The 72,089-nt window shown below is 33.7% G+C and overlaps 5 protein-coding genes, 1 long non-coding RNA gene and 2 other non-coding genes across 17 annotated transcripts; 2 read left to right on the top strand and 6 right to left on the bottom strand.

Annotated features, from left to right (window-relative positions):
• Window positions 1–2,446: 2,446 nt before the first annotated feature.
• On the bottom strand, window positions 2,447–4,048 carry LOC107953641 (rho GDP-dissociation inhibitor 1). Its single transcript, XM_016889011.2, has 5 exons — window positions 3,626–4,048; window positions 3,433–3,499; window positions 3,112–3,330; window positions 2,886–3,010; window positions 2,447–2,807 (listed from the first exon to the last, which is right to left on the bottom strand). The coding sequence occupies exons 1-5, from the start codon at window positions 3,800–3,802 to the stop codon at window positions 2,727–2,729; spliced, it is 669 nt and encodes a 222-aa protein (XP_016744500.1). The 5' UTR covers window positions 3,803–4,048; the 3' UTR covers window positions 2,447–2,726.
• Window positions 4,049–37,122: 33,074 nt separating this feature from the next.
• On the top strand, window positions 37,123–40,472 carry LOC107953632 (putative MO25-like protein At5g47540). The gene is made up of 11 exons (XM_016889000.2): window positions 37,123–37,394; window positions 37,542–37,703; window positions 37,783–37,901; window positions 38,017–38,091; window positions 38,514–38,607; window positions 38,738–38,797; window positions 39,253–39,321; window positions 39,423–39,521; window positions 39,631–39,675; window positions 39,993–40,095; window positions 40,171–40,472. Exons 1-11 carry the CDS (start codon window positions 37,275–37,277, stop codon window positions 40,266–40,268), a joined length of 1,044 nt encoding a protein of 347 aa, XP_016744489.1. The 5' UTR covers window positions 37,123–37,274; the 3' UTR covers window positions 40,269–40,472.
• Window positions 40,473–42,789: 2,317 nt separating this feature from the next.
• LOC107950106 (uncharacterized) lies at window positions 42,790–43,770 on the top strand. Its single transcript, XR_001697946.2, has 2 exons — window positions 42,790–43,113; window positions 43,285–43,770. It is a non-coding gene; the product is annotated as an uncharacterized lncRNA (long non-coding RNA).
• A 621-nt stretch (window positions 43,771–44,391) lies between these two features.
• Window positions 44,392–44,472, bottom strand: TRNAL-CAG (transfer RNA leucine (anticodon CAG)). The gene has a single exon. It is a non-coding gene; the product is annotated as a tRNA-Leu (tRNA).
• A 670-nt stretch (window positions 44,473–45,142) lies between these two features.
• On the bottom strand, window positions 45,143–49,082 carry LOC107950090 (heterogeneous nuclear ribonucleoprotein 1). Of its 3 annotated transcripts, XM_016884841.2 has the most exons (6): window positions 48,793–48,950; window positions 48,434–48,588; window positions 48,180–48,294; window positions 47,746–47,973; window positions 46,364–47,567; window positions 45,143–45,685 (listed from the first exon to the last, which is right to left on the bottom strand). In XM_016884841.2, the coding sequence occupies exons 4-6, from the start codon at window positions 47,965–47,967 to the stop codon at window positions 45,672–45,674; spliced, it is 1,440 nt and encodes a 479-aa protein (XP_016740330.1). In that variant the 5' UTR covers window positions 47,968–47,973; window positions 48,180–48,294; window positions 48,434–48,588; window positions 48,793–48,950; the 3' UTR covers window positions 45,143–45,671. The 3 variants fall into 3 exon arrangements, with proteins under 3 accessions (XP_016740330.1, XP_016740326.1, XP_040931703.1); XM_016884837.2 differs by having other exon boundaries at window positions 48,434–49,082; XM_041075769.1 differs by having other exon boundaries at window positions 47,746–48,294; window positions 48,434–48,953.
• Window positions 49,083–50,090: 1,008 nt separating this feature from the next.
• Window positions 50,091–55,786, bottom strand: LOC107950068 (ribulose-1,5 bisphosphate carboxylase/oxygenase large subunit N-methyltransferase, chloroplastic). Of its 8 annotated transcripts, none has more exons than XM_016884822.2 (12): window positions 55,303–55,785; window positions 54,993–55,156; window positions 54,605–54,688; window positions 54,266–54,323; window positions 53,549–53,602; window positions 53,235–53,306; window positions 53,001–53,081; window positions 52,224–52,327; window positions 52,009–52,114; window positions 51,803–51,934; window positions 51,284–51,406; window positions 50,091–50,547 (listed from the first exon to the last, which is right to left on the bottom strand). In XM_016884822.2, exons 1-12 carry the CDS (start codon window positions 55,675–55,677, stop codon window positions 50,497–50,499), a joined length of 1,404 nt encoding a protein of 467 aa, XP_016740311.1. In that variant the 5' UTR covers window positions 55,678–55,785; the 3' UTR covers window positions 50,091–50,496. The 8 variants fall into 8 exon arrangements, with proteins under 8 accessions (XP_016740311.1, XP_016740302.1, XP_040931699.1 ...); XM_016884813.2 differs by having other exon boundaries at window positions 52,224–52,396; window positions 55,303–55,784; XM_041075765.1 differs by having other exon boundaries at window positions 52,009–52,111; window positions 55,303–55,783.
• A 1,389-nt stretch (window positions 55,787–57,175) lies between these two features.
• On the bottom strand, window positions 57,176–59,897 carry LOC107950061 (heterogeneous nuclear ribonucleoprotein 1). The gene is made up of 6 exons (XM_016884807.2): window positions 59,697–59,897; window positions 59,568–59,608; window positions 59,292–59,455; window positions 58,680–58,779; window positions 58,370–58,539; window positions 57,176–58,085 (listed from the first exon to the last, which is right to left on the bottom strand). The coding sequence occupies exons 1-6, from the start codon at window positions 59,738–59,740 to the stop codon at window positions 57,594–57,596; spliced, it is 1,011 nt and encodes a 336-aa protein (XP_016740296.1). The 5' UTR covers window positions 59,741–59,897; the 3' UTR covers window positions 57,176–57,593.
• A 9,650-nt stretch (window positions 59,898–69,547) lies between these two features.
• On the bottom strand, window positions 69,548–69,654 carry LOC121205627 (small nucleolar RNA R71). Its single transcript, XR_005900703.1, has one exon. It is a non-coding gene; the product is annotated as a small nucleolar RNA R71 (small nucleolar RNA).
• Between the last annotated feature and the right edge of the window lie 2,435 nt (window positions 69,655–72,089).

The following is a 72,089-nucleotide window of genomic DNA, read 5'->3' as shown; positions in this document are numbered from 1 at the left end:
TTACTGATGTTGCATGTATTTTGAAATGGGCCTATGGGCCATACTGTTATCTGAATAAGGGGCTAAGGCCCAGTTTATTGTAATCTGAAAAGGGCTCTGGCCCAGTATCACTGTTACCTGAATGGGCTTGAGCTGACTTGGGTTTTGAATGGGTTTTCCTTACACACTGAGTTTCCCCAAACTCACCCCTTTTATTTTCATCCACGTAGGTAATCCCCAACCATAGTGGGCTTGGAGCTGTGAGGGAATTCGGAGTGGCCACCCGTTCTGAAAGTTTGATTTTCTTCTGGTGAACTGGACATCCTTTTTTTTACGTTTGAAGTTTTAGGTTTTTAAATGTAATAAGGCCGCTTAATTATTTTTTATGGTGTTAATATGTGTTACTAAGATAAGTATTACTTATTTTAACTGTTGAAGTTGGAAAGCTTTAGGGCGCGTTTTCAAAAACAACAATTGATTTCAAAATAATACGACAACAAGCAAAGCTTCCGCAATGAAAGTATTTTCCAAAATTAATCACTTTTCCTAAAAATGACTTAATCAAAATCAGTTTCTTAGAAATATCCATGACGTTAAGGTGTGGCAATAGCGGTATGCATGTCTAGGATTGGATCCGAAGGGAGCTTGGTACTTAAGCAGTCCGATGGACTCACCACCTCTTTTCTGGTTTCCTACCTGGTGCACAGCTTCCATTCACTTTAACCTATAATGAAATTATCTTTTAAAACACTAAGTAAGTTTTTTCTGGATCAACAATATAAAATGTTTTGAACGCTTCGATGTGGCATGTCGGATCCGGTCATAACGTCTGGGCCGGGTTTGGGGTGTTACACACTATCTTTAATCCTAATACAACAAGTGGTTTAAGAAAGGTAGTCAGTACCGTATGGTAGATGTACCGTTTTTCTATTGATACTGATACATATTAATACCAGTATGTTTTGGTATACCGTTCTGTATTTACCTTTATTTTTTGTATAATTATTAGTTTAATTTTATATGTAATAGTAAATATATCATATAATACTATTTTTTGAAAGGTATCATACTATTATTTATTACTAATAATAAATAAAATAATATTTTTTTATAAAAATAAATTTTATTTATTCATTTATTAACAATTTTAGTTATTATCAATATATATATTAAAATATAATATAATTCTTATTTAAATTAAATTTGTAGATTAAATTAATATTATTTTTAAGCTTGTAAAATCCCAAAACTTATCTGCCGAGATGTTTTGTTTTTCCATATGAGATTTTAATTTTGTTTTTTTTATTCTCTTTTCTCTCTTCTTCCTTCTTTTTCTTTTCTCTTACCGTAGCCAGTTCGTCTTTTTCGGTCGCAACAGACAAAACAGGTCGAAATATGTCAGTACAGGTGAAATAGGCCAAACTTTGAGACATAATGAATCATATATTATATTGCTCCAGTTTACGTTCGAAACGGAGTATATCAACTGGTACAACTGGTACCGGAACGAAACCAACCGCCATGGATCTAAGACCTATCACAGCTTGATATAGTATATCAACTGGTACAATTGGTACCGGAACGAAACCAACCGCCATGGATCTAAGTCCTATCACAGCTTGATATATAAACTTCACTTTTATATCTAAATCTAGATCACTCACTTCTAAAGTTTTCTCATGAAAGCTTAAACTGTGAACCAAACAATAAACTTGTTTATATTCTCAATGCACCTTCCATAACAAGTTTCTCAATGAATAAGTGTTATAAACTTTCAATACAAAACTCATACAAATTTCTTCAAATATATAAGACTTTGAGATTTGTTAAAATAGTAGATCAATTACAATAAATTTTCTTTAAAAAATTGCAATTAAAATAACATACCCAATATATTAATAAAATCCAAGATAAAATAGAATTGTTCGATATAAGTCTTCAATGCAGTCCCAATCTAAATTCTTTATTTCAAAGGATTAGATTGCTTGATCCGATCTAATCTAATTTTCAAAATATGTTGCTTCAAATAGATCGTCATTCATATGAGTTATCATACTTCTGCAATATCAACAAAATTTACGCCTTAAAGATTTTGTTTCAAAAAAATACTAACATAAAAATTGGCAAGATGGGTGTGATTTATGGATTTCTTTCTAATTGAATTATTTAATAAAAACATAAATTAAATGTTAAATAGATATTAATTATTGTATTTATTTCAATTATAACATTTATCTGACTTAATAGTATATATAGGGATCAAAGAATGGATTGTATGAAATTATGATTCCACGTCATCCCTATCTCTTTTTATTAGGATAATGGCAAAGTAGGTTTTCTTTGTATTTTTAAATTTTAATTGAATGAAATTTTAATTGAGATTTAGTTTGGGTTGAAGTATATCATGTTGATGAGTAATAAAAAAAAAAGAGAGAGAGCAGTTTGATGATATAAAACAAGACAAAAAGAAAAAATCAATGACTGATCACTCATTTCTTATATATGCACATAGATGGAATGCAAGAACAGAACATGAACAACATCCAGAGTTCTAGACATCATTAATTATCAAAATGTCCCTACCAAAAAATGCTAATCAAGTGAAAATCTTGTCATCTCTCATCACTTGCGTTTATTTTGGGAAAAAACTAGCTGCTTGAAAATTGTCTGAAAGTGAATATATATATATATATATAAGCATAATAAGAACATGAAGCATTGAATGAAGGGTTCTTGGAGCTGATCTATTATTCAGTAGCAGCCCAATCTTTTCGGATATCAAATGTATAGTTGATCTCCAAGTAGCACTTGTTATCATCATCAAGGAACTGAAACCATTACAACATACTATGTCACTCGAATTTAGACATAATCAATGTCGGATACAAGTATGTTATCATACAAACCTTTGATTTTGCAGTGTATGATCCTCTAGCCAAAAAACCAGAAGGGGCTGTCTCTTCGGGCATTTCATGTGTATAAGGCTCTAACTGAGGACTAAAAGTTCCAATCATATCTTTTGTGCTGTCAACTGAAACCCCAAAAGAAAAGGATTGAATTTTATTATGTTGGAAACAGTTTTGGGGGGTGAATTATTATTACTTATTGAGAGGGTTTAGAATTAATGTTTACCTTTGACGCCAGTTTTCCAGACAGTGTTGGTGTACCTGAGACCAGATACAATGTTGTTGCTAACTTGGAAAGAGAACTTCAAGCGATAATGGCTAGCTTCTTTCAGTGTAAACCATAAACCCTCGGGCTTTCCATCTGCAGGGATTGAAAGAACTATGTCTTCCCTATCTGGTGACACGATTGCCACACTAAGGAACTTCACTTCCGGTTCAAGTGTTTCTGTAATAAAATGGAGACCATTATTTCCATGTCAAATTCTGCAAATTCTTTAAAATTAGCTCATATATATATACACACAATCTAACTAAACATAATAAGTACCTCCAATGTTGTTAATATCCACACCTCCAAGAAGCTGTTCTTTCCATTTCCTTAAGCTCTCATCATCCTACACTCACGCAACGATCACCAACATAGAATAATGATAGTAAAATTATAGGCATTCATGCATGCATGTAAAATGTAATGGATATGTGTGTGTGTAAACCAAAAAAAAAAAAAAAGAAGATTTAACCTTATCTTTTTCAAGCTGTTCTTTGAGAGTGTACTGAGGACCCAAATGCAAATTGCGATTCTCCTCTTCGTTATCATCATCGCTCTCTGGACGGTGGTTGGTGGTCGTTTTTTCAGCAGAGCCCGCTTTGTCATCCATATTACTGGAACTTGGACCAGCTCCAACGGCCAAAGACATCAACTGCTCATCCAACACAACATCAAAATGCAGTACCAAACATCAAAGCGTTGTCGAGGAGAGACAGCTAACGAGAATAATAATAATAATGATCAATGTCTGTGGATAAGAAGACAGAAGAAAAGAGTCATGAAATCAAAGGACGCCATGGGAAAGACATGATGTGTCTGCAACTATTGGTCCACTTTTGGTTTTTGATTTTGTTGAAAAAAAAATCAAAAATGAAGGAAGGATGCAAAGGCTAAAAGAGAGTGTAAGGGGGCGGGTAGGTTTTTGAAGTGGTCGTGGTCCTTGGTTGTTGGAACATGGAAAGGGTTAAGAAATGGTCATCTGGTGACCCGAAATAATAGTAGTGTCCCATGTCACAAATGGAAAGCTTCAGTTATTAGGCATGGAAGGAAGAGCTTGAGTGTAGGGAGAGATCGTTTCTATCTCACAATATTGCCTCAAATTATGGGTGTTCCCATTAGCTAGCGATCTGATTATACGATATCATCACAATGGCCTCATTTAATTTTATTTTAGGTTTAAAACAATATTTATAAAAAAAATCAAGTGCATAATCTCAAAATCCCACATTTTTATTAAAAATAAAATTGATATATATTCTCCTATCCAATTAAAATAAGAAGTTCTATCCAATTAAAATAAGAAGTCGAATTGTCCAAGTAAACAAGAGCGAAGTCAGAAAATTTTTCTAGGGGGCCGAAATTATATTGTAAAAAAAATGTAATTTCACCATTTGAATAGAATTTATAATTTTTAAAGGGTTAAATCAAATTTTATTATTTTTAGAAGGACAAAGTGTAATTTTACCTTTATTTAAAAATTTTAAATGGCCTAAATAAAAAAATTTCATTTTAAGGGGGCCAGAACCCTGCCAGCCCGTAACTACGCCCCTCCAAGCCAACTATTCATTGACTCTTTAATAAAAGATTTTATACATATAAAGTATATCCTATTTTGTTGGCAATTTTGACTTGTACAAGGATAAGATATAAATATTTCCAATTAAGTAGCAAATAGAGGATACATTGGACATGTTTTTGTGAACAAACAAAAACTATATTTGAAAGAGTTTATCGTTATCCAATTGAGGTGACAATTTTGACTTGAATTAAAAGTTTTACTTCGATCAGAACTTCTTGATATCTTAAAGGATAAATTGTTGATCAGATTTACTTTAGGAGATTTATTTACCATAAAGTTAATCATGTACTCAGTATTTTGACACTCTTTTCTCAGACATTCTTTGAAGAGTTTAATTGATTGTATTATGAGGTTTTAGGAGAGTGATTGTAATAATTGGGATCAACTTTGAAGCTGCAATTATTTACTGGTCTGAGGGCAAATTGGACTTAATTCAAGAGTTCTATTATGTTAATGGTTAATAAAATCATTCTTTGAGTGAGACTGTAACACCCTCTAACCCTAAACTGTCACTAGAACAGGGTTACGAGGCATTACCGGACAATCGAACAATTTACAATTAATATTCAAATAATTATCGAACATATTATATTATAAAATAATTATAAAGTCTCTTGATTGGACCCTTAAGGCCCAAAATACATATTAGAGGGGAATTTGGACTTGTTCGGGTGCTACGAGGATATTTTTTTTAACTCAATATAACCCTTTTATAAATATCTAACCTTCCCTGCAATTTCAATCCGGGACCAATTCAAAACCAATATTTCAACCAATGCAATTTCATGTTTAATCGTATTAAAATCATACCTATAACATTAATTTGATAATTTACTCTATGAACATTTATATTACCATTAAAAATTAAATTAGAATTTCATTCATTCCATTCTAAATTTAACACCAATTGTATCATGTATATCATATAAATTTTCATACCATTTCATTAGTTTAAACACCAAAATACCAAATATCATTCTTTACAACAAAAATCATATAGTATTTTAAAGTGACCAAAATAACACCTATGTACATGCCACTTTTACCAAAAGAAAAATACATAATTGAGTTTTGCGCTGGAATCGGGATCGCCTGGATGCTGAACCAAGACCCTTAACACCTATTAACTTGCATACGGAAATAACCGTACATTGAGTATTTTATACTCAGTGGTATTACCATAATTCAAATTATAAACATAATTGTTGAGGCCTAATTTTGAATAAAATAAAATAAACCCAACTAACCTACCCTAACTCAAATTAAAATACCCAAATAATTAAAAACCCTAAGTCCACTAAGCCAACCCAAAACCTTAATACACAAAACAAATCAGAAAACCCTTGCCACTGCCTTTGCCATGCCGCTGCCCTAGCCTTGTCAGCCACCTGCTCCACCTGCCACCACCAACTCTGCCACCATTGACCTCATCCACCTGCAACAGAAGTGATAGAAAGATTAAAAAAAAAACAACTTGTAAAAGGATGGCTATGAAAAGGCCATTCAAAAATCATGTAAAGAGGTGAGATTTTTTGGAGGAAGCAATAAAACAATAAATCTCATTTTTAGCACATAATAGTCTCAAAAAAACAAAGAAAATCCAGCAAGTATTGAAGAGAAAAAAAAACAGATTCCAAAGGCTAAGGTCTCATCTCTTTTCCTTTTTTATTTTCAGTATTCGACTATACATACATATATTTTTTTTTCTTTTTTTTTCAAAAAAAACAGTATATACATATTTATATATAAACATAATAAAAAATTTTAAAAAATTTACCTTCGGTGGCCGACGGTGGTGACTGGCCGGAGTCTTCACCGGCGTTGAGGGTCTCTGCAGAGGAAAATGAGAGGAGGAGAGAAATTTCTTTTTAGAACAGAAGAAGAATGAATTTTTTAAAAGAAATCGGATTTAAATAGCCCCCAAAACGACGTCGTTTTGGGGTTGGCCATTAAACCCCAAAATGACGTCGTTTTGCCTGACCCGACCCGATTTGACCCGCTCCACCAAGGATCCGCGTGTTTTTCATTGGAGGGGCTAATTGCACTTTTAGCCCCTCTGCTTTTTTATGGTTTTGCAATTAGATTTATTGTGCTTTTAATTTGGGGCCAAAGTATATAGCGCTTTGCGATTTAGTCCCTTTTACTGTGTTGCGTTTTGAGGGGAGGAATAATTGTTTTTTTAGTCCTTTGTTTTGCGTGCATCCAAATTAATCTCTTTCCCTTTATTTCTTTTTAAATTGGCCCCAAAACTTTATTTTTGTTTCGAATTTAGTCCCTTTTCCAGATTTAATTTGTTTTTTTATATTATTTTTACCATTTTTTATTTTTAATATTATTTATTATTATATTTACTATTATCGTTATTATCATTATTATTAGTATATTTTTACTATTATTAGAATTATTTTTTAGTTTCAATTAATACTTATATATATATTATGTATATATTTATAGTTGTTTTTTTATATTATTATTATTCCTAATATATATATTATGTATATATATTTAAATACTATATTATACACATATTTTTAATACCACGTTATATACATATTATTATTGTGTCTATTTTTACCCCTATTATATTTGTTATTAATATTAATATGTGTTTTATTATATATGTATATATCTTTAATATATATATGTATATATTTATGTAGTATTATTGATAGTTGTTTTTAACATTATTATTTCTAATATGTATATATTATGTAAATATTTTAATACTATATTATGTATACATTTTTTATATATTACGTATATATATCTTTTTAATATTATATTTTATATATATCATGTATATTTTTTAATACTATATTATTTATATATTTTTTTTACATATTGTTTTATGTATATATTTTTTAATAACTATATTATGTATATATTGTTAATACTATGTATATGCTTTTTAATACTATTATTATGTTTATATTTTAATATATACATATGTATATAGGTAACATTATTATTGTTTTTAATATCATGTTCCCATCACTTTACTAACTATTATTATATGTATATATATATTCATTGTTTTTATTTCGTGTTTAATACTATTATTACGTTTAATATCGCATGCATTGTTATTGTTTTTAATATCATTGTCGTATTTATTATTTGTTTCGATGTATTTCTAACTCTTTTAGTTTTGTTCTTACCATTCTGTATCAGTTTGCTTTTCTTATTATATTATTAGCATATCATTATTTTTATTATTATTTTCTTTTTATTGTAAATATTGTTTTTGTTTTTATCCTAATGCTCTTATATTATATGTTAATATTTTTCATTCATTATATCATTGTTTGCACCGTTTATTTATTTATGAATTTTTATTTTAAGAATTATTTTATTCATTTTTTATTAATTTCAATAAATAAGGCAACGTGCCGATTTACCATTAAGTCGTTGATTTCATCGCTATGTTGGGTGAATATCATCGGCTCGTGTTAAAAACGGAACGTCCTTGTCAAAAGAAATCGAAATTATAAAAATTTTCGTGTTTTGATCGAATCATGATTAAATGTTACATTGAACTCGCATTTTCGAAAATTAAGACAACACATGTTTAACAAGATACCAATTTTGGGTGTCGCGAGGGTGCTAATACCTTCCTCGTGCGTAACCGACTCCCGAACCCTTTTTTTCTCTGGATTTTCGCGTAGACCTAACCTCGGCCTTCTTTTTGTTTAAAAAATAAATTTTCTTTTAAAAAAAGAGGATTTATTAGGTGTCCGATCACACCTAGGAAAAAGGATCGGTGGTGACTCCCTTTTTAAATAAAATCGAAAGTCGATTTTCAAATTTTCAATAAATCGCCTCAATTAGTGACCAAAGAAAAAATTTTACGTCGCTACAGCTGGCGACTCCACTGGGGACTTATTTTTGAGAGTCGAGTTGAATTAAACGCGTGTTGTCAAAAATTTCGAATTTCCTTGTTCAAATTAATATTTAGTCGTGATCCTCAAATTTTGTTTTCAAAAAATCATGCATTTGCATCATGTTGTAAGTATTTTCTCTAACTTGTTTTATCCTTTTGCTTTTTAGCTTTAAGTCTTTATAGTTTTAGCTTCTTTTAGTTTTAAATAAAAACGAAAAGGTTTGTGAGTTTTTCCCCATACACCGATCACTTGCATTTTTGCATAACATAAGCTTTCTACCTGGGCTCCGTCTGTTTAAGTGAAAGTAAACGCTATGCCTTCGTGAGTTAACTCGTCCCTCCGCACAGGCTAGTGAATACTTTCGGGTTACATATGACTTATGCTTTCGTGAGTTAACTTGTCCCTCCGCATAGGCATAAGTAAATGTGATCCCTCGAACTGAACTCGTAAGCCTGTGATAGGCAATGACCGAGGCTTCGTACTAATCTTAGCAGATGACAGTACGGACAATTCGAGTACCTATCTAGAACCGAAATCGCATATAGTGAACCATATGAGCCACCTAATTAGAGCCATGCCGAACCTTTGTCTGTTTAATAGTCACCAAAATAAGTACGCGGGAGAAACGCCTCTTGATTTTCATTTCCTTTACATTTACACTGTTTATGCAAAAGAATTAAACTGAGTAGCTTAATTTGTTGAAATTTCCATAGTTTTTCTCAGTTTATATTTGTTGTGATTACTAACCAAGGTTGTTTGTCTTTATTTTTATTTTTCATCATGCATCATAGGCATCTTGATTAGGAAGGTGTTGATTAGAGATTGGTTGCCAAAAACGGGTTTCTGATGGAGGAGTCAATTACACAAGTAACTGAGAAAAATGGCGTGGTTCGAGACTGGTCTTTGAAGACTCAGAAAGCGAAAGGGGATAGTTTAACGGAAGGATGTATCTCTAATCTTCCCGAGCAAGTAGCTACAAATGTTCGTCAGAATAATCTCGAAGACTTGACTCAGATTTGGAAACAGTGAGACTCAGATACTAGGGGGATTTTCACTGAAAAGTACGGGGATATATCTCACTTGATCACCATCAACGTAGACGAACAGTTGATTCAAGCCATGGTTCGATTTTGGGACCCAGCTTACCAGTGCTTTACTTTCAATCAGGAAGATATGACTCCGACCATAGAAGAATATGCTGCTTTGCTTCGTGTTGACAATGTACAATTCAACAAGATGTATGTGAAAGAGCCTAAGCCAATGAACTTCAAGAAAAAGCTAGTGAGGTTGACCGGAATGACTGATATATGGGCTGAAAAATAGATAAAGAAAAAGAATGAAGTCAGTTGTGTTCCATGGTTTTCTCTGCGAGACTTAGTTCAAAATCATCCAGATATTGCGAAGAGAATGAATCTGTTTGCTTTGGCCATTTACGGATTGATCGTCTTCCCAAAGGTTTTGGGGCATGTAGAAGTCGCGGTAGTGGATTTCTTCGAAAGGTTGGGTCAAGGGATCAACCCCATTCCAACTATCTTGGCCGAGACTTTTAGATCTCTGAGTAGTTGTAGCAGAAAAGGGGAAGGGCGTTTTATCGGATGCGCGCAGTTGCTTAATGTCTGGATTCTGAGCCATTTCTGGAAAGTAGAGCACACACCTTTCCACATGTTCTCAAAAAACATTCACCCCATTAAAGGCTTACTTTGAGAAAGATTGGCCGAAAGATGTCACCGAGCAGTACTGGGTTTTGGTTTTTCAAAACCTTCGCGCTGAAGAGATAACCTGGAGAGCACCATAGATTCTTCCTTCAATTCTGATATATAAACGCAGAAGCCAAGATTGGGTGTCTTTACTAGGATTATGGGGAGGAATTGGATACACTCCGTTAATGGTTCAAAGATAATTTGCTTCACGACAGTTCATACCCGCTACTGAAGGATTGGCACAATCAGAGTTCGCCTTTACGGGTGAAGGCTACATGAAAAGAATTTGAGATACTGCAAAGTCTTGGAAGGAAATTCACCTAATGGAGTTAGCCCTTTATGCTGATACTATCACTCAGGATTATAGCTTATGGGGAAAACGATGAGTGAATAGTCAACAAATCTCACCGACGAGTTACACTTTCTAGAATCTTTTCTTAAAAAAAATGCCATCCGAGCTGGAAGTAGCAAGACATGAATTTGAACGTGAAAAGGCCAAGCTGTTACGGGATATTAGTTCTCTTCAAGAGGAAAACTACCAGCTGAAGATCAGGGTTGAAATTGAAGAATCCAAAACCATGAAAGTTCAAAAAGAAGTTGAGATCATGAGAAATGACTTAAGGGACCTTCATTTGGAAAATAAGAAATTAAGAAACACTATAAAAAATAGTGGTTTGGGCAAGTCGTCAGCAGAATGGAAGGAAGGAATTAGCAACATCAAAGGAGGGATAGAATTCTGGAAAGGGAAAGCAAAGAAAGAAGAGGAAAAAGCTGCGCGTACTATGATAGAGTTAAAAAAGAAGAATGTTGAGTATGAAACTGTGACTGCAGAATTTGTGACTAGTCAGTCCGAACGTCAAAAGCTAAGAAAGAAAATACAAGATCTAGAAAATATGCTGCAATCTCATCAGCAATAGTTAGATACTCTTCTAAAAGCTCTAGAAGAAAAGAATGATCAGTACGACGGAGACACTCACACTTATGAAAGAGCTCTCCAAGAAAAAGAAATGCAACTCGGCTTTTTGATCAATGAAATTCGCAGGGCAGCTATGCAAGTTGTGCAATTATCAGATGAAGCCGAAGCTTTCAGTTGCCAATTCCCTCCGAGCCAAAGATCAAACATGTCAGAGTTCTTAGAGCGAGGGAAGAAACAAGGCAATGTGGCTAGGAAATTTGTGTAACTGTTGAATAAAAAAATGGCGAAATGTTTTGTAATAGACTCTTTTGATAAATGAAATGCCTAAGTATGGGGCTATCTTGAAATCAACACCAAATTCTTGCATATTTATTCATGACTAACATTCATTCGTCATTTATTCAATATTCATTTGTCATTCATTCATTCATTGCATGTACATATCACCATAATCATTCACTGTGGCTAAAACTGTATAATCCGCAGTTGTGACACTACAAGTCTAAAATCACGCCATTCTTATAGGACGCACCGAAAAGCTAGATTTATGGAAGCCTAGTTCAATGAAAGAATTGAAAGGATGGAAAGGGCCCAAAGAGAATTGCAAGAGTAATTGACCAAGTCACAACAGGAAGCAAGAGATTTGATGTTAAGATCTCGAGAGGAATCGCTCGAACAAAGAGATTAGATGGCCAAAATGATGGAAATGATTACAGCTTTGGTCAAAGGAAAGGAACCTATACAGAACCCTGACACTATGGAGCCTCAGCCAAGAACTAATCATGATCAGGATCCACTCTATCCCCCAGGATTCACTCCACCTCATGCACACACAACGCAAAGAAAATATCCTCAAAGGGAACCTACAAGCCACGAGCAACGAATTGTACCACCTACTCATCTAGGTCAAGGTACATTCGTATCAAACCTAGGAGCTAATCTTGCTGATCCCAATGTTTCAGATTTGGATGACCCGATAGAGATAGCCAGGTTGAAAATAGATGATCATGATGTTCAAGATAAGTATAGGAGTTTGGAAGAAAGACTCAAAGCGATAGAAGGTACTGAAGCCTTCTCTGCATTGAGTGCCAAAGAGCTCAATTTGGTGCCCGATCTGGTTCTGCCTCTAAAATTTAAAGTGACCGATTTTGAAAAATATGATAGAACGAAATGTCCAAAGGTACACCTTGTCATGTTTTGCCGGAAGATTACTGGTTACGTGAATGAAGATAAATTGCTAATACACTGTTTCCAAGATAGCTTGGTCGGATCGGCCCTTTGATGGTATAATCAACTTAGTAGAGAAAGGATCTAATCATGGAAAGACTTGGCATTAGCATTTTGTGAACAATACAAGTATGTATCCGACATGGTGCCTGATCGACTAACTCTGCAGATGATGGAAAAGAAGCCAACGGAGACTTTTAGGCAATACGCGCAAAGATGGAGGGATATCTCGGCCCAAGTAGAACCCCCATTGACCAAAACTGAAATAACGGTCCTCTTCATCAACACTTTGAAAGCACCGTTTTATGATAAGTTGGTAGGAAGTGCCACGAAAGACTTCGCAGATATTGTAATATCCGGGGAACTTATAGAAAATACCATCAAAAGTGGAAGGATGGAAGGTTCCGAGAGCTCGAAAATGGCAGCACTTGTAAAGAAAAAAGAGGCAGAAGCCTATATGGTGGGAACTGAGAATTACTACACTTCTAATCCGTATCCAACCCAGTCACGACCTCGATATCGCCCACCTCCAAACTTCTATTATCCTCCCCAAAGCCCTTACTATCAAGCACCACCTCATTACCCTTCTTACCCCGTCTACGCCATAAATAACTAAAGACTAGTCACTATGTTCCCACAGAATACCATGCCAGCTCAAATCCAACCTAAAAATGAACAAAGACCGACAAGATCCAATCTTGAAAAACCCCAGTTCACCCCAATTCCCGTGTCATATGGAGAGTTGTACCCAAAACTGTTGGAAAAATAATTAATATCCCCACATTATATGGCACCCTTGAAGCCTCCATACCCAAAATGGTACGATCCTAATGCCAGTTGCATATACCACGCCGGAAACCAAGGGCATTCTACAAAAATTGTCTGGCATTTAAAAGGAGGGTTCAAGGCCTCATTGATGCAGGCATCTTACGATTTGATGGTACTAGCAATAGAACTGGAAATCCGCTCCCTAACCATACTGAAGGGAATGTGAACGCAATGACCAAGGAAGACAAGTGGCAAACCAAAAGCTGCGTTTCTGAAATAAAGACACCTTTACAGAAGATATGGAAGGTGATGGTTGAAAATGGGCTGTTCTGTCGCCCCTACAGAATTTTTAAAGAAGGAAGTATAAAAAGTCAATGTTTTTATGGCTTCCATGGTATTGAAGGGCATGACATTCAGTCTTGTGAGGAATTTAGAAAGTTACTTCAAGATATGATGGATAATAAGGAGATTGAGATCTTTAACAAAGAGGCCGATGAGGGAGAAGTATGCGCTTCTAACAATCAATCATGAAGTTTCCCTTATAGCGCCAATCGACCATTGGTGATTTATTACGATGCAAAAAAGGAGCAAGTGAAACCAAAAATGATAATTGAAGTATCATCTCTATTCCCTTACAAAGACAACAAGGCAGTACCATGGAAATATGATGTCAACATTATCATACCTGAAGGTGAAAAATCCAAAGTCACGACCGAAAATATTGGAAAAGTAAGACATTTCACCCGTAGCGGGAGGTGTTATTCTAAAGTGGTCGAACCAATAAAGAAGACTAATGACTTGAAGCAGAAAGGAAAGGCACCGATGCAGGAGGCCGAGGTTGAACTTGAGACTCCTTCCGAACAAGAAGTTAAAAGGCCTGTGAATGAAGAGGAAGCACATGAATTCTTGAAGTTCATCAAGCATAGTGAATATAACATCGTGGAATAGTTAAGCAAACAACGGCACGAATCTCGGTATTATCCCTACTGTTGAATTCAGAACCACATCGGAATGCTTTGCTGAAAGTGTTAAATCAAGCTTACGTAGCAAGCAATATATCTGTCGAAAAGCTTGATAGGTGGGTGAATAACCTGAACGCGGATAATTTCATTTCTTTTAGTGATGATGAAATACCGCCAAATGGTAGGGGCTCCGTAAAAGCATTATATATCACAACCCATTGCAAGAGTTATATAATACCGAATGTGCTCATTGATAACGAGTCAGCACTCAATGTCATGCCTTTGGCTACGCTTTCTAGAATTCCAATTGATTTATCCTATCTGAGGCCTTATCACTCTATAGTAAAAGCATTCGATGGGACAAGACGAGAAGTCATGGGAAAAATTAAAATTCCTCTAGAAGTGGGCCCCTATATATATGACATCGATTTTCAGGTCATGGACATCATACCTTCGTATAATTGCCTTTTAGGAAGGCCTTAGATCCACTCTGCTGGGGCAGTTCCTTCATCTCTCCATCAAAAAGTGAAGTTTATCATGGATGGACTTTTGGTCACTGTCGTAGGTGGGGAAGACATTGTTGCATCTATCTCTGCGGATACACCATACCTTGAAATAAGCAAGGATGCAGTAGAATGTTCCTTCCGTTCCTTTGAATTCATCAATGCTATGTTCGTTGCTGAAGGAAATAAGATTCCTATGCCTAAGCTGTCAAGGAATACCAAGATGAGAATTAAACTGATTGTGATAAAGGAAGCCCGAGCGAGGAAAGGTTTGGGAAGATATTAGCAAGGGATAGTTAGAGCTCTAAAACCCGTGCCTCATAAGGCTCAATATGGTTTAGGGTTCCAGCCAGATATGCGACAAAGAAGAAAACAGTTATAGAAAGATTGAGAAAGGTGGATTGCAAGAGCCTTAGGCCGAGAATTAGAATGGGAGCCCATAACGTATCTTCCTTTGTCAAAAACATTTACATCTGCAGGAATGATATACTCCGGGCAAGATAATCCACGAAACACGCTACTATTAATTGAAAGGGGTCTTTCGAATGTCAGTATAAATGTCATTGATAAAAAAAATAATGCAATTAAAGATGTTTCAATGATACGCCCTTGTCTTCCTGGATTCGTTTTGAACAATTGGACTGTTGTGGATCTCCTTGTAGTTTCTAAGTCTCTTCCAGAGTAATGCTCAATGTTAACACTATTCTTTTTGTGTGTCCCCAAGTAATAGTGGAATTCTTTTGTAAGAGCTTATGTTTGCTCTTTATCATTTAAATGAACATTAATGGAGATGTATTTTGTCATGGTCCTTTCATTCTCATTAAATTCATAATTTTTTCCCTCTTCACACAGCCTATCATTGCATATATCTCACATCATGCCATACTTGTTGGTCCCAATACTTTGATGCTCCTCTACATTTTTCTTTTCCATTCAACTTTCAAGTGCTCGGATATCAACGATATGAACAAACTCGTTACAAATCTTGAAATCGATTTCGAGAAGGCTATTTGTTTAGGAGAGTTTGAAGCTGAGGAAAATACTGAAGACTATGTCTCATCTCCTGACTTACTAAGAATGGTAGAACAAGAAGATAAACAGATTCTACCTCATCAAGAATCTGTTGAGATAGTAAACTTGAGAAATGAAGAAAAGAGGCAAGAAGTGAAGATTGGGACTTCCATTTCAGATAACACCAAACATGATTTGGTCACTTTGCTTCATGAGTACAAAGTTGTATTTGCATGGTCATATCAGGAGATGCCAGGATTGGATAAGGATGTAGTGGTCTATAGGCTCCCACTGAAACCAGAATGCAAACCCATTCAACAAAAGCTAAGACGAATGAGACCTGAAATACTATTAAAGATAAAAGAAGAAGTCAAGAAATAATTCGACTTCCTACAAGTCTCTAAGTACCCACAATGGGTAGCTAACATAGTCCCAGTACCGGAGAAAGATGGCAACGTGCGAATGTGTATGGATTATCATGATCTGAATCGAGTAAGTCCTAAAGATAATTTTATTTTGCCACACATCGATACATTGGTGGATAACACCGCCAAACATTCATTGTTTTCGTTCATGGATGGATTCTCAGGTTAAAATCAGATAAAGATGGCTCCTGAGGATATGGAGAAAACTACTTTCGTAACGATGTGGGGAACATTCTGTTATAAGTTGATGTCGGTCGGATTAAAGAACACTAGGGCAACATATCAGAGGGCCATGGTGATGTTGTTTCATGACATGATGCACAAAGAAATAGAAGTCTACGTCAATGATATGATCGCTAAATCCAAAGGGGAAAGAGAGCATGTTGAGAACCTCAGGAAGTTGTTCGAGAGACTAAGAAAGTTCCAGCTGAAGCTTAATCCAACCAAGTGCACGTTTGGGGCAACCTCAGGAAAATTGCTAGGCTTCATCGTCAGCGAGAGAGGCATTGAAGTTGATCCAGATAAGATAAAAGCCATACAAGAACTGCCACCTCCGCGCACGCAAAAAGAAGTCAGAGGATTTTTAGGGAGGTGAACTACATCGCTCGGTTCATTGCTCAATTTACCAACCAGTGTGACCCAAATTTACGATTCCTTTGAAAACATAATCTGGGAGAATGGAACGAAGAGTGCCAAGTGGCTTTTGACAAGATAAAACAGTATTTGTCTAGTCCCTCGGTGCTCTTACCTCCAACTCCAGGAAGACCGTTAATATTGTATCTGACTGTGTTCGAAAATTCAATGGGTTGCGTACTGGGGCAACACGATGAGTCAGGGAAAAGAGAAAAGGCGATTTACTATCTCAGCAAAAAGTTCACAGAGTATGAGGCAAAGTACTCATCAATTGAAAAATTCTGTTGCACTTTGGTTTGGGTAGTTCAGAGGCTTAGGCAATATATGTTGTATCCTACGACATGGTTAATTTTGAAGCTGGACCCAATTAAGTACATGATGGAATCACCTGCCCTCTCAGGAAGAATGGCATGATGGAAGATCTTACTATCAAAATACGACATCGTCTATATGAGCCAAAAGTCAATAAAAGAGAGTGCAATAGTTGATTTCTTAGCAACTCGAACAACGGAGGAATACGAGCCATTGAGATTTGATTTCCCGGATGAAGACTTAATGTGCATTACGGGAAAAGAATATGATTCATCCAAAGAGAAGTCATGGAAGATGAGTTTTGATGGTGCATCGAATACATTGGGGCATGGGATTGGAGCAGTCTTAGTATCCCCAGAAGGGAACCATTATCCGTTCACTGCCAGGTTGAATTTCTTCTGTACCAATAACATAGTAGAATATGAGATCTGTATAATGGGACTTCGTGCAGCTATTGAGTCAAAATCTTAGAAGTGTAAGGGGACTCAGCGTTGGTGATATACCAAATCCGTAGAGATTGGGAAGTGAGAGATTCGAAATTAGTCAAATACAGCGATCTAGTGGCAGGGCTGATTAAAGAATTCAAAGAAATAACTTTTAATTACTTCCCACGAGAAGAAAACCAATTGGCTGATGCCCTGGCCACTTTGGCCTCAATGTTCAAAGCGAATAGAGAAACAGAAATAATGCATCTCCAAATGAGCATATATGAAGTCCCTGCACATTGTTTCAGCATTGAGAAAGAGCCAGATGGACGGCCATGGTTCCATGATATCTTAGAATATGTCAAGAATCAAAAGTATCCCGAATAAGCAAATGAGAACGATAAAAGAACAATCAGAAGAATGTCAGTGGGATTTTTTCTTGATGGGGACATCCTATACAAAAGAGGAAAAGATAAAGTGCTCTTGAGATGCGTAGATGATATTGAAGCTAGAAAAATACTTGAAGATGTCCATGAGGGAATTTGTGGGACACATGCAAATGGTTTCACTATGGCCAAGAAGATTATGAGACTCGATTATTACTGGCTGATGATGGAAAGTGACTGCATTAGTTATGCAAGAAAATGCCACAAATGTCAAATTTATGGCGATAAGATTCATGTAGTCCCTTTGCCCCTTCATGTAATGACTTCTCTGTGGCCTTTTTCTATGTAGGGTATGGATGTTATAAGGCCAATTTCCCCAAAAGCTTCTAATGGACAACGGTTTATTTTTGTGGTTATTGATTACTTCACAAAATGTTTAGAAGCCGCTTCGTTTGCCAATATGACGAAGACTACAGTTTGCAGGTTTTTGAAAAAAGAAATCATTTGTCGATATGGTTTGCCTGAAAGAATCATTTCAGATAACGCCTTGAATCTGAACAACAAGATGATGAAAGAAGTGTGTGGGCAATTTCAAATAAAGCATCATAACTCATCACCCTATTGCCTGAAAATGAACGGAGCTGTTGAAGCGGCCAACAAGAATATTAAAAAGATTATTGGGAAAATGACCGAGACATATAAAGACTGGCACAAAAAGCTACCATTTGCTTTGTATGCATATCGCACATCTGTGCGGACATCTATGGGAGCAACTCCTTTCTCTCTGGTCATGGAATGGAAGCTGTGCTACCTATCGAAGTTGAGATCCCCTTTCTACGAGTCTTAATGGAGTCGAAACTAGAGGAAGCAGAATGGGTTCGAGCTCGATATGACCAGTTGAACCTCATCGAGGAAAAACGTCTAAAGGCAATTTGTCACGGACAGATGTACCAGAAGAGAATGATCGCGGCCCATGACAAGAAAGTACAGCCAAGAGAATTCCACGAAGGGGAACTCGTGCTGAAAAAGATTCTCCCAATACAAAAAGACCTGCAAGGAAAATGGGCACCAAATTGGGAAGGACCATACGTCGTAAAGAAGGCATTCTCGGGTGGAGCTTTGATTCTCACTGAGATGGATGAGAAAGAGTTACCTAACCTAGTTAACTCAGATGCTGTAAAGAAATATTATGCCTAAAAAAAAGTGAGATCAAGGTGAAAACCCGAAAAAAGCGTCTTGATTAACACAAAAGATTAGGATGAAAACCCGAAAGGGCTTCTTAATGGAGTAAACCCGGGCTTAAAGAGCAAGACGGTTGAACGGTGGGTCAAACAGCGAGACTACAGTATTTGAAGCATTTCTGAAAGCTCGAAATCCTCTACACAAGAAGCCACACTTGAAAGGATTCTTGATTAAGAAACGTGGAAGAGTTCATGCATTGAATATCTAGAGCATTTGTATCTGTTGAATGCGATCTCTTTTCTCTTTATGACACTTTTTTTAATATCATTGGTTAACTTTCTTTGTTTGCTATATTTGAAATAAATAAATGTGAGGTACCCCTGTTGTCCCTACCTGACCATTTTTATGCATCTCATTATGTGGTTTATTTAAATGATAAATAGTGAAATGACATACTCTAGACAAAAGAAATGTTGAGCATTACCCGGATAAGAATTTGATAAGTACAAGAGTCTCAAAATAAGGACAAAGTTTAACCAGGGGAAAAAGAGTGATATCTGAGAAATGTTGATTACTCGTGAAGCTTGAGGACGGGTACAGGGCCTAAAGAAAAAGTCAAGAGCCAAAGTAATGAACGCAGATCATCACAAAAATCGTAACGAAAAAGGACATACGACAAACATGCTTAAGGCGCATAGCATAATCATGTAGGCATAAAAGCATTTAAGACAAACATGTGCATATCATGATAACATCATGCATGACATATACAGGTACTCCAGTAGAGCAAGAGGATGTGATAATAGCTGTACTAAATCAAAGGAAAAAACACCTGAGTTCCACCAAATGACATGTTTTGGTATTTTGATGTTTTTATTTCTATTTCAAAAATCAACTCATATTGCGAGAGGTGAGTTGAGCCTCAAGACACGTTGAGGTATTTTCAATTTCTGTCTTTCAAAAAAATCAACTCATATTGCGAGAGGTGAGTTGAGCCTCAGGACACGCTGAGGTAATTTTAATTTCTGTTTATCAAAAAAATCAACTCATATTGCGAGAGGTGAGTTGAGCCTCGACTCACATGCTAAGGTATTTTCAATTTCTATTTTTCAATTTATGTTTCAAAAATCAACTCATATTACGAGAGGTGAGTTGAGCCTTGAGACACGCCGAGGTATTTTCAATTTCTGTTTTTTCAAAATTCAACTCATATTGCGAGAGGTGAGTTGAGCCTCGGGTCATACGCTGAGGTATCTTTAGTCTCTGTTTTTCAAAAAAATCACCTCATATTGCGAGAGGTGAGTTGAGCCTCAGGTCACACACTGAGGAATTTTCGATTTTTTTATTTTTTTCAAAAATTAACTCATAATCCGAGAGATGAGTTGAACGTCAGTTTATATGCCGAGTTATTTTCGATGTTTGTTTTTCAATAAAGAATAAAGATTAGAGCTAATCGAATATATAGATTTTGCCTCCCCGAAGTTGCGCAGTGAAGTAGATCGAGGCTAGGAACCTCAGACCCCTAAAGAAGCGAGCAAAGTGAAGCTACGAGTCGTATCTCTGAAGTTGCGGTGAGATAGATCAAAGCTATAAGACACAGTGCACTAGAATGAGGCTACCTGAAGAAGAGGAGCATCAAAGAAGTCAAGACTCGGCGAGACCGGCCAAAATTGGCCCTTTTAAGGTCTTTGCTCCATTCCCGTTACACGACAATGAGCAAAGAGGGGCAGCTATTGAGGCCCAATTTTGAATAAAATAAAATAAACCCAACTAACATACCCTAACCCAAATTAAAATACCCAAATAATTAAAAACCCTAAGCCCACTAAGCCAGCCCAAAACCTTAATACACAAAACAAATCAAAAAACCCTAGCCACTGCCTCTGCCATGCCGCCACCCTAGCCTTGTCAGCCACCTGCTCCACCTGCCACCACCAACTCTGCCACCGTTGACCTCATCCACCTACAACAGAAGTGATAGAAAGATTAAAAACAAACAACAACTTGTAAAAGGATGGCTATAAAAAGGCCATTCAAAAATCATGTAACGAGGTGAGATTTTTTGGAGGAAGCAATAAAACAATAAATCTCATTTTTAGCACATAATAGTCTCAAAAAAACAAAGAAAATCCAGCAAGTATTGAAGAGAAAAAAAAACAGATTCCAAAGGCTAAGGTCTCATCTCTTTTCCTTTTTTATTTTCGGTATTCGACTATACATACATATATTTTTTTCTTTTTTTTTCAAAAAAACAGTATATACATATTTATATATAAACATAATAAAAAAATTAAAAAATTTTACCTTTTATAATTTCCGGCCACCATGCGCGGTGGCCGGTGACGATGGCTGACAGTGGTGACTGGCCGGAGTCTTCACCGGCGTTAGGGGTCTCTGTAGAGGAAAATGAGAGGAGGAGAGAAAAAAAAATTTTTAGAACAGAGGAAGAATGAATTTTTTAAAAGAAATCGGATTTAAATAGCCCCCCAAAACGACGTCGTTTTAGGGTTGGCCATTAAACCCCAAAACGACGTTGTTTTGCCTGACCCGACCTGACCCGCTCCACCAAGGATTCGCGTGTTTTTCACTGGAGGGGCTAATTGCACTTTTAGCCCCTCCGCTTTTTTATAGTTTTGCAATTAGATTTATTGTGCTTTTAATTTGGCCCCAAAGTATATAGCGCTTTGTGATTTAGTCCCTCTTGATGTGTTGCGTTTTGAGGGGAGGAATAATTTTTTTTTAGTCCTCCTTTGTTTTGCGCGCATCCAAATTAATCCCTTTCCCTTTATTTCTTTTTAAATTGGCCCCAAAACTTCATTTTTGTTTCGAATTTAGTCCTTTTTCCAAATTTAATTTGTTTTTTATATTATTTTTACCATTTTTTATTTTTAATATTATTTATTATTATATTTACTATTATCGTTATTATCATTATTATTAGTATATTTTTACTATTATTAGAATTATTTTTTAGTTTCAATTAATACTTATATATATATTTTATGTATATATTTATAGTTGTTTTTTTATATTATTATTATTCCTAATATATATTATGTATATATATTTAAATACTATATTATACACATATTTTTAACATCACGTTATATACATATTATTATTGTATCTATTTACCCCTATTATATTTGTTATTAATATTAGTATATGTTTTATTATATATGCATATATCTTTAATATATATATGTATATATTTATGTAGTATTATTGATAGTTGTTTTTAACATTATTATTATTTCTAATATGTATATATTATGTAAATATTTTAATACTATATTATGTATACATTTTTTATATATATTACGTATATATATCTTTTTAATATTATATTTTATATATATCATGTATATTTTTTAATACTATATTATATAAATATTACATATTATTTTATTTATATATTTTTTAATAACTATATTATGTATATATTGTTAATACTATGTATATACTTTTTAATACTATTATTATTTTTATATTTTAATATATACATATGTATATAGGTAACATTATTAGTATTTTTAATATCATGTTTCCATCACTTTACTAACTATTATTAGATGTATATATATATATATTCATTGTTTTTATTTCGTGTTTAATACATTATTACGTTTAACATCGCATGCATTGTTATTGTTTTTAATATCATTGTCGTATTTATTATTTGCTTCGATGTATTTCTAACTCTTTTATTTTTGTTCTTACCCATTCTGTATCAGTTTGTTTTTCTTATTATATTATTAGCATATCATTATTTTTATTATTATTTTCTTTTTATTGTAAATATTGTTTTTATTTTTATCCTAATGCTCTTATATTATATGTTAATTTTTTTCATTCATTATATCATTGTTTGCACTGTTTATTTATTTATGAATTTTTATTTTAAGAAATATTTTATTCATTTTTTATTAATTTCAATAAATAAGGCAACGTGCCGATTTAACATTAAGTCGTTGATTTCATCGCTATATTGGGTGAATACCATCGGCTCGTGTTAAAAACGGAACATCCTTCTCAAAAGAAATCGAAATTATAAAAATTCTCGTGTTTTGCTCGAATAATGATTAAATGTTACATTGAACTCGCATTTTCGAAAATTAAGACAACACATGTTTAACAATATACCAATTTTGGGCATCGCGAGGGTGCTAATACCTTCCTCGTGCATAACCGACTCCCGAACCCTTTTTTTCTCTGGATTTTCGCGTAGACCTAAACTCGGCCTTCTTTTTGTTTAAAAATAAATTTTCTTTTAAAAAAAGAGGATTTATTAGGTGTCCGATCACACCTAGGAAAAAGGATCGGTGGCGACTCCCTTTTTAAATAAAATCAAAAGTCGGTTTTTAAATTTTCAATAAATCGCATCAATTAGCGACCAAAGCAAAAATTTTATGTCGTTACAATAATAATCATATCATTAAATCATATAACTTTATTTTATTTTATTTTATTTTATTTTTTTACTAGACCAAGTCAAATATAAATTTGTCATTCTCAATATATTCATACAATTCAATTTAGCTAATCAACAATTGAAATCATATACATTCATGTTGAGCCATTATCCATCTCATGAACCATTGGTTCATGCTTTCCATTCTCATACTCACAGTCAAATCATATTTTTTTTAATTCACATTCCATTTTCACATTTCTTTCAATGGCTCAACCAATTTATTTTATTCAGTTTAACTTTTCCTTTAATTACCCCTATTAACAAACTCGGACTTTGGCGGATACACAGATCCAACCAAACACATCAGTTTGGCACGCAGTGCCTCATCGGATAGTTTGAAGCAAAGTTGACACCCAGTGTCTCATCGGTAGAGCCAAAGTAAAGTGGTACCCAGTACCTCATCGAATCTATCCGAAGTAAAATAGTGACACCATCGACTCGAGGTCGAAGTATCCTTGAACACTTCCAATCCTATGGCATGCCAACTATATCCGACTCAACCTGACTAGTTAATAGGGTTTCCGAATCACATATAAATCTCAATTCAGTCACAATTTCTCACATTTTCAATTCAATCATTTTCCACTTTTCAATCAATTTTCAATTCACATATTCATAATTCAATATACTTTCTTAATTCAATATGCATTTCAATTATTCACATATAATCACAATTCAATTTTATTTCATACAATTCAATACTAATACTTCTGTCATATTTACTTATTAAATATAAATATCAAAATAAACATTAAATAATGAATAACTTGAATTATAGTAATACAAACCTGAATTTATTCGTTTACTCCTCAACAACTTTTTTCTTTCCTTTCGATGCCGATGCCTCGGGTTCCTTATTAACTTTTAAAGCTTAAAGCTTCAAATCCCTAGTTTTTCCTTTTCTTTTTTTCTTTCCCCTTTTCTTCATTTCTTTCCTGTTTGTTATTTTGTTCTTCTTTTCTATCTTTGTTTCTTATTTCTTTTATGCTTTTTTTATTTTATTAACATAATATAATATTAATATCATATATTAAAATATCTTTTACTTTAATATTAAGTAAATTAATAATTATATAACAAGTGTACATATTTATATTTATTATAAATGTATGGTCTCATCACCATACACTTGTCATTATTTAATTTATTTATCACATAAAAATCTTATAATATAATTATTTAATTAATAAATATCTTTTAGCTTAATAATAATAAGTAATAAATATCTATTTACTTAAATAAAAAGTAATTAAATATTTATGTTACAATTGTATACATATTATTATTACATTTGTATATTGTTATCACCATCCACTTGTCAAAATCATATTTTATTTATCATATAAAAATCTAATTATTTTAAATTGATTTAATAAAATTTTATAACTAAATTAAATATTTATATAATCATTGTTTGAGTAAAAATCTTAGATTTTTACTCTATTTTGCCGCCTCATCTTCCCAAATAGGCTTAATTGCCTATTGCGTCCTTGTTATTTCCTTTTTAATCTATAGTTAGACTTTTACCCCTTATTCAATTTAGTCTTTTTTTCCTAATTACTATTAATTAAGCTAAATTCACTTATTTAAAACTTAATTAAGCTCACTATTAGGCTCCTAATTACTCCTAATAATTATTTACTAATTCAGTTTACTAAGACAGAGGCCCGATATTGCACTTTTTCGATACCCATGAATTTTGGGTCATTACAGAGACTCTGTTAATGGTGAAGCTAGGGGGTTGGCAATGGCCTTGGCCCCCTTAAAATGATTTTTTTTTATTTAGGCCCCTTTATAATTTATAAAATTTTAAATTAGTAATAGTAAAATTGCACTTTACCTCCAAAATTATAAAAATAATATATATATAAGTAATCGTAAAAATATACAATTTAATTCCGCCTCTCCCAAAATAATTTCTGGCTTTGCCCTTAGGCTTCGGAGATGCAAAATTGATGAATTCAAATTGAGTTAACATGAATTGATTTTATTTCTCTCCTTGTAAATTCTCACGTAAACTATGTTGTTCTATTTTTCCGTATTGTCAAGAGCACACTAAAAGCTGAATAAACTTCATACTACTTTCACTATTCATTAATGTGAGAGTACAAGTCTTTAATAGATGGAAGAGAATGAGAATAGCACTAACTAACTTGACAGTTAACAATTGCTTTAGCTAACTGACTAATTTCTAACTCCTTAACCCTAACATGCCCCAAACTTGTTCCTTTCTTCTCAACTATAGTAACTTGACCAGTTGTCACTCGAAGCTGATTTCGAAACTTGTTGAACAGACTTGCTGCTAAAGGTTTGGTCAGCATGTCTGCAACTGCTCTTGGCTTGGTACATGACCCACCTGAAATAAGCCTTGTGCAACCTTCTCCCTCACAAAAAAGAGGTCTAATTCCACGTGCTTGAATTTCGAGTGCATGACTGGGTTTCCTGCAACTGCCACAGCTGTTAAACTGTCACACCACACTAGTGCTTTGCCACGAGGAGAAACACCTAACTCGGTCAACAACGACTGGATTCACACCATCTCAGCAGTAACATGGGCGAGACTTTTGTATTCAGCTTTGGCAGTCGACCGAGAGACCACCTGCTATTTCCTAAAGCTCAAGGAAATTGGACTTCCTCCAAAAAAAACACAGTAACCAGATGTGTGATGGCGATCATTAATGTCAGACCCCAGCTAGCATCTGAAAACCCTTCAAGCAAGAGCTTCGAGCTCTTTATAAACTGTAGTCCAAGATCCAAGGTCCCATGCAAATAATGTAGGACTCTCTTGATAGCTTTGAAGTGGATGTCCAAAGGATTGTGCATGAATTGGCACACTTTGTTGACGGCAAAGGCAATGTCGGGTATGGTAATCACCACATACTGCAGTACCCCTACAATGCTCCTGTACACGTGAGCATCTGCAACAGGTTGTCCTTCACTGGCGAACAACTGACATGTTGTTGTCATAGGTGTAGGTGTAGCTTTAGATCCCTCCATATACGCTCGTCGCAACAGATCCAGTATGTACTTCCTTTGGTTAAGAATTAAACCAGTGGTGGTGTACTGGACTTCAATGCCTAGGAAGTAGCTAAGGCGACCAAGATCTTTTAATGAAAAAGTCTCATCAAGTTGCCGCACAAACTGATCTATAGCTTGGTTGTTGTTCCCTGTAATTATAATGTCATCTACATAGATTAAAACATACATGAGTTGGGAGCCTGATTGGTAAACGAAGAGAGAAGTGTCAGCTTTAGAGGCAACAAACCCAGTAGCCACTAGAAATTCCTTAAGCTTATGAAACCAAACCTGACGGGCTTGTTTGAGGCCATAGAGTGCTTTCCTCAATCGACACACTAACTGTTGACCCTTGTCCCCTTGTTGTTGAAACCCTGATGGTTGAACCATGTAAATTTCTTCTTTTAAATCACTATTCAGGAAAGCATTGTTGATGTCAACTTGGAGAAGGGACCACCCAAACGAGACAGTAAGAGCCAACATCACTCGAATAGTTGTCGGCTTAACAACAGGGCTAAAAGTATCTCGAAAATTAATATCAGTTTCTTGGAGATATCCCTTGACCACCAATCTCCCTTTGTACCAAGCGACAGACCCATCAACATTGCGTTTGACTTTAAAAATCCACTTGTAACCCACTGCTTTTCTTCCAGCAGGTAAAGGCACAAGGTCCCAAGTGTGGTTGGCAAAGAATGCAGTGTATTCAGTACGAGCAGCTGCTGTCTACGTAGGGCTTTGAAGTGCTTCAACAATAGAAGTAGGCTCATGATCAGAGAGGGCAGAAGTAAATAGTTTGGGCTTGAAGATCTCACTTTTAGACCGAGTCTGCATCAGATGTGTATTAACAATAGGCTGAATCTACCTGGAAGGAGACGAGGAGCATGTTGGAGATGGACAAGAACCAGGCACAACTAATGATTGATCAGGATCAGATGTATATGCCAAGAGACCAGGAGTCAGAGAGGAGCCTGGAGATAGTGGAGAAGCAGACTGTTGAACTGAAGAATCCACAACAGATGGTGACCGACCAGGACCTACCTCATGTGCCAAGATATTATATTCCAGAGAAAAGCCTTTGACCACCATAGGAAGAGCAGACTGATGATGAACTACCCGGGCTGGCCTCTCAGAAGAGAACTCATGTTGGAATAGAAAATGGTCCTCATCAAATGTAACATGCCGAGAGACAAACATTTGACCACTCCTGTCAAGGTACCTATAGCCTTTTTGATTTAGCCCAATACCAAGAAAAATGCATAAACTGGACCGAAACTGTAGTTTTTTGGGATGATAAGGTCGCAAACACGGATAACAGGTACAGCCAAACACTTTAAAATATGAGTAAGATGGTTTTACTTTATACAACACTTCATAAGGGCTTCATTGTTGTAGAACAGGTGTTGGCAACCTATTAATCAAGTAAATACCATGTGCAAAAGCATATGACCAAAATTACAAAGAGAAACCTGCTTGAGCTAGAAGTGTCAGTCCCATATCAACTATTTGTCGATGCTTTCTTCCAATCACCCTGTTTTGCTCTGAAGTATGAGGGCAAGTAACCCTATGCTTGATGCCAAGACTAGCTAGTTCCTGAGATAGTGAATGATATTCACCTCCCTAGTCAGACTGAAGCATTTTAATGGAACCACCAAACTGAACACGGACCATTTGATTGAACTGTAGAAAACACTGAAACACTTTTGCTTTTGACTTTAGAAAGTAGACTCAGGTATATCTACTGTACATATCTACGAACGAAACATAGTAGAGAAAACCATTTGATTTAATATGGGAAGAACCCCAAATATCAGATTCTACTAATTCAAAAGGTTTTGAGTACACTGTGCTAGAAGCATTAAAGGGCAGCTTATGTGCATTGCCTAACTGGCAAGCTGAACAAACATTCGATATATTTTTCCTAGCAAAAGGAATGTTACAATTGCGCATAACAACCTCAAGAACAAAGGAACAGGGATGCCCAAGCCTTCTATGCCCAGAGTAGGTGAAGAGGATAATCGAGCTGTATCTAAAAACTGCGAGGTAAAGTGTGAATCTGCAGTAGGTGGGTGAGGGGACGAGCTAGACACGTTGAACCTATAAAGACCATCATGCATGTGCCCACTCGGAGTGTTTTCTTTGTCTTTATATCTTTACATAACACAAGAACGGGTGAAATTCAAAATAAACCTCATTATCTCTGGAAAACTGACCAACAGACAATAAGTTTTTACAAATATTAGGAACATGGAGAACATTTTGAAGGCGCAATAGCCTAGAACCAGCCAACATACTGGTAGAACCTACATTAGCAATCCAAACAGGAACATCATTTTTCATTGAACAAGACTCGTACCTGCATAGGGAGCAGCATTTGCAAGGGATGTTATATTGGGCGTGATATAATTTGGGGCGCCAGAATCAGGGTACCAAACTTGGTCAGAATCTGAAGTTTGCAAAGGAGGCTGCCAACACGAGTTGCACTTATGAGAACAGGAACGTGTAAAAGAACCATTCTGTTCTCGAACCTGATGATAGTTAACTGACATTTGTTGGTTGGTACTGACCCCTGAAAAAGTCTCATCAAAGCGAAGATAACAAGTCTGAACCAAGTGACTAACTTTGCTACACAGTTGGCATTAAGGCCTAGAATGAGACCAACCACGACCACTTGTACGACCCCTGGTACGAGATCAACCTCGACCATGTCCTCGATGACCAGGTTTATACTCTTGCTCGTAGGTATTTGAGGTCCCAATTTTCTCATCAGTGGCTTACTTGTGATGAGAAGCCAAATTCGCTTGTAGTGGAACTTCTGTCAGAAGAGCTAGTTGCCTTGTTCCGCAGTCAAGTAACATTTCAGTTAAGAGGTCAAGAGACATTTGAGTTGCCGAGGAAAAAATACAAATAGACTCGTATTCCATCGAAAGTCTAGCTAGAATTATACTGACCTGTTTTTGTTCAGAAATTTGACTGCCAGCAGCAATCAAGTTATCACACAATGTTTTTACCTTGGCCAAGTATTCTTTCACTGTAAGATTTTCCTTTTTGACAGAGTAAAAGGCATGACGCATACTGGAAATTTTGACATTAGATTTTACACCAAATCGTCGTTCAATGATTGACCACACTTCCAAACTAGTCTTGGCCATTGTAAGATGGACCAAGATTTCATCAATTACCGTAGACAACAACCAAGAAGCTAGGAATTTATCTTGCTTCTTATAGAGAAGAAAAGATGGAATATTAACAGGCTGCCCATCATGTCCAGAAATAAAAGGAGAGGGGATAGAAAAAGTGCCAAAAACATACCCTTCAAGCTCATACCCCTTAAGAATGAACAAAATTTGATGTTTCCACAATAAGTAGTTTTGCTCACCAAGCTTAACCGTGTCATGTTTCGAGAAATACTGAACGTTCGACAACGGAGTAGAAGTCTGACCTTGCAAAGCAGCATTGGATGAGTGACACGGTGTATCACTTGGATGTAGGGCTTCAGTATCCATGGACGAAGACGAGAAAAAAAACTCAGTTATGCCAAGAACACACTGGCTCTTGATACCATGTCAAGATCACACCAGAAGCTGGATGAACTTCATACTACTTTCACTATTCATTAATGTAAGGGTACAAGTCTTTAATAGATAGAAGAGAATGAGAATAGCACTAACTAACTTGACAGTTAACAACTACTTTAGCTAACTAACTAACTTCTAACTCCTTAACCCTAACACGTCTCAACTCTTATTCAAACAACAAATAAAACATAATTTGAAACAAATGCAATCCAAAATATTTTCGATAATAATAATCAAATCTAATTTAGACACATACAAGAGCGTAAATAAATAAATAATATCATCACCACATGACAAAAATAATAATCCTGTTGACTTTTTTGAGAAAAATATTGGCCCTCTAGATGTTCATCTTCAATTTTCAACACAACGCCCTTGTTGACAACAATATTCACAAAGATGAGGTTATTGTAGTGGAACGCCATCGATTCTTCAAGTTGTAGTTCTTTGCCAAAATTATAACCATTGCCATTACCATTGTAAGCATCAGGAATTCATTTCTTCCTGATCAAATTAAATTAATGATTGTTTACCCACAAAATATATTCTGACCATCACATCTACAATTCCTATGGATTTAAAATTTTCCAAACAAAAATCTTGTTGAAACTATAACACATTGTTGGAGTTTGAGAAAGTTAACATTGTCCTACATATAAGACACATTTCTCTTCTGAAGCTTGACCCATTCCAATCTTCAAACCCTCTCAACATTTGGCTTTATAGGTTCTTTGTTTCCAGTATAACACTTATGTATACTTATATTGTTAATTGAAACAAAATTTACGGCAACAAGAGGAAGTAGCTCTACTAGCTGAAGCAAAAGCAACCTTGACTCTTGGAAAGGAGTTGGACTTGATAGCTTTAGGTGATGAAAACGTGTTGCTGAGCAAGCCAGTTGAAATGCAAAGAAATAGAAAAAGCATTGAGCCTTGAGACGTGGCCGAAGTCTCTAGGGGATTCGTTGGGGTGATGATTGGCCTTTAGGCCCTTGGACGATGATTTTCGTATGTAAGTTTATCATGTGAGAACTATAGTTACATTGGATTTTTTTGAAGAAGGCTTTGAGCTTGTTTCATTGGGTGCTGATGTTTAATGATGATGTCAAGAGATGGTTTTATATAGCAAAAAACATGGGTTGTTCCAAGTAGATGAATTATGATATGGTTCTATTTTGCTTATAATTCTAATGCACTCAACTTGATGAAGGATTGAATTCTAGAAAAGTCCACCATTTACACTTCTTCATACACATGAGTCTTGAGGTGTATTTTTTGCTTGGTTTGAGTTTAGCTGAGATGGATTAAAGCTTAGGGTTGCTTCAAAATGGTGTAGGCATTGTACATGTGTTGAGTTTGTCTCTTGGCTATGATCATGGTCAGTTTCTTAACCTGATTTAGGAATTTGCTCCATTTAACACCTTTTATTCATGATAAAAGTTAATTTGTTAAGAAAATAAATACTTATATAAGCAAAAACATAATAAGATATATGTCTCAATTTAATATATATAAATTTTGGTTTTATAGTTCACACTTCAAAATTGTAAATGAATTTAGGGTTTAACAAGAAAAAAAATTGAAAATCAACTCAAACCAAGGTGTGTGGACAGTTTATATAATGCAAGTTAAAAAATCGCAGTTATTCCAAATTGAACTAAATTTTGCTTTTTTATTTAATTTATAATTAATTTTAATATTTTATGATATAAAATAAATATTTTATATTTAAAATAGTGAAAGAAAAACTTATCAGTTCTATATAAAAAAAATATCATATAAATGTTGTTGATGTTATGAATATCTTATTAAGTGGATGCCCATTATGATGAAGATAAAGTTTTGATGTTCTTTAAATTCTAATAGTTATTAGAATTAAATCTCTACTTCTTTTATACTTCTTATGCTTATAAATAGAGACTTTGATGAAACATTGTAATCACCCCTTTTGATCAATAAAGTATATTCTCTGTTTCTTTGTTCTTGATTCTCCCCATTTCTCTTTATTTTATAACACGTTATCAGTACAATCTTGCTCAAAATGATAGTTCCTTTTATCGACGATCAAATTTATCCTCCATGATTTTCAATTTCTTTGACGGCAAAATGTGAAGTTTTTACAGAAAGTTTCTTTTATTTAATGTTTTTCATATCTGATTATTATTTTTCATACTTCTTTCATTATATGTTATCATTGTTTTGATTAACTTATTTTACTTCTTGTTCTTAAGGATGGTGAAAGATTTGATATCGTTATCCATATGAAATCAAGAATATTTTTGAACTATCTTATACCTTCTAGTGATGACGATGATGTTAAAGATCTTCAGGTATATTTTACTATATTTTATCTATTGTTTATTATAATTGGAGACTAATCATGACAACAAGCATAGATAGGTTTTGATTTGAAATCTCACGCATGTTTGCGTTGGTAATTATGAAATAAAGAATCTATTAGGATGTTTATAAGTTTGTCCTACTAGATTTGTTGCATTTCCCGAAGTGAATGTAAACATAAAGAAAATAAAAGATATACTAATGGACTACTAAAAGTGGGAACATAGTAATAAATAAGAGAACAATGAGAGTTCTCAAGATAACTCTTTAAAGGGTAAAGATAACTTATGTTATCAATATGTGATATGAAATATTTTGTTTCTATTAATATTCTTTGAGGAAGGATATGAAAATGTAGGAATGAATTCTATCATTATAGATAGAAAATATTTATCTTATTTAGTATTGAAACAAACAAATATTATTCCAATATTTGATAGTATAAAATTAGTTGAAAGCTCCAGAAGAGCTAATATATCACTATCTAAAAAGCACAAAATTTGTGATGGTTAATGCATTACTTTTAAAAGTTATTTGTAATGGATCTCATATTGGGATTGTGAATAAGGAAAAGATTATATTTCATATGAATAAAAAAAAGGGGGTTGAGTTATTAATTTATAATATTTATGATATTCTTTTGTCATCATCCATATTAAAGGGTTGAAAGCAAAATATTTGACTGTGAAAGATCTACTCATAAGCAATAGAATATGATAATTCTATCTAAAGCTTATTATGGTTGGATGCATCTAAAGTTGTAAGTATTTTTTAAAAACTGTGAGTATAACTCTACAATATTCAGAATAAGTTCTCAATTAAATTTACGTAGTAAAATATTACTAATGAGAACTTGCAAGAGAGAAAACTTATGTATGAAAAGTCATTGGTTATGTACTTGTTATATGCATGAAAAATAAGATCCACTCTTAAAGTTTACTATTAATAGATTTTTGGGCATTTGAAGATTTTAGCATATTCCCTGAAGTGAATACTGTATATAATTATTTGGAAATTATATTTATTGACTTTGTGGCATTATAGACTTCATATTGATATAGACATTTCCAGTAGTAAATGACATAATAGTATCTATATGTGGATACAAATTAAAAAGAATGATAATAAAATTATTAATTTGTTACAATTTAGTACAATTGAAGCACATGTTAAAGTAAACCAGAAGTTTACTAATACAAATGTGTTTACTACTTGGCGTGACCAGTTAGACCATCCTAGATCGAATATGATGCGAAAATTAATTGAGAATTCATATGGACATTCAACTAAAAAATCAGAAGATTCTTTAATTTAAAGAATTCTCATTTGTTGTTTGTTCTCAATAAAAATTGGTTCTTAGAAACTCATTAGCTAAAATTGAGATTTAATGTCTTGCATTTTTGAAATGAATATGGGCTCATTCATCCACCATGTGGATGGTTTTGATATTATATGATTTTGGTAGATGCATCTAAAATAATCACATACGTTATCAACTCGCAAATGACAGACTGATTGTTTAAATGACTAATTTCAGATTATGCAATTAAAACAATTCATCTTGCTAATGTTGGTGAGTTTACATCCCAAGTTTTCAATGATTATTACATATCAGTTGGGATAAAAGTTGAACATCCTGTAGCTCATGTTCACACATAAAATAATTTAGCTGAATTGTTTATCAAATGCCTCCAACTAATAGCTAAATCATTACTTATGAGAACAAAACTTTCTATTTCAATATGAGATTGTATTGATTTACATGTTGTACGCATCAAGCCAATAAATTATAAATACTCCCCATTACAATATTTATTTTTGGTCAAGAGCCAAATATTTCTCATCTTAAAATTTTTGGATATGCAGTATATGTTCCAACTACTCCACCACCATGCACAAGTCATAATAAGAGATTGGGAATGTATACTTATATGAGTCTCCTTATAATATTTTTGAGCAATTAATTCGAGATTTAATTGTGACATGAGTTGTCAATTTTCCCAACATTAGGGGGAGAGAAACAATAACTTATAATGAGTTAGGGGCAGAGTAATTGAACCAAAAGTTCAATAAGGATAACTTATTACAAGTTAACTGTTAGATATATTTATAACCTTAATGAGAATAACCAAATGTCATATACCATATAAAATTTTAATTTGAATCAAAGTCCCAATAGGACAATCAGTTAGAATAAATAATAGATTGATCGGTTCCAAAGATGAAAATTATTCTAGTGGTTATCCAGTGGAGGCGGGTGCTCCAAAAGAGAACCAAGACATAACTAATAAGTAAAACTTCAGAAGAGATTCAGGTACCTAAAACTAAATTTTAAAATAATGAAAATAAGATATCTCGATAAGTTATGTCAATTCGAGAAAATGTGGAACCGAATAATAAAAGTGGTCAACAATGATTTTACATGCAATATTATTATTGAAATAATGAAATAAAAGGAGGATCTTGAATAAATCTATTGAGAAATATAGATATGGAATAAATTGATCTAAATAGAAAGACGCAACTCAAGTACAATTAAATTCGAGGAGTTTTTGGACCAGTAGTTCAAATATTTAAATGTATAAAGCCAATGAGGGTGCAAATGAAGTAGTTTTGCAAACGCGGAATAAAAATATAAAGTTTTTCGCTAAGTACTGGTATTGATTATGAAAAGATATAATATTCTTTTGTGGATGCAATAACCTTTAGATATATTATTAAATTTACAATTCATAAAAGATTTAACTTGTGTCTAATAGTTGTTGCTATAACCTTTATAAATCACTATATAGTAAAGTTTATATTAAAATCCTTGAAGGATTTAGAATGCTAGAAGCATATTGAAATTCTCGGGAAATTATTCATTTATATGAATTGAAATAATTTGAATATATGTAGTAAATTTGACTTAGTGAATAATAGTTGAAGGAGATTATAAAATGATCCAAAATACCTATTTGTGCTTTTATAAAAGAATCATGATTAAAGTTTGTTATGATTATTATTGAATCTCCTGAAGAGATCAAAATATATTTCCCCAAATTTCCCTCACTCGTGACTTTTAAAAAAACGGTAATATAAATGCTTAGCAAAAACATTTAAATAGTCATTTGAAAAACTAATATTCAAGACTGAATATGTAGAATATGAGAAAGTATGTGATGTTTTCATGAGAGGGAGTAAATACGCGTTGTACTCTTTTTCCCTTAACCGAGGTTTTGTCCCATTGGGTTTTCCTGGTAAAGTTTTTAATGTGGCAATATATTATGCGTATTATAGATTGTGTATTCTTTTTCCCTAGTTAGGTTTTTATCCCACAAGGTTTTTCCTAATAAGGTTTTAATGAGGCACATTATCTACCAATGGACATCCAATGGGGAGTGTTATGAATATCTTATTAAGTGGATGTCCATCATGATCAAGATAAAGTTTTGATGTACTTTAAATTCTAATAGTTATTAGAATTAGATCTCTATTTCTTTTATACTTCTCATGCCTATAAATAAAGACTCTGATGAAGCATTGTAATCACCGCTTTTGATCAATAAAGTACATTCTCTGTTGCTTTCATATTTTCTTTGTTCTTTATTCTCCCCATATCTCTTTATTTTATAACAATTGATTATTTTTTATTGACTTGAAAACTTATTGTTTTTTTAAATATTTTTTATTGACTTGAAAACTTATTGTTTTTAAATATTTTTTGACAAAATTTTGAAACTTTGTCAAATAATATTCAAGAGACATAAAATAAACTTTCCAAAAAAAAAGAAAATTAAAATTAATATGAAAAAACTTAAAATTGAATCAAATTATGATGGAAAGTATGAAAATTTTTAAAAAATGATGATTAAAGCGTATCATCGTTAAATGGATCTCTTAAGGGTAAAATTGGTTGATCCGGATTCATTAATATTCTTTTTTTTAAGTACGATTTTTATACTACCCATAAATTCTCAAAACCCTTAAGATGAAAGATAATACATGTTTATACATACTTGAACTCCAATCCCCCTCGATTATTGCAATAGTAACGTTGTTGATTAAATTAAAGCTCAAATCAATAGATTCATTAATATTCTTAATTATAGTTTTACAAATCCATAATTTTTTTATATAATACCTAGAATTATCCATAACCCCTCCCCACCTTTAAATAGGAGGATAAACGCGCTTGAGCCTATGTCTTTCTTCGTCTTTCTATATTGGTAACAATGTCAATACCAACCAAGTTAAGACTCAATCGATCACAAATCCATAATTTTTGTTAGTCTTGGGTATTGGCCAAAAAATTGTGTCAAAATTATATTTTAACCTGGTGGATTAGTTTAAAAAAACGATATGATATTGTATCAAAATCGTATATGAGTACGGGTCTTAACTTGAATGAAGTGGTGATTAAAGCTCTTGTCTATTCATATTGTGTTATCACACCACTAATATCGTATAAAAAATCAAAAATTGAAAATAAAAATATATTAATTTAATCCAAAATTGAGAATATTGTATTTTACTCTCTTTTTTAATTAGGAATAAAAATGTTAACTAAATAAAGATGAACAAAATTTATCAATTTCCCCATTAATGAATTTGAGGTGTTTTAACATCCAACACATGCAAGCCTTTGGTTTCACGTACTACAATTATATAACTAACTAACTAACCATGCAATTTTCGATTTGGTATCAAATCAATCCTCCTCTTCTAAAACCCTAAGAATCGTGCAATCTACATTGTGAAACGGAAGAATATTTTAGGTGTTAGAAGAAAAAAGATTTGAAGGATTTAGGGATCAAGGATCAAGAAAAATGAAGGGGTTGTTCAAGTCGAAACCTCGGACCCCGGTGGAGATGGTGCAGCATCTGCATGAGCTTCTTGTTTTCGTTCTCGGCAACACCGAGACCCGGGAAAAGAAACGAGCAGAGAAGGTCGGTTTTCGTTTTTTGATTCTTCTTTTTCCGCTAAGTATGTCTCAATTTTATGAAAAAAGCAGGTTGGTGTTTTGAATAAGATTTGTTAATTATTGTAGCAAATTTAGCATTGAATAATGGTTTTATATTATATGAATTGTGCAGATTGGAGAACTGGATAAACTGCTTTTGGATATAAGAACTGTTCTTTTTGGGGATGGACAGATAGAGCCAAATACAGAAGCATGTGCACAAGTAACCAAAGAATTCTTTCAAAAGGATACATTTCGGCTTCTAATCAATTGTCTTCCAAGTTTGGATTCTGGGGTAAGTATCAATAGATGAACCTTTTATTTTTCTTTTCTTTCGTAATTATTGAGTTTCGCGCCTTGAAATTGATTTGCAGGCACGTCAAAATGCTACCCATGTGATTGCTAATTTACGAAGACAAAGGGTGAATTCAAAAGTAATTGCTTCTGAGTATCTGGAAAATAACTTGGATATCATGGATATTTTGGTACCAGGGTAAGATTTTATTATATTTTTTCTTGAATCCGAGTAATATAGGATATTGGTATTCGAATCCATACTCGGATACTATATTTGAACGATGATTGTATTGTTTTGACGTGGTAATCAGTTATGAAGACAGTGATATTGCTTGGACATATGGTGCAATCTTAAGGGAGTGCATCCGCCATCAGAATGTTGCTAGGTAAGAAAAAAAGAAGGTTAATTTGTGATTTTGTTTCCAAATTGTTCGACAAAAAGCTTCTTAGAAATGTTATTCTTGCTAATAATGCTAAAACTTTATATCTGAAAAATAAAATTTCTGGCCGATGATAGATGAAGATCAAATATATCAATTAATACGCTTAGCTTAATGTTGTGGATAAAAAAAGGGTATTAAGCTCTTCAACACTGATTTGCTGCAAATTCTTTCGTAATCCATTATATGCCAAGAATTAAAAGGAATATAGGTATAATCTTTTATCATATTCCATAGCTGCTGATTTGCATACACATAACTGATCTGTTAATAGATTCAGGTTAAGTTTAAAACCTTCTAATATGACTTATTATGAAACTAAGGGGGAAAAAGGGCTTAAATGATACTTTTGTGGGTTGATTTTACAGGTATGTCTTGGAATCAGATCATATGAAGAAGTTTTTCGGATATCTGCAAAATCCGAATTTCGACATTGCTTCAGATGTTCAAGCCACTTTTAAAGTTGAGTATCATTTTGTCTTTTCTTTTCTTTTCTTTTCTTGTCAGTCATTGTTCTTGCATATGTGTGCTTTATTTGTGCCAAAGAACATACAAATAAACTGATCTGACTGACACAAACACATTTCTGCAGGAGCTTTTGACAAGGCATAAATCCACTGTGGCTGAATTTCTTTCTGCAAATTATGACTGGGTAAAGTGCTGTATTCCACACACACACACATGCACACACATATATATTAGTATCTATGTTAAAATTATTTCCATGTATGATAGTAGCGAGTAATGTAAGAACATGTACTTTCAGAGGTATGAATTCATGATCCATGTGTTTTGAATCATATCATGTTCATTTTGGTTGAGACATAGACGAACCGCGGTCGTTGTGGTCATGGTAGTACTTAACAGTAAAACATCATACTATGATTATATATGTATATATACATGTAAAACATGGTTGTGAGTTAATCATTACAAAGTACTGCTAATCAATCACACATCAACTGCAGTAAATATCGATAGTGAAAAAAGCCGAAACCGCAAAATAACAATCATAACATCATATTGCAACAGCTAAGATCAAAGTTATTCTAATTCGGGTTTTATATATTACATGCTAAATACATTTCTTTCTTCCCTTTCTTACAGTTTTTCCGGGAATACAATTCACAATTGCTGCAATCCGAAAGCTACATAACCAGACGACATGCTGTGAAGGTATATCAGATGATTGTTGTTGGTGAAATGTATTAAGAACTTTGGGTTTTCAAATAAAACTAAGTTTACTAACTTCATAGTTGTTGCTTTTGATGTTGAAGCTCCTTGGAGATATGTTGTTAGATCGCTCGAATTCCGCTGTGATGGTTCGTTATGTGACTTCCTTAGATCACATGAGGATGATGATGAATCTTCTTAGGGTACTCTTTGCTCCTTTAATCACTAACACCTTTTTCTTTACCATATTACTGTATATATACATATATAATATATGTTTCGATGTGATCATTTTGGTTCATCAATGTGCAGGACTCAAACAAGACAATAAAACTGGATACATTTCATGTGTTCAAGGTGAATGATGATTTTGCTACGTATATTTTGATTGGCTAGAGTGTAAATAAGAACTTTTCTTTTAAAAATAAAGCTTGAATTTTGCTTGATTATTGTATAATTAAACAAGTCGAATTCGAGCATGTAATACTTGACTCAAATAATTTCTAACCTAATAAAAAAGAAATTCTTAATTTGTATTGAAGAAATCTCAATTAGAACATAGACAACATAGTTTTGGAATAAAGCTTAATCATCACATAGCTTGAATCCTATTTGCAATTGCAGATTTTGCCCTTTTATTATTTATTTATTTATTAATTTTCACTATTTCGTAGTTATTTGTTGCAAATCATAATAAGCCTCCGGAGATCATCAGTGTCCTTGTCACAAATAGAAGCAAACTTCTTCGATTTTTTGGCGAATTCAACATTGATAAAGGTAATATACATTTATTGAATTTTTTTTAAGTATTAAATATTGTTAATAAATGGTAAATATATATATATGTTGCAGAGGATGAACAGTTTGAAGCCGATAAATCTCAGATCATCAAAGAGATTGCTACCTTGCAACCCACGGATCGTCCATGCCAAGATTTAGATTCTTTCTAATATTCCATGTTAAATTTTCTTTCATTCTTTTATTTAATTATTTATTTTAGCTAAATTATTAATTGTACTATACTTAATTCATGCATGTTGTTTACATTACAGTTTCATATTTAGGAAGTTTCAAAATTATTTTACAGCTGCATAGTTTCTTTTTTATTGTAATTGCGGATGTTATTGTGGTAATTGTAAAAATTATTATCATGAAATTCTTTTTTTATTTATTTTTAAAGTATTTTACTGATAAAAGGAAAAGAAAGTTTAAATATATCATAAGTCCCTATTCTTTTTAAAAATTTAGAATTTAACTCTTGTACTTTTATTTCTAAGAATTCAGTCTCTCTACTTTTCATATTTCAAAATTCAAGTTCCACTGTCAAAACCATTTTTTTGAAAAAAACGGGGATCGACTTTGGTTTTGAAAGTGAAAATTAAAATGGGAGTCGCCACCGATCTTGATTTGGTGTAATCGGATCACCTTTGCTTTAATAAAACAATTTTAGTTTACTAAGTCTACGAAATCCAAGAGAATAAGTTCGGGAGTCGGTTACGTGCGAGGAAAGTTTAGCACCCTTGACACGCCCAAAAGTTGGTACCGAATTGATTAGTTAATGTCTTAATGTTGAAAATTAAAAATCGGGAATGAATTTGAAGTACGATCCCTTTTTATTGATGTCGATTTAAAAACGGTTGAATTAGCTCAAAATGATTGCTAAAGATTTCCTTGTCTCGAGATATCGGAGTATCACATCCCGTAAGTTAGGACACAATACCATGAACTCCCAAGCGCAAGTTTGTCTTTAATTTTAATTGGATTTCCATATGTTTTAAAACTCAAAAGGATATTTGGCTATTTAGAATCAACGAAATAACCGAAATCCCATAAGTTAAGGCACAATTTTTCGATGTTCCAAAACGCAAAACATTGCCTTATTTTAGAATTTAAAGAACACGAGTGAAATTCTAAAGGAATATTCGATTATTTTGAACAAACAGGAAATCGTAACCCAACACAATAGGGCGTGATTCCCCGAGTTGTCAAACATCAAACATTACATTTGTTTTAAAGAATTTTTAAAGACATGGGTGAAATTCCAAAAGAATATTAGATGGTTTTGAACAAATGGGAAATCGCAACCCAGCACGATAGGGTACGATTCCCAAGTTGCCGAACATTGAACATTGCCTTCGTTTTAAAGAATTTTTAAGTGAATAATCATAAAACTGGCTTAAAACGCATTAATTTTACTTGAAGTAAGATAGAATAATTGATTTAAAAAAAAAAGTCACAAATTACAAAGTAGCATTTGTAAACAAAAAAAGAGTGAAATTATAAACATGGGACAATGCGCACAAATGAAATACTATATTCGGCGAAGAATAATAGTATAAACATAAAAAATGAATTAATCAACACATCATGGTAATGAGTTCATATCTTACTTAAGACATTAATAAGAAACCAAAATATAACTCACCACAGAAACATATTAGGTGGAAATACAACAAATTTTCAAATATAAATGAATAACAATTAAAATGATAATGCAAATGAAGAGTAAACAATATGTAGCAATTATGTATGAAATGAAATGAAAACTAAAAAACAATACATAATATATAAAACAATACGGATAATAGGAGTCAATATAATGTGTAACAATTCAAAAGCCACTAATAAAAATTTAAGGTTTGAAATGATTTACATATATATGAAATAAAACTAAGAACATATAAATGAAGATTAAAATAAATATTGTAAAAGAAGAATTTTGGAGCAAATAACATACAAAAATATTTTAAAAACAAAACATATCTATTTAAAGGTGATGATATACAGACAATAATAAAAAAAAACATAAACAATATATAATGAAAGTATAATAAAAATAAAGAATAAACAATATACATGACAAAATAACAAATCAATATAGAATATAACAATATATACATGAAATAATCTTGAATAACAAGGAAATAATAAAACATACTTTTTAAAGAATAAACTATATAAGTAATAAATTTGAAAGGAGACACAAATAAATAAATTTAAAAGAAATTATATGTGTAAAATAACATGGAATTAATAATGTGTATGAAATAAAACTAATTTTGTCATAAATTATATATGTATTAATATAAATTAAATATAAATATACAAAATTTTAAAAAACAATATGATATACAAGGTAATTTCAAAATAATAGTTTTATAATTTAAAAAAAAAGTAAATTATCAAAGTAATTTAAAATGTATATAAAAAATGCTAAACGAATTAAAAAAAATGAACTATACAAATTAAAAGGACTCAATTAGAATAAAAAATAAACTAAAATGATATTTAATAAATAAAATACACTGCTGAAATTAAAGGAAGGACTGAAGTGCAATGCGCTCCAATGCTCAGGGAACTAAACTGGCAATATACCAGACCCAAAACGCAGAGCTTAGGCGCGGACCTGACTGAAAATATGCGCAAGTTACAGGGATAGTTTAAAAGAACAAAGAAATACAAATGTAAACTGATTGAAAGGTAGCGCAAAAGAGGAAGGGCTTAGCGCGGAATTAACCCTTTCATACGAAGAAGTGCAGATTTGTTTCCCTTTGAAACGGTGCCATTTCACTTGCAATTAAAAAACAAAAAAAAACAATTGGATTCTGCCATTTTCTTTACTAAAGTATATACCAGACCCCCCTTTTTCTCCTACCCTTCACCTTGGCTGACTCTTAGGCTTCACCGGCGCATAATACGCCTCCACCACCGCCGAGGCTTTCACCGGATCCGCAAGGATCCGTCGACTTCAGACCGGAGAAGCGGGCTTTGGCTAAATCAACACTGAACGAACCGGTAAGAGAGCTTTCTTCCTCTCTTGTTTATATGTTTCAGAATATGTTTGTGAAAAAAATAAAAATAAAATAAAAGATATATATAATAAACAGAAAAAATAAAAAGAGGAATTTACACCTCTTTAAACTTCAGTTTTTTATTGATTTCGTATTTCTCCTTTTTTGGATCCAGAAGCAGCCGAAGAAGAAGAAGCATTATACGATGTTCGTTAAAGTTTTTATAGGCATATTACAACTGTCTATTTTCTATTATTTTTTCTTTCATTGTCTGTTTCTGTGTTGTTTTCTTTTGTCTCTGTTGCGTGTTTCTTTTGCTTTGCAGGTGTCAGAGGGTTGGTGGTACGGGCGCCGATCGGCGGTAGCAGGGGAGGTGGTAGCGTGTGGCGGCTGGCTTAGGTAGCTTTAGGGTTTCTGTTTGGCTTTAGTTCTTGGGCTAGGTGGGCTAGTTTTTGTTTGGGCTGTTGGTTTAATTTGTTTTTGGGTGTAATAGGGTGTATTGGGTTTGGGTCTGGTATTGGTTCATTGGGCCCGGTCTAATTTGGGCATTTACATCAACTATTGACATTTTGATTTTTTTTTGTTAGATTTATTGGTATGACATTTTGCAATAAAAAACTACTCACTTGGTACCCATTGAAATAAAAAAAAATTTTGTTCACTTGATAGTCATGTAATTAAAAAAATGATATTGTATTTAACCTGAAGTTAACAAAAAAAAATTAATAATGTTAATAGTTGGACTTGAATTTTGAAATTTGAAACCAAATTCATAGAAATAAAAGTATAGAGATTAAATTTAAAATTTTCAAAGAGTACAGAAACTTATGATATATTTTTTAATATTTAAAAAATGAAACATGTATAATATTTATACAGTTGTACCAAAAAATTACATCGAATTATTTGATAGAATTAACAAAAATAGATATTTCGAAAAGTAAAAAGGATTATGTATGATTGAATTATTTAATGGACTAAATCTATCAAAAGCATGTAACTAAAAATGCACATTTCAAAAAATAAAGGGATTAGAAATAATTAAATTATACATATGGACTTAATATGTTAGGAACAAGTAATATAAGGACGTTAAATGCAATTTGGCCTAAAAAATAAGATGAAAAAACAATGAAGCGAAGGACCTGGCTGCCAGCAAAACTTTAGAAAAGTAAAGGGATTAGAAATGGTTAAATTATAACATATGGACTTAATCTGACACAAATGGGTTATATAAGGACGTTAAATGCAATTTGATAAAAAAAAAAGCTTGGACTTAATTTGTCAAGAATGGGATTCGAACCCATGCCCTTTCGGACCAGTACCTGAAACTGGCGCCTTAGACCAACTCGGCCATCTTGACTTTGTTGATTTTTTTCATCTTTTTTATTAATCTTACCGTTATAGAACGACCATCCGTTTACTGCGCAAACCGTTTCCAACTAGTAGTAGGCATAATGGTTTTAGAGTCGGATTGGATGAAAACGAGAATGAAAGATGATTTTAGTAGTCATCAGTGTTTTTCTTATGCATTTTGATTTTCTTCAAAGCTTAATGCCCCATCAATTTTTTTAAGCACTCATATTCAATATCATTGTTGCATTACAACATATGTATGGAAATATAACCCTCAAAATATCCTTCAAACACATACCAAACTTAACAAAAAAAAAATTTTAACATCGATACATCTGACAAATCTTTATGACAGTGACTTGAGGCCCCTGATTCTAATGAATGGCTATTATTTATACACGAAACATTTACACTATGTTACTCAGACTCGGATATGTATCTCGAATACAGGTATACATCCAACCCAGTATGTTGAACTTTTGCCCAGTTTTTCTTTTTGTTCTTGGAGGGTTATATCTCTAAATCTGTACCCTAAATGCAACATAACATAGCATTTAAATATGCCCCATATATAAGTTAAAAGCAATGCAATTGCTTACCAAACTGATTGAGTTATGAACATGGCTTGCATATATATAGTTTCAGAATATTGAGAGGTAATAAAAGAAGGAAATAAATAAAAAAATCAATTCAAATAGTTCATTTCATAAAGAAAGATTCAATGGAAAAAGAACCTGCATATATATGTTGTAAATTATTCAAGAGGGGACCCTAGATGGGTTTAGCCCTTTTTAATCCCTGCCTAATGTTTCACACTAAGTATATCAACAAGAACCTCAAGTACAATCTGGCTGAAACACGACCCCAAAGATCGCCACAGCCATCACTGAACATTAGTCCAATTCGTGTTATGCATCGCCGTCTCACATGAGATGTATGATACATTTTCTGATTATATCCCGCAATCTGATTTTACATAATGAAAAATCCGAACAAAAAAAAAAAGGTAACTTGAAACTCAAGCCTTAACACAAAATGCCTTGTGATTTCTATATCTAAATCTTAATTCCCTGAAACAGGCAACCCAGTTAGCTCAGATAACCGACTTTCTTTTATATTCGACGAGGGAAATGCGCAGAATTCACAGATTACCTGCTTCACAAGATTATCTTCACCTACACTATTGTGATAAACCAAAAGAATCTTCTAGGTTGCAATTCCTGAACCAAGAGAAAATCGAAATGTATAAGTTTCTATAAACCAATGAGTGCATTCTACAAAATAACAAAGAGAAAAGCTAAATGTGCAATTTTTACTCTCTGTGGTAAGTATCTTTGTATAAGAGAACTACTATCTTCATACACCATTTTCAACATTAATATATCATAGCTTAAAAGTTTAGTAGCGTTAATAATTCAGTGAAAACTTCATTTATCTCTATTTCTCTTGTCCCTTCTTTGAAGATTCAAAACTTCATTAAAAGCTACCAAAATGTTACAAAAATTGTCAAAAGTAAATGATATACACATCATTATATATAAATATATATAAAGAAAACCAGACACAACCATATGGTCATTATGTTCAAAAGTTGTCGATCAATCTAGACTGGCATGGTTTATCAAAAAACTAGCATGTCATGCAACTGTTAAGAAATGAAAGAACATATTATTAAGAGGAATGTGCTGTCAAATTTAAGAGTTACACCCAAAGAAAGATAGGTAGCAGAGTCCGCAAACAAAAGTTTTAGAGGTACCATTTAATTATGCTTCTACAACACTTAGTAAACCAAACTCCTATGAACATCAAAAATATTTCTTTATAACATTTAACAAAAAATTTCCTCAAGCTGAAAATCATTGACAGAGAGATCAAGGATGTTAAGGAAAAAGTCTCACCTCTATTTGCTTGTCTCTTATTAACATTATAACCACCAATAAAACCAGGAGAACTTTTACGCATAACATCAGAAGTGGCACTATCAAGTCCATAGCCGAAAGTGCCAGAACTGTCTCGCACAGATGTTGATGATTGCCAAGTGGTATCCCCATAAATGGAAGCACTTGCAGAAAGGTTTGCAAAGGATGCATCATAACCACCATTCGATGCTGTATATGATGATGCTGGTACCACATTGGTCCCAATGTTTCTCTCATACCCTGCTGTTCCTAACCCAAAGTTGTTATCACCATTTCCATTGCCAAAATTCACACTATTGCCAGAAATGTTATCCCTTCCACCTTGACCTGAAATGGCAGAAGAACCCCAATTAGTTCCACTGTTTCCCAAGGCATTTCCTCTTAAACTCCCACTTCCAGATCCCATATATGCACCGGAACTAGCAGCATTTGTGTTGTAATTAAGTCCCCCATTTCCCCCCCAAAGATTCCGAGTCGCTGAGCTGAAAAAAGAAGTACTACCTCCACTACTTCTATCATGCCCAATAGGACTATCAAGTCCATTTGTATTACCATTATAGTACGGGTTCAATCCCTGTCCATAGCTCATGTTACCACTAAAATTTGCACCATTTCCAAAATTCAGGTTCAACCCTGGCTCAAAGTTCATGCTTATTCCATAACTGGCACCAAAAGGAGAAAACCCACTTCGACCACCAGCAACTGCGCTGAATTTACCATCCATCCCAAGTCCATAGCCACCTACACTGCTTGGAGCATATCCCAGAGTGTAGCCATTAAAAAAGTTGTTGACCCTATTCAGACCATAGTTATATCCACCTAAGGGGCTGCGACTAGGACCAGGTGATAACTCTCGGGGAACTGCTCTTTTAACCTCAACCATTTTACCATTCAGTTCATGGAAATTTTTTAGTAACACTTTGTCAACCGCCTCTTCTGAATCATAAGTGATGAATCCAAAACCCCTCGGTCTTTGGGTGTTATGATCATACATTACCACAACGTCTATGATATTCCCAAACTGATCAAAATACTTCTTGAAGTCACTCTCCGTGACTGTCGAGGTTAAGCCTCCTACAAAAATCTTTCTTGTGGGACCTGGACTAGGTGAACCATGGATGCTACTAGTGCTTCTACTCATAATATTCTGGTCATCCCTAGGAACTGCCTTTTTTGCCTCGACCTGAGAGCATAAGTAACTCAGAGATGAAAAATCAAACTTAAACATCACTTACTCTTTCTTTGAGCTGATAAGTAATTATACTAAACCAACAGAATCACAAACATTATGTGAATTCCTGCAATGAATAGTACACTGAACAACACTAATCTAGGCAGGTATGCTTAATGAACTTACTTACCATCCTGCCATCAATATTGTGTTTCTCCTTGATAACTCTCTCAGCAACAGCGGGGTCAGCAAAAACAACGAAACCAAAACCACGAGCACGCCCTGTGGTCCGGTCCTTCATGATCACTGCCTCTACTACTTCACCAAAACTACTGAAATACTCCTTGAGACGGTCTTCATCGGTGCCCCAAGATATCCCACCAATAAAAAGCTTACTACCACTCTCCGACATCTTTTTCTACATTGCACAAAAAGCTAGTTCCATCAATAAAAACTTGAAACATTATCCAGTAATGCAAATCAAATCAAAACATCAATAGGCCAATCAAAAAGCCAATACCAAAACCTTGCTTCTCAGTGACTCAAATTAAAAATATCGCATCAAAATTGTGTCTTTTATCGATTATATTAATCCAAATACAATAATGCAGATACAATTCATACCTTCTTATTTTAACAAGAAAATTGTAATCCGATTCGAAATTTGGAAACAAACAAACAAAAAAAAACCAGATCCTTCCACAGACAATCAACTGGTCAAGAAAGAATTTAACTTAACCTGCAATTCAGAAATGAAAAAGAAAAATAAGAATAAAAAAAAGAATACCCAGATTGATGATCAATCAGGAACCGATATAGAAAATTTAAGCAAAATATCGAAAACCCAAATCCAGATTCAACAGAGAAGAAAAACCCACCGATCAAAAGAAAGCCAAGTGCCAAATCTAGCAAAAAGAAAAAAAATACACACTAAGATCTGAGAGGAGGCAGAGTAAGAATAAGAATAGAAGAGGCTAATTCCATCCTCTTTTGGCCCCTTCACATAACATTTCCTTCACTTTATTGTGTATTCCTGTATTATAAAAATCACAACTTTTTAAAAAAAATTTACAAAAAAAGAAAATTGACACCCCGAAATTCAGATTCAGTTAACACGAATATTTATTAAATTTATGTTCCATTAATGCATCGATCTAAGAAAAAAAATAAAAATGGAAGCTTTGTTTTAGACAAAAAGAATATGCATATACTAATCACTATTTGAGAAAGAATTTACATGGAGAGAGAGCCTGTAAAAGAAGCCGTATTTCTTAAATATTTTTATATTTTAAGGATTTGGTTTACAAATTTTCTTAAGGTTTCTTATTTTGCAGTAAAAAACTGTAAACGGAATATATTTGGTAAGAAGAGATTTGGATTGTCGTCATGCATGCATGAAAGTTTCACGCTGGGCTTTTTCAACATTTATGTGGATGGATTCTTTTTAATTATATCATAATCATTTAATGAGCGGACTTGAATTTATATATTTCTAGTAATAATTCAATCTAGTTTTGAAGGTCATCTGAAGGTTTAATCGTCTAGAGCTCAAGTTTGAAAGAGGTTTAAAATATTATTTTTTAATTTTTAAGGTTTAAAATTTTTTTACCTTTTAAAATTAAAAAAAATTACCAATTTTTAAGGAGTCTAAAAAAATTAATTTTTAAGGGCATAAAAAGAATTTTATCAACTTTTAAGAGATCTAAAACAATTTTTCTTCAACTTCTAAAGAACTTAAAACCTCATTTTATTGTTTTGCCTAGGACCCATAAACGTTAAGAATAAGTCTAATAACAATATATCATTTGAACTAAGACTCAATCAGTCAATCAATGATAATTTTTTAATTTATCAAATTTTGAAATTAAGACTCTTTTCATAAAGTATGAAATTGCTTATTATTTGATTTAACATGTATATTGTTGGTGATTTAATCTTAAAGCATTTGAGCCATATAGTGAGCTTTTCTCGTGTCTATTTATGTTGAAGATAAGACTTGTTTTTATAAGGTTGTGAGAAATAACAATATTTTTAAAAAGATTTAAATTCTACTAATAACTTTTTTATTATATTCAAAATTATAGATTATTTTTTATAAGATTAAATGTAATCTTTATATTCTTTGAATATGTTAATGTCAGTACTTATAATTTTCTAATTTTAAACTTTCAACAATCACAGTTAAATGCATTTGATTAAAATTAATTTTGTACTACGTATAAAATTATAGATTTAATCAATTTTTTTAATTTGATTATTTTTAATATCTATATTTTTTAAATTTTTAATTTTTAATCTTAATGCAAGGTTAAATCCCGCAACTGGATTTTTTTTAAAAATAATACATGAAAGTAGCAAACTAATATAATATTATACATATGGTAATATATTTAGGATATGTAAGAATTTGAATATGATAATTTTTTCTATAAATCAAAACACATATTTGAACTATATAAAAATAAAACATTTAACATAAATATTTTAAAAATAAATAGAAAGTTTAAGTAGATTTAATTTTATTTATAATAAGTATTGGGCAAAATAATAAAGATAGATTGCAGTTATAAAAAGAGAATACAAATTTAAATTTTGGAGAATATATTATTAAAACAGACTGATCAATCCAATGGACCTTAACAACGGCTCTATTTCCCTCACAGAATTTGACCAGAAACCACCATCATTGTTAAATCCCTTTTTTACCCTCATCAAACCCACAAATTCTCCGCTAATTAACAGAAAAATTGTCCACGATTTGTTCTCTTTCGATGGGATGAATCGGGGGACATTGCAAACGTAAGCAGGATCATGCAGAAGGCTTTACCAGCGAACACTAAGTCCTCCAAAGACGCCAAAGAGACGGTCCAATAATGCATTTCTAAGTTCAAGTTTCGTCACTGGCGAAGGTAGAGGGGAAAAGGTTGTAGCCATCAAAAGATTAAGCTCTCAGTTCACCACTTCTCATATCCCTCAATCTCCTCTTCAGTTTCTGGAACCATTCGCATTAGCACAATGAAGCTGAATCATTAGGCCAATCAGGAAGAAATATATATATATATAAATTGTTTAACGAAGGTTGCAATTTGGGAATGAAGAAAGGTTACATACAGATGGTGGGAGTCTAACCCAAGCTTGCTTATTGAATGAACTAACTGGATCATTTTAACCTATATATATTTTATCTAACAGCAGTATACGCATGACATGTATGCACATGTATGTACATATGCTCTTAGCTATATGGTTTAAATTCCCTATATCTCATGAAATTATCATACTCTGTGTACTACAACATGCAGCATCTAATAATATTTTTGCACTTATGAATCCTTGTCGTACTCGGACCTTATTCACTGAAATTAACTGGTGGGATTTGATAAGAGAGAATATGAAACAGTTCTTCAATTCTCAACCAACAGGGAAGTGAGCACTTCACTTGTATGGTTTCATACCCTTTATTTCTTCTTTAAAGTACTCATGCCCGACACACATATGCATATATGCGTGTTGATATATGGAAAAGCTTAGAGAAAGTCTGTGTTACTACTTTCACTCGGTAAAAAGGGTACAAGATTGAGCCTAACCAGATTACTTACTTAAAACTCAGGATTCACTCGACAGGAGTTGAAAAAACAGATTATGAATTATTGGTTGTAAAACAAGCGTCAATGGTGATGCACCAAGCACCTTAAACATAAATCTTTAAGGCAAAAGTGTAGTCTTACATATTGAGCACGATATAGTATTTTCTGCTCACTTGTGCATAAATCTACTGCTAGCTGTTTCAGAAACACTCCTCTATTCTGTTGTTCTTGAGATGTTATATCCAAATCCATGGAGCCACTTTCCTATGCAAAAAATTAAATTAAATTAAAGAGTGGCACATTAACTTGAGGTATTTAGATATCAGACCTAATTCAGTTTTGTCAAATAAAGAGTTTCTTCTTGTTATGGTAATTTCAATCGATGTACATGTACAGTTTTTCAAGTTCTCAAAAAAAGATTTCGACTAAAAAAATTTGGAAAAGAAGATGCTTCCAATTTCCCTCTTACCCTATGTTACTCAGACTCAGGAGTGAGTATCAAACATGAAAATGTGTCCGATACAGATATGTTAATTTTTTTTTTCTAATTTTTTTCATGTATCTGGGAGCCTAAAGGATAATATTCCATACTCATATTTGAAAATGTGTCGGAAACAGGTAATTTAAGGGAAATGAAGAATCAGACAATATGCTCCTCACCTTCAAGAATTTAGAATACTTTGATATGCTTGATTCACAACTGTCAAGAATAAATTGCACTGCTTTTTCTTCAATTTCAGGGTATCTTAAATCCTTCCTGATAATAGATTCATTGGATGCCATAGCAGCCATCTGAAGAAGCGATCTTTAAGAATTCAATGCTTAAACTTTGAGCCTGGGATTTAGAAGGTAGAGAGTTTTCAAACCTCCTCAAACTGCTTGCTCATGCTTGGAGGGCTGACTGTTAGGTAAGCATATGCCATTAACTCCAATGGCCAACCACTGATTTGTATAGGATAACACTGAGAACTGCTACAAAAGATTCACGAGAATGAAACAATCATTAATAATGGAATAAATTTGATTTTAAATCAACAAATCAAACCCAAAACTCGAGGAAATATATATGTATCCAGCTTACGCAGACAATCCATGCTTCATCAAAGCTTTCAATTTCTGCTTATAACATTTGTCAGATATTTTAAGGGATAGAGGTAGCTCTACTGAATCATTAAGATTTGTGCCCTGTTTTGGAACAAATCCATAAGATAATAGCAGCTCTGCATTAGATTTTTTGCCATATGATATGAAAACCTGCATAAAATAATGCAAGTAACCAGTCATCTATAAGACATTTTAAACTTTCCGGTCCAGAAATCTAAATATTGAAGAAGTTCATGTGTACAACAGGCTAGCCTGAAAGTCTATGATCATTATAAAACGTTACTTTTAAGGATTAGTCCTAGTTCCAAAATGTATAGATCGAGCAAAATCAGTTTGGATACACAAAGTGTGCATATGCGCATCACATACGGCCATTACCTTTAACTTATTTTGGTTTGTAGGGCTCACAATTATATCCCATTATCTTCCTTTTCCTTTCAATATGAATTTGATGCACACTATAGGCTACATGCATTCATGTTTTCTCTATGCAGCAGGAAAATATCATGCATATACCTATGTGCATTTATAGTAAGTTTTTTTCCCCTTCTCATGAAGCTTCCATATCTGAATACCAACAAGCTCTCTTGCAGGAAGTCTGTAATCTTTTAAGGCATATCATTGACAAAACCAAGTAACAATATAAGTTTTACGTACTGTGTCCCCCTGATTTTATTATTGCTCCAATTATCTCAATGTCCCAGAGATCAAAGAACATAATATAATATATATTTACTATCGGGATCTGATTTACCTGCTCACCTGGCTGATATGCCCGATCAGTTGTAAAGACAACTGCCTGTGATGATTTGTCATAATTCAAATATGTTTCCACCTGAATCAGCAAAAACAGATAATAGCACTCAGGTTAGCATAAACACCCAATTTTATCTAGGTTCTTTTAACCCGAAGTTAGTATTTGATTTTTGCAAATTATGGCAGTTATATATCTCACAAGCATTTTTAATAGAGAAAGACCTCTCTATACCTCACAGCTATGATTGAGCATATCTGCCCAAGGAACCAAGGCAACCTTTCCATCCATTGAATATAGGTATACCTGTGTTTAACAGAGAAATAAAGATTTTAAAGCTTCCATTCTTCTTTTGTACATTGTCTTAAACCATAAGTTTTACATGTAAGAATTTTATATGATGGATATATATATGTGTATATGTATGTATAAGTGGTATCAAAGTGAACTTGAAAGTACTGCATCCCTCTTTGGTTGGATTTAGTTTGAACTGACAAACACAGTTGAGGTTAACATCCATTATAACATTTCAAAGTAGACCTGCTTACCAATCGTGATAAGAGAATGCCAAAAGACCATCTGAAAGTCACCAAATTGAATACCTGCAAATAATTTATACTGCAAAATAAGTAGAGAGCTATATGTTGTTCTGACTCCTCATTTTTCTTTAAGTACTCATTTCCAACGCATATTTGAAATAGGTATGAGGATATGATCCTCTAAGCACTCTCCAAATACATGTATATCTTGAAAAAAAATTGAAGATATCCGTGCTAGACATATACCTATATCCAACAACTTTGATCTAAAATCTAAATTTAAAGAAAGCAGGATATTTGCAAAAAGGGGTTGATAAAACAACCTAAATGCAAGTAAAGTTGAATTACTAAAAACATATACTTCCTTTACTAGTTTTTTTTCTTAAAGAGAAACAAATACTTGGATAAAACAAGATGCTATTTCCTTACTGATTGAACTTACACACACACATATATACGGGTAAAGATGTTTCATCGCAGAAGCTTCATAAAGTGGTAGCATCAGAAGCAGATCATTAGAATAACGCTTCAAATTGCACTAACATAGCAGAAAACTAGTTTTGCATTGTAGAGCTATGTTGCTTTGACTTTTTGTTTCCAACACGCATTTAGGTAACGTATATGGATCTCAAAGGATGCTCCATAGAAAAACATAAAAAAACTTTAAACTTCCTCGTGTCTGACACTCACATCTGAGTCTGAGTAACATAAATATGGAGTAAGTACCTCTTTAGGGAATAAATGAGGGTGCTTGGAAAATATCCTACGTCTTAAATCGTCGAATCTACATGAAACATGAGAACAATTTATTGGAAGCAAATTAGAAATTTTTATACTCAATAACTATGTTACTCTAATTCAGGGATTAGAGTCAGATTCAGGTTTGTGTCCGACACGATATGTTCAATTTTGTATAAGAATCATACCCATACTCATATCCAAATATATATTGGATAGAGATTTCAGTCATGAATACTTTAAACAAAATGAAGACTAGGAGCAATATAGTTCTAGGAATATAAACCAATAACCCAAAATGAACCAAGTAATGGTTGAGAGCCATACGTTCCAGTAATATCAGCAATTCTTTCAATAGCCCGAAGCCTTATCTGCGATGCTTTGAGATACCTGTCTAGTTCTGATCGTGTCCTGAAACAATACAGAGAGACTATAGAGGGAAAATCTGAGTAACCCCTTTATGCATAGCAAGGTAAAACTCTTGAGAGTTCAAGCATGCCACCAAGTAGTCAAGGCCAGAAAAGAATCTTTGTTCTACTTGGGCTCGAGTTCAAGTGTCAGATATGGGTCTTTGGCTGACATGTATTATTCAAAAAATTTCAAGATTTTCATGTGTTGAAAGGTCTCTGAAAGATTATATCCTCGTATTTACTATTCATGCTCAAGTATGTATTGGACACGAATATTTAAAGAAAAATAAAGAGATGAAACTCACCAGTGTAAAAGAGAATAGGGTTCTCGAGGTAAGGAAGATATATAATTGCTCCATCTGGAAGATTTCTGGAGATTTGCTTCACTAATAAGATAGGTTGCTAACAATGGCAAATCTGCAACATTTTGCTGTTTTAATACGTGACCAGCCACAGGTGAACTCCAATCCTAAGATTAAAGAACAATTATAACGTTAAAACCAATTAAAACTGCTCCAGTGTTATCTGATTGAAAATTTTAACTAAAAACCAATAAACCAAGATATAAAATACTCCTAGAATTGGTCATGAACAAAATCAGTTTTAATAACTCACTGAATCTGAACTGATGAGAAGCGAGGGAGGCACAAAGAGAATCTTCTCGCCCCTGTTGATTTTCTTCAAAGCAACCAATCCTCTCTTTCCCATTTCCACTTTGTTTATCCCCACCTTTTGAGGAGGCAAGCCCGAATCCGACAACCAATTTTGAAGAGCCTCAGCATTCTCCAAGGAATCAATGTCGCAGCCCCAAGGCAGGGTCGTGTTCAACGACATCGTTTTGGTTTCGGAAATTGAGCGTTGAACCGAGCGTGCTCTCTTGAGATGAAGTGAAGGGTGACTGTGAGAGTAGCTTAGCTTGAAGTGGAATCGTGGAGAGAAAGTTGGAAGGGAGAAGAGGGTAGCGTGGAAGGTTCTAGAAGCTTCGGCCATGGCTGGGAACTTCGAAGGAGATTACGCGTTATCTGATTAAAAAGGAAAAAAAAAATCCTAAGCGCGACGTGGTGAAAATGGTGATTTGGCTTTGGTCGTTTTTGACAGTTACATCCAACTGAACTACAGTATCAATTTTAATCTAAAAATCATATTTTGTTTTATTACTTAAAATATTATTATTTTTCTATTATAACTTTGCTTCGTATGTATGATGAATATTCAATTTTATCAAAAATTATTTTAACCCTTTAGTTAAATTTTTTTACCTCTTAAATTTACATTGTCGATCAAATGACTAAAAATAATGAAACTATTAACTTTTATTGACTTTATTGATGCGACAAACACAAGCATTGCAATCTAAATATCACATTAACAATTAATTAATTTTTAAATTTTATATAAAAAATGTTTTAAAAATAAAAAATATTTAATTTTTTTAAAAATCAATTAATTGCCAACATGTTAACTAACATTTTTATTCTATTTTATGATGATTTAACATATAATGCAAGTTTAAAAGCTAAAAATTAAATGGAATATTAAAATATTTTTTTTTATAAAATTAAAAGTCTAAATAGATCATTATGACAGAAAAACCAACCTAGTAAATTGATGCCTATAAACATGATTAAAAATTGTTTAATTACAATGTGAAATAATTTCTACATGTAGTTTATTATTATAAAAATTTATTTATCTTCAAATATCATTTTTTATATTATTATATTCATCTTCTTTTAACGACAATAAACCATGCATTCATTTCATATTCGCATAATCTCTTAGATTATATGTCATATTGATAAGTTTTATGATATTTATCATACAATTTTTCATGTCATGATTATTTTGTTCTAATATGAGTTAAAAGATCCGAAAGCTTTAGTTCTTTATCTGATGCCTTCTCAATGAAAATATGTAAATGGATAAACAATTTCTTTTTTATAAAACCTTTAATACAGCACTCTGTTGGATTAAGAACAAATAAATTCCCAAAAATAAAAAAAATCTAGGGCACACAACTAGACCATCAAATCTGCAAGACCAAGTGTACCTATCACCCCCTATATTTCCCAAACTCTAATTTGCTTGAAAAATATTCCAACATAAATATCGGAAAGCTGTCTAAATACATGCCAACATTTGCATCCAACTCCGAGAAAGCATCCACCACCGGAGCGTATATTATTATCACAAGCAACTTTTTATTCAGCCAAAACCAATATGTTTCATTGACTACTTCCTCAGGGTTAGCGTATAGGACCTTCTCAACAAACATTTACAAACCCTTTTGATCTGAACTATCTATACATTCCCCCAAAATGTGCACACACACAAAAGCTATCTATAGCTACAAGCATTTCAAGCCATCTAAGCTTAAATGCAGTTTTGTTCAACGGTATGCTGCCATACCAAAAGCTTAAACTGAGTAGTTCAATTACCTCTGATGCATTGGCTTCCCCTGAAAGTTACCTACGACTTGAGATCCATATGCCAAGAAAAACTAGAATGTTAAAAGACGCAACCACCTCTCTAGGTGATCGACAATCTAGCGTACGATTACTAATTGCCTAAAAGTTACAGCCAAACCTCAAAAGTAATTCTAACTAAAGCTCAAAACAAGATAGAAGTCTTCGACTACAATGAAAAGGGAAAAAGAAACTTAAAGCAAAATACAGCAGCTACACTAAAATTCAAGTTTGCCATTTGATGAGAAGCTCTAGGCTGATGATGATCTAACTTGGGTTCTCTATGCAATGGACCGAAGACAAGCGAATCTAATTGTTCCTCGGATCTTTTTAGGTAGTGCTAACTTGCAAAAGTGCACAGTGCCTACCAAACTGTGCGACGAGAAATGCTGAAGATTTTGAAAACCTGGGGCAACTTCTATGGAAGATCTTAATCACGCTCTACCTTGAGTAAGGATGATAGCGACTACTGCCTCCGTATCTCGTTCTACTACCATATACAGGACCACCAAAACCAGCACCCGGGCCTGAATCATAACTACCACTTGAGCCTGAACCACCATAACTTCCATAGCCACCTGCACGTCCATATGCACCCATACCACTCCCACTAAGCCCACCAGCATAGGAACCAAAGCTGCTAGAATAACCAAATGATGGATCTCCATGATAACCATAAAAACCACCACCACCAAACCCCCCATAACTACCACCAAAATCAGCACCAGTACCAGCATAAGCACCATAATCTCCAAATCTACTGCCAAAACCTCCAAAAGACCTATAAGGAGCAGGACCATAACCACCATCACCACCATAATCACCAAATCCACCAAAACCATCATTGTATGAGCGTATATTAGATTCCCTACCATATCCAGGACCAGGTGCTGGGTTTGAGGCTCTCTTCGGTTCAGCCTTCTTGATTTCAACCTACAATAAAGAAGTAAGTCAATCTAGGTTTCCTTCACTGGTAAATTATCTTGCCTGCCTTGAGAAGGAAAGACTTAATAACAACAATAAACCTGCCCCGAACACAGCTGAATTCAAAGTTGAAACACTAAATCTCTTAAAACCAACAGAAGTACACAATAATATTTAACTTGAGAATAACAATAATTGTTGCTTCCATCGACGGAAGAGTTTGACATGCCACTTCGCACTGTTTCTCCGCAAAGAATACATACATATCTGTTTACATCAGATTGAGTACTCACCTGAGTACCCTCCATATCTATCAAGTTTCCATTGGCCAGCATATTGTCAACCACTTCTTCACTGTCAAACACAATAAAACCGAAACCCCGAGATCGCTTTGTTGCGTGGTCTCGTATTATCTCATGTTCCACCACCTCTCCATACTTTGAGAAGAAATTCTTGAACTCATCTAAGGTTCAAACAGAAAAGAAAAGGAAAATATTAAACAAACAATATTCTCCCGTTAAAAGTATAAACAATAACAATTAGAAAAATAAACTTTAACACTTGATGTTACAAAAAGAAAATGTATAAAATCAAATATTAGACCTTCGGTAACAGATGTCAGAATCCCGCCAACAAATAATTTCTTTGTCTTGATGTCATTTGACTGCGAAGAACCTTTTGGGATTGTTCTCTTAATCTCAACCTGTACCAAATAATTAAGCCTTCATACAATATTGCAATTCAAAAACACTTCAAAAGTCTAACAAGCTCAAATCGAAATATCCAGCCTTTCCACCAAAATACAAATATCACATTACAGCTAAACCCACCTAACAATATGGAGCTCACTTGTTAAGCATTGCATTACAAAGGACTAACATTTTCTTGTTCTTCCAATTTCTGCAACCTTAGCACCAAGAAGCTTAGCTCTACACAACTAAAATGCCAAAGAAGTAGCTAAACCCTAGGAAAACCAAAAACCTAGTTCTAAACCTTTTAATTTACTTCGACTCATCAATTTTCTTAAGTAACTATCCATGTTTAATACGGGTCCAATACATATCTAGAAAAGGTATAGGGATATTATCTTCAAAAGGTAACTTCCAAATACGTGAAAACACTTAGGAATACTAAATATACTTGTATCCAACACTCATGCCCAAGTCTGAGGAAAATAGCTAAACTTATCAGAGCCAATAGTTTGTTTTAGCTTACTTGCTTGCCATTAATGACATGATCTTTTTGCATAACAGTGTCAACAACAGAAGGATCCGCAAAGGTAATGAACCCGAAACCGCGGGGGCGACCCGTATGCCGATCTTTCATAATAACAAAATCTGTAATATCCCCATACTTTTCAAAGTACTTTATAAATGTCTCTGAAACCACGCCCCCAAAAAAATAGAAAATTCAATAATTGAAGAACACCCATCAAAGGAAAACAAATAGAAACCTCAAAGAGAGTAATAAAAGAAAGAAAGCTCGGATCACCTGAAGTTGTATCCCTCGCTAAGCCTCCAATGAATATTTTCCTGCACATGAAAGAAGGGGGGACTATCAAATATCCAGAAAGGTTTGGAAAGATAAAACAAAGAGCACAAGGGTATAAATTTATAGTACCCAGGGCTAGCACCATCGTTGTCGTTGCTTCTTCTGGTACCCATGGAAGTTAGGGTTCTGAGATCTATGGGGGATAAAGAGAGAAATGAAAAGTGGGGCTAGGGTTTTACAGATTGGCAGAACTAGAAGGTAGGGTTATGAAATAGGAAGGAGAAAGGCGAACCACAAATGGAAAATCAAATTATTTTGGTTTACATCGTTATTTGGTGTGTATTAAAGTAACTAAATTATACCCCTTTTTTTTAAGAAATTTATTTAAAATTCCGTTTTTTTAAATATTTATTGGATTAGGTTGATTTTTTATTTTTTAAAATTATTAAGATTGGGTCAAAATAATGAAAATGTAGATGATTTGTAGATAAAATGTTTCCATAAATGAAAAAGGCCCTTTTATGTATAGGTAAACATGATATAGGGTTAAATGAATTATAGTAAGTGAATCAGTATCAAACGAATTTCAAGTTTATATATCTAGTAGATCCGTCTAGGCGATCATACAAAGGGAATGATTTGAGATCGAAATAATTTGATGAATTTCTTCTAAAAGTTCATATCAAAATAGTACTAGTTGATGAGATTTACTTCGAAAACAAAAAAAGTAAAGTTGAATTTTTTGGTTATTCTCTCAATTCGAATAAAATGCAACTGGATCTAATATGTATGACTTGGCTATCAAAATCTATATAGATAGAATTTATAGTGTGATCTCAAATGCAATTTCTATCGGACCTTTATCCTTTTTCTTTTTTTGTTCATTAGGGTTTTTATTAGTTGGAACTTCTAGTTATCTTGGTAGGAATTTGATATATTTATTTCCGTCTCATCAAATAGCTTTTTTTCCCACAAGGAATTATGATGTCTTTTTATGGGATCCCAGACCTCTTTATTAGTTCTATTTGTGGTGCACGATTTTTTGGAATGTAGGCAATGGTTATGATCGATTCGATAGAAATGAGGGAATAGTATGTATTTTTCGTTAGGATTTTTCTGGAAAAAATCGTCGCATCTTTCTACGATTCCTTATTAAAGATATTCAGTCTATTAGAATAGAAGTTAAAGAGGGTATTTATGCCCGTTGTGTCCTTTATATGGAAATTAGAGACCAGGGGGCCGTTCCCTTGACTCATACTATGATAATTTGACTCTTCACAAAATTGAACAAAAAGCTGTTGAATTGGCCTATTTTTTGCGCGTATAGATTGAAGCCTTTTTGAAATGAATTGTATAATAAAAACTTTCTCGTCAGGAGGAAAAAGCTCAATCCAAGAATCCTCTTTTTTCTATAACAAAACTAAGCTGAAATTTTTTCAGAATGCCCATTCAAACCAAAGCGGATGTATACGGAAGAGTCATAACATAAAAAAATTGTTTTTTTTTCACAAAAATAGTTTTTTATGCGTTTGTAAATGTAAAATCGCTTAACTTGATTCAGTAACAAAATAAGTAAGAAATCGAAATATTGGATTCATCTCATATATCAAAGTATTTCAAAATAAAGTCTTTCGCATTTTTTTTCAATATTTAGAATTGATACGTTAGATAAAGATAGATCATATCTTGTAAATTTTCTCTACTTTTCTTTTCTCAGCCAGCTCTCCTTTTATCGTTTCTTTTGTTCTCCTTAAGAACTAAAAACTAAACATGTGGATTTTAGGTTTAGTGTTTTGTTTTTTTTAAGTAGGGTTAGGATTTAGTGGATTCTAGGATTTAAGGTTTAAGGTTTTTTAGTTTTTTTATATTTTTCAAGTTTTTTTTATATATTCTTTATTTTCTTTATAATTTTTTGAGATATAAAGTTAATAATTATTTAATTCGATATTTAGAAGCATCGTATTTACATTAATCGTATGTTCAAATTATTCGAATTGTAAAATTCAATTTGATTTATAATAGAAACTTGAACTACTGGATTTGATAAAATCTTAGTTTGTAATTTTTTTCAATTTGTTTAATGCAACTGAGTTTTAATCATTTTTTTCACGGAAGGTTGAGGTCAATCAAATTTTTCTGTGTATTATTTTTTTCAATGCATCCGATGTGTCACTTGCACAAAGACCTATTGTTTCAGGTTACGAAGTTCGACAGACCGGATCAAGGTACTGCCGGGGGAGCATACCATGTACACCTAAGATAACAGACCTACGACTGTGAGAGATTTGGCGCACTTCATTTTCCATGTGCCCATGCAATTGCAACATGTAGCAATCAATGTTTGAATCACATGAGCTTTGTGGACAAAGTGTACAGAGTAAAACACATGTATAACGTGTGGAGAAATGTATTCCTACCGGTCTCAGATGAACGTATGTGGCCGTTAATATCGAGCGCTCCATTCAATTTGTTACTCGATAGATTATTGTGTCGCAGACCAATCGATTCAGATACGCAACAGCATGGACATTCGGGAGAAGACAAACCAACCGAGGTTATACGGGTGGTGTAGGAACCTAGGACATACAATGTCGTCATGTCCACATCGACGAGATGATATAAGGACAATGCCTCATTGATAGATTTATTAATTTTTAACCGATTTATTAATTTTTTAACTGCAATCTATTTGTTAATTTTTTTTCATTCACACTCAAATTTTGTTGTAATTTGTAAACATGCATTTTTATTATACCATACAATTCAATAAAATATACAACTTTGTTCCATTGTTCCCATGCAGACTTGATTTAATAATATGAAATGACTATGATAACCAATTTTGATGTAAAAACGATATTTGTTTAAAAACATTTCATATCCAACGTCAGTACAATAAAAAAATTTCATATTTATTTAAAAATTTACACGAGAAGTACAAAAAAAAATTCAATCCAATCCTCGGTCAGAATGTATGCCACATCAGGGTGGTCAACGGTTGCGAGCTGGATTCTTTCTTGGTTCAACCTCCGGTACAGGTTATAGTCTCGGCCTCTCATCTTCTTCACTTTTATTTGTAGTTGATTGCAACCAGTTGCTTATTGGTTGCCATCATGTATCCTTTATTCTAGGAATAGATGGTTGCGAAGATGGTCTACCTTGGTAGAACAATGATCCCGGAGGTGTTTGCGACACCATCGATGTAGGAGTATGACTATATTGTGTCCCATACATCGATGGCACAATAATCAAACTTACGATCGGTGCCCTAAACATAAACAGCCTATATGTCACCGTTGGCATCGTCGTCATCTAAAACGTCGATGGCATAGGCATGTAATATGTCGAGGACGGAGGTCCAAAAAATAAAATCTGACACTGATGTAGAAATAGTAAAATGTGGTGCAATATGTGGTGCTTGTGTAAAAATGACGGGGTTAGTATAAGCACCAGAATAAGTCGAGTCATACTATCCGAGGGGTGGTACGGCCATCGATGTCAATTCTTGCATACGTGTAGACGATGAACCCGCCTCGACAGTTGTGTCAGACATTGGATGCCTAGGCGCCCATCGTTGCCTCCTCGTATGCAGTTGCCCATCCTTCACCTCTTCCGCTAGTAGATATGGCTTGCCATGATCCCTAAACTCTGACATGTACTTCAGATCACAAATTAACTCCAGAGCGATAATGGCCTCGGGAGTAGTTAAAAACTCATACCTATTATTCCAAATATTGATATATATTGCGCATGAAATGTAGGCCAATGCTTATTCGTTCTCTTCCGTAAGTCGATATGATGTAGATCTTCGATGTCTTAGGGTGTCTGCAAAACTGATTGCCTAAACCCAAATTGCCGCAACACTCTATCCGACTCATGCATCTCCACCGTAGCATACACTACCAATTTCACCTTCATCTGCTAGATGTTGGGATTCACCAAGAATTCGGACGGGATGCATTCTTGAATTGTTGAATCGGAGTATGGCGTTCATTCAAATTATATTAAAATAAAAAAATAGTTATATATACACTATTAATTTTTTTAATTAACTACATTAATATTATATAATTCAAATTTAAAAATACATACCTCTACTTCCGATCGTTGGTCTGACAGAAGTCGTATATATCGAAGCTTATCGGGTAGTCCCACGTAACTCAACTCATGGTTCCACCTATTAAAATAATATGTTGACACAATAATTTAAATTTTAAATAATTTTATTATAGGAAATATATTATCTAATGAATTTTACCTTGTTACGAGTGAGAATGTATAAGGATAGTTTATAACACCCTTTACCCGTGTCCGACGTTGGAACAGGGTACGAGGCATTACCGGACTTAACCGTTCACAAAAATGTAAAAACCGGCTACAAAACTTCAATCGTATCAAAACTTTTCATACACATGCATAATGTCCCATATACGGGCCTATGAAGCCCTAAGCATGTATTGAAAGTAGTTACGGACTAAACCAAGAACATTAGAAAGTTTTGGGAAAACTTAGAAAATTTTTCCATGACACAAAGTCACACGCCCGTGTGCCTTCAACACGCCCATGTCCTCAGGTCATGTAACTCACTGACTATGACGTCAGTGAATAAATTGAACCACACGGTCAAGCCACACGCCCATGTGCTAAGGCCGTGTCCTATGTCTCAGCCCGTGTGGCCAACACTTAGGCTATTTTTCAAGCCTTTAAGTTACCCTTAATCCTTCACGTCTTTGTTTCCATATTACAGATTTAATTCATGGCCATGACCACTTAGATTGGTCATAAAACATTCATAATGCACATATTTCATAACACTAACCATATATGGCCAACAAGCATAATCACATCATCTCATCAGAAGCATTAGAACATAGCATAGATAGATAGGTCCACAAACCATAATCAATATGAGACACACCTCTTGGCCACTAATAACTCAATATAGACCAATACATTAGGCTAATCATATTAACACATATCATAAAAACCTAGTCCCTATACATGCCGCTCACTTGAACACGCTTAACAATATCCATATTCTAAAGGTGATGACTTAATAGTGTGATGCTGCCTCCGACGATCTCCAATTCTGAGCTAACCTGACAACACTAAAGAAAAGGAAAGGAAGGGAGCAAGCTTTATTGCTTAGTAAGACCGTATGAAAAATAATAAGCAATTATCAACTTGTTCCTCAATGTAATACAACCATATTTTGCACTTATACTTATGTCCGGATCAAGCTGTTTCCTCAAGTTATAGTCACTAAATTATTTATATCTGGAGCTACGGAACTCCAAATTAAGATCCACTATTTTTTCCAAAAACTAGACTTACATATATTCTTACCATAAAATTTTCAGAATTTTTGGTTCAGCCAATCAGTACAGTTTATTCCTTAAATTTACCCATTTTTTGCTGTTTGACAATTCCAACCCCTCTTCACTAAAAATTAATTATGTTATAATACGGGACTCAGATGATGTTCCCATCTATTTCTCTTAGAAATAGACTCATTAAGAATTTTAAAAATATGAATTTTAACCCATAAATATTTTTTTACTATTTTCAATGATTTTCTCAAATCAAAACAGGGGATTCAAAATCGTTCTAACTCTGTTTCACACAAATTGAAATATCTCATAATATGAAATTCCTTTGCTTACACCGTTTCCTTTATAAGAAACTAGTCTCAATTAGCTTTAATTCCATATTTCATTCAATCTTTAACCCTCTTTTCGCTATTTTTGATGTATTTTCCAATTTGGACTACTGCAATTGTCCCAAAACTGTTTAGTGTAAAATAATGGTAACTAAACTTATAACACCTTTACAAACCATTTTAAACATCATGGTAAAAATTACATATTGGTACATCATAAGCATAGAACCATAACCATAAGGTTATAAATATTTCATTCTCATAGGCATAGCTTACTTATTTGTATCCTTACCAAAGATGCATCATTTTATGATCGTAATAGTATTTGAGCTTCGAGTACATACCTGTACCTTTTCAACATGCTTATATACTTACCTTCTCGCTTTCATCACAAGCTTTGAACTACCCGTTGAATCACTTGAAATATTATAGGATATTCAATAGACTTTAAACATAGGGTAAGATGTCGACACCATGTCCCGAACATTGTCTTATATTGGCTCACACATCAAAGTCGATATCATGTCCCAGACATGGTCTTACACTGGCTCTCATATATCGAGGCTGATGCCATGTCCCAGACATAGTCTTACACTAGCTCTCGTCTCAATGCTGATGCCATGTCCCAGACATGGTCTTACACTGGCTCTCAGAATGTGGCCAATGCATGTCTCAGACATGTCTTACACTAGCACACAGGTCACCCAAATGTCATGGCATGAATATACAATCTATTCTCAAAGTTCAGAAGGAGTTTATCACATTAAGTCTCATCATACATTTCCCATAGCCACATTCAAACATTTTATGCAAAATTAACCATTCAGTGCATAATAACGATAAAGCTATAATATTTACGCGTAACTTACTCGTTTCAATGGAATATCATATTCCATCAAATTTCCAAGCATCCAATCATCACATAAATGTTATTAACATTTGGCATCACTTTCTCATATACAATATCATCAACATAAAATTCAATATGATCAACCATAATATAAACATGTTTTTACCCTATGCGTGGCATATTTTTGGAAGGATTATCATAAGATTTAATGAATTTGATGTTCCTAATCCTTTAATTTCATGTTTTATACTCAAGAGAGCTTAGAATAGCAAAAAGAGCAAGAAATGGGACAAAAACAGACAAATTGGGCCTAATTCAGTGTTTCACATGGCCAGGCACTTCCACACAAGTAATCTACATGCCCGTGTGTGACACACGGGTAGGCCACACGCCCGTGTATCATGGTCGTGTCGACATTAAACCAAGCCAGAATTGCACACGGCCTGAGCACCTTCACACGGGCATGGCACACAGTCGTGTCCCTATCGAGCCAAAGTCTAATTCTATTCGGAAAAGGTTAATTTTGGGCTATTTTGGGCATTCCAAAATCTATATAAACACTTTAAAAGAGGATCAAAGGGGGGACGCAGAGTAGAAAGGAGAAAATACTCAATGACAGGGCGACGCAGAGTAGAAAGGAGAAAATACTCAAGGACAGACATTGGAATCAGCTCGGAAGCAGGATCTACTTCAATACTGAAGATTTCCATTCAATTTCCTTAGAAGTTCTTTGGGTTTCTTTATGTTTTGTTGTTTTCCCAATCTTGAGATGTTTTCCACTATTATGAACTAAACTCCCTAAATACCTAAGGGAGATGAAACCTAGGACAGATCTTATTTCTATTTGAATTATATGATAAATACTTGTTCTTATTCTTAATTGTGAGTTTTAATTCTTGCTTTAATATTCCAGGATATTAATTTAGGTTTTGATGTGCTTATTCAGTGGAGTAAAAGTCACTGTTTAAGAGTAGATCATTCATAATTAAACGGAGTTGCATGCAATCCTAGAGATATGACGACATAAATCTGTCGGATTAGAGTCAAATCTAATAAGGGAATCCATAGATCAAGTTAATGCCACAATAGGGGTTTTAATTAGAAAGAGATTTCAATTAATCAACCTAGAGTCAGTTGTTTTTAGTCTCGAGAGAGATATTAACATAAATCAGGGATTTTTACGGATTGAGTCAAGTGAATAAATCGTCTAATTCAAAAGTGATAAGTGAAGCCTAGGTAGATTCTTCCTTGGGTATTGTCTTCTCTATCGGTTTTCTAAAAAGTATTTTCCAACTTTAATCTCTGTCGTAATCTTAGTTAATTAGATAATTAGTTTTAGTTAAAAAAATCCATTTAATTCTTAGGCTAGATAATAAAAAGATAGTAATTACTAGTACTTTTAGTCCTTGTGGATACGATATTTTCGGTCTCACCATAACTATACTACTGTTCGATAGGTGCGCTTGCCTTAGTTGAATTTTTAGTTAGTTTCACGACTATTAAGTTTTTGGCGCCGTTTCCGGGGACTAAGATATTAGGAACGGTTGTTTTTTATTACTTTAGCTATTTTTACTTTTATTGCAATTTACTTTTTGTTTTTAGTTTAATTTTTCTTTTCTAAATTTTTCTTTTTAATTGCTTCTGGCAGGTGTCTCTAGTTTATGACTAGGAGGAACTAGGGGTGAGCAGAACTCGATTCGACTCGAAAAAATCGAAAAAAAATTCGAATTTCGAGTTAAACGAATCGAGTTATTCAAGTTAATTGAGTTATTCGAGTCAACTCGAATTTTTTTTCGAATTTCAAATTCGAATCGAGTTGTGTTCTCGAATTCGAATAACTCGAATAATTCGAATATCAAACTATAATATTTTACATTTTTACCCCAAACTCCCAAACCTTTTTACTTTTCCCTTAAAACTTTTATTCCTTCCCACTTTCCCCCCAAAACTTTTAGTCCCTTCAATCCCAACCCCCAATCTACCCAAAATCCATTTCCCCCATAATTTTACTCTCCCATTTACTTTTTCTCAAAATTTTATTCCCAAAAACACTCAAAACTTTTTATTTTCCCCCATAATTTTTACTCCCTCCCACTTTCCTCTTAAAATTTTTACTTCCTTTCAATCCCACCTCCCATCTACCCCAAATTCACGCCCAATTTTTTTTTAATATTTTCCCTCCAAAATTTTACTCTCCCCTATTTACTTTCCCTCAAAACTTTTATCTCCCAAAACTTTTTATTTTCCCCCTAAATTTTTACTTCTCACCTTATACTCTCAAATAAAAAATTAAAATTATCTAAAAAAAATCACTAAACATAAATAGTAATAATTTTATTTATATCTACTATTTATATTATTAAATTAAATTTCACATTTTATATTATTTATATTATTGGATTGTTTAGTCATATTGAATATTTATATTAAAATTAAATTATTAATTTTGCCATTAAATATTCATGTTAAAATTTTATATTGGTATCAATTTCACATTTTATCTTTAAAATAATTTTTATTAAAAAATCATATTTTTACATCTAATATAATTTTTAATTCGAAAATACATAGTGACAAGAATCTGAAGATAATTGAAGCAACTAAGCAAACAAAGAAGCTAACCCGTATATAAAAGATTAATAAATAAATTATGAGGTGATGAAAGTTAATAAAAATTTTAATTAGGGTGGATAAATTTTATTACGATGGGTGACAGTAGTTACAAGGATCCAAAATTATTTTTTAAAATTTAACTCGAGCAAATATATTCGATTCGATTCGATTCGAATTCCATCTCACTCGACTCGATTCGAGAAAATTTCAAATAAAGTTAGGATGATAAAATAAGATTCAAAAACTCGATTAACTCAAAAATTTTCGATTCGATTCGATCGAATGCTCACCCCTAGGAGGAACCCGTCAGGACCTTTGCTTTTTAACAGTGAGATCGACAGCACAGCTCGCAGAAACCAAAGAGAAATAAGGCGATGTCTAGAATACATAGAGGAAGAGCGAGAGGACGATATCCATACTACAACCGAGGAGATGGATGAAAATCAAAATAATCCGCTGCCTCATGTGGTTGTCGCAAATCCAGTGAATCAGAATCCTGCTCCTCGTATTATGTACGACTATGCTAAACCTAATTTAACGGGGGCTGAATCGAGTATTGTTAGACCTACAATTGCTGCAAATAATTTTGAACTGTATACAAATGATTCAACAGTTTGTTCAGTTTGATGGTTTTCAGGATGAAGACCCAAATACTCATTTGGCCAATTTCTTAGAGTTCTGCGATACTTTCAAAATAAATAGCGTTTCTGATGATGCGATTGCCTTCGGTTATTTCCCTTTTCATTAAGGAATAAGGCTAAACAGTGGTTGAACTCGTTACCACGAGGGTTAATCACTACTTGGGAACAAATGACCGAAAAATTCTTACTCAAATACTTTCCGCTGGCTAAAACGGTAAAATTGAGGAATGATATCTCTTCTTTTGTGCAGATGGATTTAGAAACACTTTATAATGCATGGGAGAGATACAATGATCTATTGAGAAGGTGCCCTCACCATGGGTTACCTCTTTGGTTACAAGTTCAAACTTTTTACAACGGTGTGAACCCCTCAACAAGACAACTGATCGATACAGCCGCCGGTGGAACTTTAAACAACAAAACACCTGAAGAGGCTTACGAATTTATTGAAGACATGTCACTGAATAATTATCAATGGCAAGTCATGAGAACAAAGTCGAAAAAAGCAGCTGGTGTTTTCAGCCTCGACGCGGTCACTATGCTATCTAACTAGGTAGAACTTTTAAATAAAAATATTGATGGTTTGTGTGGTTCTACTCAGGTACATATAGTGATGAGGTGTGATTCAAATGGAGGAAGAGTGCACAGCACAGATTATCCATCCTTCAACCCTAGCACCGATGAGGAACAAGTCCACTATATGGGTAATAATTCTAGACCTCAAATAACCCGTATAGTAACACTTATAATACAGGTTGGAGGAACCATCCCAATTTCTCGTGGGGTGATCAAGGAAATCAAAGGCTACAACATCCTCCAGGTTTTCAACAACCACCTTACCAATAAGAGAAGAAATCAAATCTTGAAGAGATGCTTACAAAATTTATCTCGGTGTCAAAAACTCGTTTTCAAAATACCGAAACAGCACTTAAGAATCAACAAGCGTCGATTCAAGGGCTCGAAACTCAAATAGGACAGCTTGCTAAGTTGATCTCTGAACAACCACAAGGTGGCCTACCAAGTAACACTAAAACTAACCCAAGGGAGCAACTTCATGCCATTACTGTGCACAATGATGAAGGGTTAGTTGAAGATGAACCGAAACTGAGGCAAGATAATGTGGTAGATAATGGTAAGGTTAATGTAAACAAAGAGTATAAACCTCGTGTACCATACCTCAATGCGACAAAGAAAGACCACACGAACGAACAATTTAGTAAACTCTTTAAATTATTAAAAATATTACATATTAACTTATCATTTATTGAAGCTCTTTCGTAGATGCCAAATACAGTGAAATTTTTAAAAGAGCTATTGGCTAATAAACAAAAGTTAGATGATGTGTCGCTTGTGGAATTAAACGCAGTTTGCTCAGCTATTCTACAGAATAAGCTACCCAACAAGTTGAAAGATACAGGAAGTTTTACGATTCCTTGCTTAATTGGTAGTTTGAATGTTAACAATGCTTTGGCTGATTTAGGGGCAAGCATTAATGTTATGCCCTATAAAATGTTTAAACAGCTAGGTCTTGGGAAACCCAAACAAACTAGGATGAGCATTCAATTAGCAGATAAAACCATTAGATTTCCTAAGGGTATTATTAAAGATGTGCTCGTAAAAATTGATAAATTTATATTCCTATTTGATTTTGTTGTTCTAGACATAGATGAGGATAATAACGTACCTTTAATTTTAGAACAACCCTTTTTACCAACTGCTAAAACTATCATCAATGTTGGCACAGGTGAATTGATACTTCATGTAGGAGTTGACACGATTAAACTTCAAGCTCGTGATTCTGCTAATATATTTAGTAATCGAGACAATTGTTTAAGTTCTGTTAAACTTGAGCAATGTTAAAGCGCAAACTTCTTTGCAGGAATCCCCTAGGAAGAACGTGATAGAGTTTCATTCTAATCCATGCAATAAAAACAAAGTGGCTCATGATGAACGAAGACTTCAGATCAATGAACTAGATGAATGGCGAACACGTGACAAGGAGAAACCAAAAGTACACGATGAATCCAAGCGACACTATAATGAGCGTAGGGATGAAACAAAGCAATTTAAGGTCGGGGAAAAAGTATTGTTAGATGAAAAGGACTTTAGAATTGCTACTTCAGAGCTCAATACAAACGGAGTGACTCCTTTTACGGTACTTAATGTTTTCCCATACGGCACAGTTGAGGTACATCATTCTAAATTCGGCACTTTCAAGGTAAATATTACTCGACTTAAACTGTATGTGGATAATAGAATTGACAATAAGAAAGAGGGGTCTCAACTCCTCGAACCACCATGACCGTGCAAATATGAGGTGAGTCGAGCTTAGACTTTAAATAAGTGCTTCTCGGGAGGCAACCCAAGCACTAACACCACTTACCCCATTTATTTTATCTATTTTTTGTGTTTTTATGCAGGAAAAGTGATCCACATGGCCTGGACACACGGGCGTGTCCTTGGCCCAGTGGAAACAGGGCTAAAAAAATCCCCAAGTATCGAGCCATACGGGCGTGCGACAAGGCCATGTGAAAACTGGAGCTAAATTTCCAAATTTTAACAAGTTAGAAAGCTACACGTGTAAGGCACACGGCTATGTGTTCAGACACACGGACGTGTGGCATACCACACGGGCGTGGGAGAAGCAAACAACATAGCACACGGCCGTACGATACGGCTGTGTGAACCACGCGGCCTGGACACACGGGCGTGTCCCAAACCGTGTGATGAATGAAGGTTCAATGTTCGCGATTAACACG

The sequence above is a fragment of the Gossypium hirsutum genome, chromosome A08 (assembly GCF_007990345.1).
Source record: "Gossypium hirsutum isolate 1008001.06 chromosome A08, Gossypium_hirsutum_v2.1, whole genome shotgun sequence".
NCBI lineage: Eukaryota > Viridiplantae > Streptophyta > Magnoliopsida > Malvales > Malvaceae > Gossypium > Gossypium hirsutum.
This window is presented reverse-complemented; position numbering and strand designations above follow the sequence as displayed.

Coding starts and splice junctions, on each gene's coding strand:
- LOC107953641 (XM_016889011.2), bottom strand. CDS start 3,802: ATGTCTTTGGCCGTTGGAGCTGGTCCAAGTTCCAGTAATATGGATGAC. Junction 3,331..3,432: donor GGATATTAACAACATTGGAG/GTACTTATTATG, acceptor ATTTTATTACAG/AAACACTTGAACCGGAAGTG. Junction 3,011..3,111: donor CTGGAAAACTGGCGTCAAAG/GTAAACATTAAT, acceptor TTGGGGTTTCAG/TTGACAGCACAAAAGATATG.
- LOC107953632 (XM_016889000.2), top strand. CDS start 37,275: ATGAAGGGGTTGTTCAAGTCGAAACCTCGGACCCCGGTGGAGATGGTG. Junction 37,395..37,541: donor AAAAGAAACGAGCAGAGAAG/GTCGGTTTTCGT, acceptor TGAATTGTGCAG/ATTGGAGAACTGGATAAACT. Junction 37,704..37,782: donor TTCCAAGTTTGGATTCTGGG/GTAAGTATCAAT, acceptor ATTGATTTGCAG/GCACGTCAAAATGCTACCCA.
- LOC107950090 (XM_016884837.2), bottom strand. CDS start 47,967: ATGTCGGAGAGTGGTAGTAAGCTTTTTATTGGTGGGATATCTTGGGGC. Junction 47,568..47,745: donor ACAATATTGATGGCAGGATG/GTAAGTAAGTTC, acceptor TTATGCTCTCAG/GTCGAGGCAAAAAAGGCAGT.
- LOC107950068 (XM_016884813.2), bottom strand. CDS start 55,677: ATGGCCGAAGCTTCTAGAACCTTCCACGCTACCCTCTTCTCCCTTCCA. Junction 53,603..54,265: donor CTCATTTATTCCCTAAAGAG/GTACTTACTCCA, acceptor AATTATTTGCAG/GTATTCAATTTGGTGACTTT. Junction 51,407..51,802: donor AGTATTCTAAATTCTTGAAG/GTGAGGAGCATA, acceptor TTTTTTGCATAG/GAAAGTGGCTCCATGGATTT.
- LOC107950061 (XM_016884807.2), bottom strand. CDS start 59,740: ATGGGTACCAGAAGAAGCAACGACAACGATGGTGCTAGCCCTGG. Junction 59,609..59,696: donor AACGATGGTGCTAGCCCTGG/GTACTATAAATT, acceptor TTTCATGTGCAG/GAAAATATTCATTGGAGGCT. Junction 58,780..59,291: donor ATGTCATTAATGGCAAGCAA/GTAAGCTAAAAC, acceptor TATTTGGTACAG/GTTGAGATTAAGAGAACAAT.